The following is a 72,089-nucleotide window of genomic DNA, read 5'->3' as shown; positions in this document are numbered from 1 at the left end:
CTTTGGGGACTTCCCTGTTGGTCCAGTGGTTAAGAATTCACCTTCCAATGAAGGGGGTGTGGATTTGATCTCTGATTGCGAAGCTAGATTCCCAAATGCCTCAAGGCCAATAAAACCAAAATACAAAACAGAACCAATACTGTAACCAATTCATTAAGACTTTTAAAATGGTCCACATCAAAAAAGAAATGTTTAAAAAATCCACACTTTGTCCTCTCCTCTGGACAACTCTCTTAATGCTCTTCAATTCAGAAATTACGGATTTTTAATACTCAGACTTAGTGAGTTATCCAGAGACTCATCTGATCTAATTATGGTTCCACCTTCCAAAGTGCACGCATTGTCAGAAGTAGAGCATTGTCCAAGATCAGCCAAAATGCCTGTGCATACGCTGGCATTCTCCTTTTCACGTGTGTGCATCTTAGCCCAGGGCAATGTATGTGACTTTGATATTCTTCAATATTTTCAAGCTGGAAGATCTGTGCAAGATTAATTACAAACTTAGGGGGCCTCGTGCAGCTCAGCCCTTCATTATCATTAATGAACACTTCGTCTGTACTAAAAAGAGAGCTCTAATTGGGTTTATTTCTTTCAGTAGAAATACAAGTATCCCTCAGAAGTTTACTTTGCCAATCTAGTTCGTGAAGTAAACCTTTGAATCCATGCAAACCAGAGGATCCGCTGAGAATAAATAACTTTCACGACATTAGCCAGGTGGGGGAAGCCACAATGAAAATCCACTGCATCACAACATATACTTGGTTCATTAATCAGTAAGTAGAACCCGGCCTTAATTATTCATGATAATAGCCCTTAATATACTAGTTCACGGCAGTGTATTCTGTATCAGTAATGGAGGTCTCCAGCCTTCAAGAACTTATTACAACTCTCTGCTATTAAATCTTCACTGGAAGGTGGGGGTACGGGCCTGACTGGGGTTTTCATGGGAATGTAGTGTTCGAAGCATAATAATCAGGCTTTACTGTTCGGGGGAGACTTTCATCCTAGGGATCTCAAAGTGCTTTATGAGCCTTCATTAGTGCCAGGAATGCCCTGAAGGCACCAGGGTTTTACTATCTTCCTTTTATAGGTAAAGAAACAAGACATGGGCTGGTAAAGTGACTTGCCCAGGGTCACAGAACAAATGGGACATCTTGGAGACCGCAGGCAGGTTTAGGCAGTGACTGTTTCTCTTCAGCCTTGCAAGAAATCACTTGTGTGTCTTTTGAGCTAGAGGGTCACGGCCATGACTTTCAGTGTTGGGGTGGCCCCCATCCACTCAGGCACATGCAAGGCACATAAGAGGACTTCAGTGCCTACTGAAGGGAGGAATAAACGGTAGTTGCACTGGTCCTTTCAATTCAAAAATTCCTTATTAGCTACTCCAACTCTTTAATTTACAATTTCTCTCCCACTTTGTACAGCATATGGAAGAGTCCTGTAAAGTATGCTAAATATGCTGCTATTGTTTTCCCAGTTGCACTAAGAAGAATTGCTTGCAGGTTTTTGTCCTTTAGGAAGAGAGAGATTTCCATCTCCCATATTAAAAGATTTTAATAAAAGGTCCTTTGCTCAAGTTAGCTTCTGCTGTTATATGGGAGAGTTCTAGATAATTAAGTGATAAGTTCTCCTTATAAATCCAGCTATTTTATTTTTCCTAAACCCTCAAGCTTCGAAAACCAAGAGAGAGCTTTTAAAATATTATTTTTTATTGCAAGTGACATCTATAATACGGGTCCAACTTTGAGGTTGGTGGGGGGATCTTTTTTGTTTGTTTTGCTTTAAATGTGTGTATTTGATCCCGGCCCGGATTTACATTTCAAGCATTTTAAAAGCGTGTGCACTCCCAGTCGTATGGAATGCCAGGACACCGAGTTCATTCAGCAAGAAGTGAGCTTTCAGCTCTGTCCTTTGTGACGGATTGCAGAGCGTCTCTACCTTAAGGCAGGCGGGTCACCAGGCCGCTGCTGTGACCCCCCCTAACCTGTACCAGGCTGCCGGCAAGCACTCCCTGTCAGCTCTGTTTACTCTGGCAAGACTGATGGCGTCCAGGTGGACTTCTCAACCCCCGCGCCTCCCTGCTCTCCGCCCCCACTTCTCCACTCAGGCCCACAGAGATGGCTGCTTTTGCCAATCTGATCGCTAGGCAAGGAGCTGCTATGCAAAACTGCAGCCCGTGAAAGTGGCTTTTCTCCTGAGTTAAACCAGGGCCTCCACCTGATTCCTTCACCCTCCCCACCACCAGAGCCCCAGCCCCGAACCACATGTCCTCTGGGTCTTAGAGAAATGTGCCTTGTGCTTGTTACAGCCTCTCCATCTTGCTGGATAAAGCCACTCGCCTGGGAGGGCTGGGCGGTGAGGCAGATAATCCTGTTAGGCATCTGGAGGGCCTGGCCAGGGGATGTTCAGCTCAAGAATGTCAGGACGAGATGGAATGGTGCTGGAGGTGGGCTCCTGGCCCGGGGCTGAGGGTAAACAGGCTTCTTCCCTGCTGGACGTCAGCCTTGGGCTGGCCAGCTCCCACTGGCCGCTGATAAGTTGCTGACCCTAAGGACTAATTGCCATGATGGCTGTTATGTCCCGACAAGTGTTGTTTTAGCCCCTTAGACGTGGCACTAAATACTAGGGACTCACGATGAGTAAGACTCCATCCCCAGGTAATGTGTGCAGAGGTGGGGGAAGGGAGGGGGAGGTTAAAGGTCAAGAAAGCAAACATGTGACAGAATCCAGAAAGAGAATGATCCCCAAGGAGTGGAAGGAATTGAGAGGGTACTTGAAGGAACAAAAAGCACCAGGACGTGGAGGGGGAAAGGCAGGGTGTCCCGATGGGAGAAATGACCTAAGACAAGGTGCTGAGGCAGGAACTAATAAGTTGTATTCGGGGAACAATAACCAAGGATTATGGGGGTGCAAGAGTTCACCCAGGGGAGGGACAGGAGAGGAGAGAGGATGGCTGGAGAGCCAGGGTTGGGCCAGGTGGAGAGGGCCAGGAGTGCCAGGTGGAGGGTCATTCAGGAGGCAAAAAGAAAAAAGTTCTGAAAGGATTACCCAGGAAGGTGGGAGGGTGACATGATCCAGGTGGTATTCTAGAAAAATTAATCTGGCACCAGTGTGTACATGGAAAGAAACTGAAAGCAAGAAGCCGGTTGACTGTAGTAAACCTATGCACCATTTGATAAGGGCTGGGAGATGGCTACTTAATCTATTGTAGAAGTCTAGAGCCTTCTCCAGGCCCCACCCTCCACACCTTTCCATGGGTGACTTCATTCACCCCTTAGGTCTTGGCTTAAATACCACTTCCTCCAGGGAGATCTCCCTGGCAAACTCCCTATTAGGCAGAGTCCCTCTGCCATATGTTCCCACAGAAGCCCATTTGCTTTGTCATAATTACTTCACTGTGGTGTGTGTGTGTGTGTATGTGTTAAAAAATATATATAACATAAAATTTACCATCTTAACCATTTCTAAGTATACAGTACAGTCATTGTTGCTGTTCAGTTGCTAAGTCATGTCCAACTCTTTGCGACCCCATGGACTATAGCCCAGCAGGCTCCTCTGTCCTTGGGATTTCCCAGGCAAGAATACTAGAATGAGTTCCCATTTTCCTTCTCCAGGGGATCTTCCCAGCCCAAGGTCAAACCTGCGTCTCCTGCATTGGCAGATTCTTTACCACTGAGCCACCAGGGAAGCCCATACAGTACACTAGTGTTACATATATTCACATTTTTGTGCAACTGTTACCACGATCCATCACCAGAACTCTTCTATTTTGCAAAGCAGGAACTCTGCACCCACCCCATTTCCTTTTCCCCTCTCCCCTGGCAACCAAGATCCTACTTTCTGTCTCTAGGGATCTGACCACTCTTAGGTACCTCATATAACAAGTGGAATTGTACAGTATTTGTCTTTTTGTAACTGGCTATTTTATTTAGCATAACATCCTCAAGGTTCATCCATCTGGTAGCCTGTAACAGGATTCACCTTTTTAAGGTGAAATATACTCCGTTGTATACATATCACATTTTGTTTATCTATTCATCTATTGATTCACATTTGCAAACTTTTTTAAAAAAATACAATGAATCTGATAGAATAGACTAGAACAGAATAAAAGTAGAAGAGTGTACTCTTGTAACAGGGATAAGTATTGACACAGAGAGTCTCTTATAAGAACTTCAATATAGGGTCTTCCCTGGTGGTACAGTGGCTAAGACTCCATGCTTACAATGCAGGGGGCCCAGGTTCAACCCCTAGTCAGGGAACTAGATTCTACATGCTGCAACTAAGACCTGACTCAACCAAATAAATAGTTTTTTAAAAATAACTCCAATACGAGATTAACAACATAGGAAATAAAATTTATATCATGTGGCCAGAAGTTAGTAACATGAAACAAATCCCTTCTCTATCTTGTACATAGTACAAAACCTGTATGCAGGTCAAGAAGCAACAGTTAGAATCAGACATGGAACAATGGACTGGTTCAAAATTGGGAAAGGATTATGTCAAGGCTGTATATTGTCAACCTACTTATTTAACTTTTATGCAGAGTATATCATGTGAAATGCTGGGCTGGATGAAGCACAGTCTAGAATCATGATTGCAGGGAGAAATATCAATAATCTCAGATAGGTAGATGACACCACCCTTATGGCAGAAAGCAAAGAGGAATTAAAGAGCCTCTTGATGAAGGTGAAAGAGGAGAGTAAAAAAGCTGGCTTAAAACTCTACCTTCAAAAAACGAAGATCATGGCGTCTGGCCCTATAACTTCTTGGAAAATAGAAGGGGAAAAAATGGAAACAGTGACAGATTATTTTGGGGCGCTCCAAAATCAGTGCAGATGGTGACTGCAGTTCAGTTCAGTTCAGTCGCTCAGTCGTGTCCGAATCTTTGCAACCCCATGAATCACAGCACGCCAGGCCTCCCTGTCTATCACCAATTCCTGGAGCTCACTCAAACTCATGTCCATCGAGTTGGTGATGCCATCCAGCCATCTCATTCTCTGTCATCCCCTTCTCCTCCCACCCCCAATCCCTCCCAGCAACAGACTCTTTTCCAGTGAGTCAACTCGTAGCATGAGGTGGCCAAAGTATTGGAGTTTCAGCTTCAGCATCTGTCCTTCCAATGAACACCCAGGATTGATCTCCTTTAGAATGGACTGGTTGGATCTCCTTGCAGTCCAAGGGACTCTCAAGAGTCTTCTCCAACACCACAGTTCAAAAGCATCAATTCTTCGGCAATCAGCTTTCTTCACAGTCCAACTCTCACATCCATACATGACCACTGGAAAAACCATAGCCTTGACTAGACGGACCTTGGTTGGCAAAGTAATGTCTCTACTTTTTAATATGCTATCTAGGTTGGTCATAACTTTCCTTCCAAGGAGTAAGCGTCTTTTAATTTCATGGCTGCAATCACCATCTGCAGTGATTTTGGAACCCAAAAAAATAAAGTCTGACACTGCTTCCACTGTTTCCCCATCTATTTCCCATGAAGTGATGGGACCAGATGCCATGATCTTTGTTTTCTGAATGTTGAACTTCAAGCCAAACTTTTCACTCTCCTCTTTCACTTTCATCAAGAGGCCTTTGAGTTCCTCTTCACTTTCTGCTTTAAGGGTGGTGTCATCTGCATATCTGAGGTTATTGATATTTCTCCCAGCAATCTTGATGCCAGCTTGTGCTTCTTCCAGCCCAGCATTCCTCATGATGTACTCTGCATATAAGTTAAATAGGCAGGGTGACAATATACAACCTTGACGTACTCCTTTTCCTATTTGGAACCAGTCTGTTGTTCCATGGCCAGTTCTCACTGTTGCTTCCTGACCTGCATACAGGTTTCTCAAGAGGCAGGTCAGGTGGTCTGGGATTCCCATCTCTTTCAGAATGTTCCACAGTTTATTGTGATCCACACAGTCAAAGGCTTTGGCATAGTCAGTAAAGCAGAAATAGATGTTTTTCTGGAACTCTCTTGCTTTCTCCGTGATCCAGCAGATGTTGGCAATTTGATCTCTGGTGCCTCTGCCTTTTCTAAAACCTGCTTGAACATCTAGAAGTTCATGGTTCACATATTGCTGAAGCCTGGCTTGGAGAATTTTGAGCATGACTTTACTAGCGTGTGAGATGAGTACAACTGTGCGGTAGTTTGAGCATTCTTTGGCATTGTCTTTCTTTGGGATTGGAATGAAGACTGACCTTGTCCAGTCCTGTGGCCACTGCTGAGTTTTCCAAATTTGCTGGCATATTGAGTGCAGCACTTTCACAGCATCATCTTTCAGGATTTGAAATAGCTCAACTGGAATTCCATCACCTCCACTAGCTTTGTTCGTAGTGATGCTCTCTAAGGCCCACTTGACTTCACATTCCAAGATGTCTGGCTCCAGGTGAGTGATCACACCATTGTGATTATCTTCGTCGTGAAGCCCTTTTTTGTACAGTTCTTCTGTGTATTCTTGCCACCTCTTCTTAATATCTTCTGCTTGTGTTAGGTCCATACCATTTCTGTCCTTTATCGAGCCCATCGTTGCATGAAATGTTCCCTTGATATCTCTAATTTTCTTGAAAAGATCTCTTGTTTTTCCTATTCTGTTGTTTTCCTGCAGCCATGAAATTAAAAGATGCTTGCTCCTTGGAAGAAAAGCTATGACAAACCAAGATAGCATATTAAAAAGCAAAGGCATTACTTTGGCAACAGAGGTTCATATAGTCAAAGCTATGGTTATTCCAGTAGTCATGTATGGATGTGAGACCTGAACAATAAAAATGGCTAAGCACCAAAGAACTGATTCCTTCAAACCATGGTGCTGGAGAAGACACTTGAGAATTCCTTGGACTGCAAGGAGATCAAACCAGTCAATTCTAAGGGAAATCAACCCTGAATATTCATTGGAAGGACTGATGCTGAAGTTGAAGCTCCAGTACTTTGGCCGCATGATGCAAAGAGCCAACTTATTTGAAGAGACCCTGATGCTGGGAAAGATTGAAGGCAGGAGGAGAAGGGGACACAGAGGATGAGATGGTTGGATGGCATCACCGACTCAATGGACATGGGTCGAAGAGAAATAGGAAAGGGCAGGGAAGCCTGGTGTGCTGTAGTCCATGGGGTCACAGAGAATCAGACACGACTGAGCGACTGAACAACAATAACACTGAGCTAGTGTTAAGCTGGGTGCTGCTTACTTTAGGTACTCCCCCTTCTCACCTTAAACCACCAAAATGAGTACATGAGGGGTGATGAAGTACCGTTTCTCTTGGCCACATTTCCCCAGGCATTCTTCACTCTGCGGCACCATCCAGAACATGCACAGGCTGGGTGAATAGGACTGATCCTTCCAGCTGCGTGATCCTAGAGGCTCCCACAACCAGAATGTTGTCACCTGCTTACTGGCCACAGGAGTATGGATTCAGTTCCTAATAGAAGCCTGAGAGCCCTTTCTCTCCCAATGCCCTTCAGTTCATTGCTCCTAGCAATTCATATTAAACCCTAGACAGGAGTCCTTCCTTTAGAGTAGGTCAATAGTGATTTAAGACAGCTGTTTAAAAGTTTATATGATACCTTGAGATCTTAATTATGTTGAATTGGTTCATGGTGCTTTTCAGGTCTGTCCTACTTTTCTGTAAATTTATCCTGTTAATTTTTGAAAGTTTGATATTGAAACTCCAATAAAAAAATCTTAATTTATCTACTGAAAAAATAATTGGAATATATAATAGAACTGAATGTAACTTTGTTCTGTATTTTTCAGGTCTCCTGTAAAGTGTTATCTCTCACACACACACACACACACACACACACCGGGGCCAAGGAAGCAAAGAAGAAAGCTAGAGAGGTTGCAAGTATTCTTTGGTGACATGAGATAGAAGGAAGAGGATGTGAGTAACTTAACACCTCAGATCCTTTCCCTAGTCATTGGCAGGGACATCACCCTCCCATCCTTCAAGTTACCATGTTGTTCTGGCCATTACACAAATGTTTGGTGGACACAGTTAGCATGATGTTAAGTGTGCACTGAGGTCTAGAGCCTTGTGGGTGCAGGAGGGGCCTTTGCTTACCTATGTCGAGTGTGCTTGATTGCCCCCAGGCTCGGGGACTACACTGGGCCAGGAGCAAAGTCATCAATAAACATCTCTGCCTGAGAGAACCAACCAAATGTGTATAAACAAGAACTGTGAGCTGGAAATTACTTACACTGGTAGTTGAATAGAATGGTCACATCCCTTGACATATACCCACAGTTCAAAGATTCATAAGGCATTTCAGTTTAGGTAGAAGCTGTGGGAGAATAATGTGTAATAAGATTACGTGACCTTTCAACACAAATAATAAAAGAAATTCAAAATTAAAGAATCATATCTAACACTTCCTCTTCATAACTGAACTTTAAAATTGTCCTTGGAAATCAGAACACCTATTGAAATGTAGAGACACTGAAGATATGAGATTGGTATTGAACTTCTAATATAAATTATACATTTGGAATCAGGGCTTAGTCAAAATTAAGTTCACACTTTAAGCCCCTCTCTAACCAAAAGACAGTGAAAGATAAAATGTAAAAAACAGAACACTAAAAATGTATAATAATGCTCAAATAGAAAATAAGCACTTCCATGGGCTACGTATTTATCAGAAATACAAGCTTGCAAGCAGTGATGGGGCTTTACTGGTGGCTCAGTGATAAAGAATCCACCTGCCAATGCAAAAGACATGGGTTTGATCCCTGGTCCAGGAATCAACTAAGTCCATGCACAACTATTGAGCCTGTGCTCTAGGGCCCAGAAGCCGCAACTAATGAAGCCCAAGTGCCCTAGAGCTTATGCTCTGCAACAAGAGAAGCCACAGCAATGAGAAGCCAGTGTACCAAGTCTAGGGAGCAGCCCCTGTTCACCGCAACTACAGAAAAGCCTGCACAGCAACAAGGACCCAGCACAACCAAACATAAAATTATTTTTAAAAAAATTAAAAAGTACCCCATGGGAAATGAGGAACCAAAGCCAGGATCACTGCAGAATCACACAGATTCAAACACTGAGCAATGACATGGCTTTTCTCAGGTCCTGGATGCTGCGTAGAGTTTCTCTCATCTCCTTAAGAATGTGGCTACTTTAAGAACCGTAAGTCCAGATGATAGCGTTAGTCTGTTTTTTACAGCCTTCTTTAATGAGTGAGGGAGTCCCACCTTAATCTCAATTTTACACCATGATACTACATCTGGTCCCCACTCTTAAATCAACAATAAGGGGTCGCTTTAGTTGTGTCCAACTCTTTGTGACCCCATGGACTGTAGCCCACCAGGCTCCTCTCTCCATGGAATTCTCCAGGCAAGAATACTGGAGTGGGTCGCCATGCCCTTCTCCAGGTGATCTTTCAGACCCAGGGATCAAACTTGCATTTCTTATGTCTCCTGCATTAGCAGATGGGTTCTTTACCACTAGCACCACCTTGGAAGCCCACATAAACACGGAGTAGATGAATTCAATCCAGATAAAATGACAATAAAAAAGCTACCTGAAAATTATTTTAAGATGACTGTTTCTGGATCTCCAAAGAGGTAAATGAATGAGTAACATGCATAAAAGAATAAAAAACTATGAAACAAAACAAGTAGAAATGAAACAAGAACAGGGGAAGGTGAAAAACAACTTATAATAAATCTTAAAATTGAAAAATGTATTTACTAATGTAAAATATATTCTTCTATATTGAACACAAAAAGAAAAGTCGAATATTGAGATATAATATAGGAAATTTACTCAAAGAGAGCATAGAAAGATAAATAACAAAGATCGGGGGCTTCCCAGTGGTCTAGTGGCTAAGAGCCTGCACTCCTAATGCCAGGGACCTGGGTTCAATCCCTAGTCAGGGAACCAGATCCCACATGCCACAACTAAAGATCCTGCATGCCACAATGAAGATCAAAGATCCCGTGTGCTGAAACTATGACCTGGCACAGCCAAATAAGTGAATAAATAATAGATAAACTATGGACGGAGGTTTAAGACCTCCATCTTAAACAGCATCAAGACCATCCCCAAGAAAAAGAAATGCAAAAAAGCAAAATAGCTGTGAAAAGAAGAGAAGCAAAAAGCAAAGGAGAAAAGGAAAGATACACCCATTTGAATGCAGAGTTCCAAAGAATAGCAAGGAGAGATAAGAAAGCCTTTGTCAATGATCAATGCAAAGAAACAGAGGAAAAAAATAGAATGGGAAAGACTAGAGATCTCTTCAAGAAAATTAGAGATATCAAGGGAACATTTCATGCAAAGATGGGCTCAATAAAGGACAGAAATGGTATGGACCTAACACAAGCAGAAGATATTAAGAAGAGGTGGCAAGAATACACAGAAGAACTGTACAAAAAAGATCTTCACGACCCAGTAATCACGATGGTGTGATCACTCACCTAGAGCAAGACATCCTGGAATGTGAAGTCAAGTGGGCCTTAGGAAGCATCACTACAAACAAAGGTAGTGGAGGTGATGGAATTCCTGTTGAGCTATTTCAAATCCTGAAAGATGATGCTGTGAAAGTGCTGCACTCAATATGCCAGCAAATTTGGAAAACTCAGCAGTGGCCACAGGACTGGAAAAGGTTAGTTTTCATTCCAATCCCAAAGAAAGGCAATGCCAAAGAATGCTCAGACTACCACACAATTGCACTCATCTCACACACTAGTAAAGTAATGCTCAAAATTCTCCAAGCCAGGCTTCAGCAATACGTGAATCACGAACTTCCAGATGTTCAAGATAGATACAGAAAAGGCAGAGGAACCAGAAATCAAACTGCAAAAATCCACTGGATCATCAAAAAAGCAAGAGAGTTCCAGAAAAAACATCTAATTCTGCTTTATTGACTATGTCAAAGCCTTTGACTGTGGGGATCACAAGAAACTGTGGAAAATTCTGAAAGAGACGTGAATACCAGACCACCTGACCTGCCTCTTGAGAAACCCATATGCAGGTCAAGAAGCAACAGTTAGAACTGGACATGGAACAACAGACTGGTTCCAAATAGGAAAAGGAGTACGTCAAGGCTGTATATTGTCACCCTGCTTATTTAACTTATATGCAGAGTACATCATGAGAAACGCTGGGCTAGAATCAAGATTGCCGGGAGAAATATCAATAACCTCAGATATGCAGATGACACCACCCTTATGGCAGAAAGTGAAGAAGAACTAAAGAGCCTCTTGATGAAAATGAAAGAGGAGAGTGAAAAAGTTGACTTAAAGCTCAACATTCAGAAAACTACGATCATGGCATCTGGGCCCATCACTTCATGGCAAATAGATTGGGAAACAGTGGAAACAGTCAGACTTTATTTTTTTAGGCTCCAAAATCACTGCAGATGCTGATTGCAGCCATGAAATTAAAAGACGCTTACTCCTTGAAAGGAAAGTTATGACCGATCTAGACAGCATATTAAAAAGCAGAGACGTTACTTTGCCACCAAAGTCCGTCTAGTCAAGGCTATGGTTTTTCCAGTAGTCATGTATGGATGTGAGAGTTGGACTACAAAGAAAGCTGAGTGCCAGAGAATGGATGCTTTAGAACTGTGGCATTGTAGAAGACTTTTGAGAGTCCCTTGGACTGCAAGGCAATCCAATCAGTCCATCCTAAAGATCAGTCCTGGGTGTTCATTGTAATGGACTGATTTTGAAGCTGAAACTCCAATACTTTGGCCACCTGATGTGAAGAGCTGACTCATTTGAAAAGACCCTGATGCTGGGAAAGATTGAAGGCAGGAGGAGAAGGGGACGACAGAGGATGAGATGGTTGGATGGCATCACCGACTCGATGGATATGGGTTTGGGTAGACTCTGGGCGCTGATGATGAATAGGGAGGCCTGGTGTGCTGTGGTTCATGGGGTCGCAAACAGTCAGACACGACTGAGCGACTGAACTGAACTGAACTGAAGAGCAGTTTAGAAACCCAGGTAGAAACCAGTTCAGAAACCCAGGATAGAAAGGTTCCAATGGCAAGCCACTCCAGTACTATTGCCTAGAAAATCCCATGGATGGAGGAGCCTTGTAGCTGTGGGGTCGCTGAGGGTCGGACACAACTGAGCAATTTCACTTTCACTTTTCACTTTCACACATTGGAGTAGGAAATGGCAAACCACTCCAGTGTTCTTGCCTGAAGAATCCCAGGGACAGGGGAGCCTGGTGGGCTTCCGTCTATGGGGTCACACAGAGTCGGACACGACTGAAGTGACTTAGCAGCAGCAGCAGCAACATATATTTAATAGGAGTCTGGATTAAGAGAACAAAGAAAATGAAGATAGCAATATTTGAAGATATACTGGCTGAGAATTGTTCCTCTTAGAGAAATACACATCAAATATTGAGTAGGATAACTCAAATCATGCCTTGGTACATCTTCATGATACTGAAAAATATCAAGGATAAGAAGAAAAAAATTAAAGCTATGTAAGTGGCAAGATAGATTTCCTGCTACAGAATGATATTAGATCAACAGTGAACCACACATCAACAATATCAGAAGCCAGAAGACTTCTGATGGAATTTTTTTAAAAAAAGAATCACTTCAGAATTCTTCACACAGCTAAATGACCATTTATGAGTCAGAGCAAAATAAAGTCTTTTTCAGATTTACAGTCTAAGAGCATGTGCAATTCACAATGCTCACTGAAAAGACTACCAAAGGGCTTACTTCAGTAAGACGAAAAGTGAACCCAAAGGGATGGACGGTGGTATGAAGAAAAACAGCCCAAAATAGGGGAAAAAATGAATTGACAGATTAACTGCTGACTGTAACTTTGGGCCAGAAGTTACCTGAGATGTTTAAGATAAAGAGGAAATGTTGAAACATGAGCCAAAATAAAGAAATAATTCACCACCATTCATAAAAAAGAACTTGGTCTGCTCTAGATTCTCTTTGTTCAGCCATTCAGCAAAGGAGGAAAGAGTGACCTGTATTTAATGATTGACTTATACACCAGTCTTATTCCAAGAAAGATTTAGGTTAGCTAACCTACAGCTATTCTTGGTCTATCCTTCATTTTCAGATCCAGGAACTTCCTAAGGGAGTCACTGGCAGCCTTTTGATTGAACCTTTGGCACCAGTCCCAGGGAGGGCTCTCCATATTAATATGAACCACGGGATGCAGTATTTTTTAAGCAAGCAATCCAGTTCCTCAAGTCTTTTAGGCAAGCACAGCAAAGACTTTTTAGAAAAACTCAAAGGAAACTAGAACATGGGACTTATAAAAAAATTCTACAGCACTAAAGAATATGTAAGACCCCAAGGGAAAATCTTCCTCAAGTAGGTAAACTTGAAGATAAAGCTGCTTCATATTTCCAATAACAAAAGAATTTATTACGTCCATCAATGAACAATGTCAGTATAAAAAGAATGCAACAAAAGTATACCCATAACAGCAGAAATTGGGTCTTCACTAAAAGTAATAAAAGCGGAATGAAAAATACAGAGAATCTACTCATTCAAATAGATGATAATGTCAAGAATGATACACCAAACACAGAATAAATCAATATAAAATATTTTATATGAAACAAAAGAAAACAACAGATATTAAAAACAGGACACAGACCTGACAGCCAAATTGTGAATAAAACATTCCTGACAAAGAAGGAACAACTGGTTAAGAATTAATTATCAAAGTTCTCAGAATTTGGAGGGAAAAAACCTTGACATTGGAAATCAAGAGGATGCACAGAAGGTGGGTCCAGTGGCCCAGTGGCTAAGACTCCACCCTCCCAATGCAAGGGGCCCAAGTTCAATCCCTGGTCAGGGAACTAGATCTCATGTGCCGCAACCAAGAATTGCATGCTGCAACTATTAATAAAAATCCCACTTGCTACAACTAAAAGATCCCATGTGCCAAAACTAAGACCTGGTACAGCCAAATAAATAAATATAAAAAAGAGAGAAAGGAGAAACATCATATAGTCCACTATTATGTAGATGTGACACCCAAGGATTTCATTCCTAGCCACAAGTTTTCATAAAAAAGAAAAGAAAAAACATTCTGAGATTTGCAGAGACTCAAAAACATTAGTAAACTCAGTACAGTTTAAGCAGAGATTCTTCAAGAGTATTCAAATCACTGTGGCCCAAATTAGTAAAAGAACTATTAATCATAAAGCTATAATATAAAAATAAACAGGGGTTGTTATTGAAATTGGAGATAAGTATTAAAATCTGCATCAAGTTTTTACAAGTAACAGGGAAGGAATATTACTGATGTCTATATAACTGATACAGGGACACCCCTGGCAGTCCAGTGGTTAAGAATCTGCCTTGCAACACAGGGGACACGAGTTCGATACCTGGTCAGAGAACTAAGATCTCACATGCCTCAGAGCAACTAAGCCTGAGCGCTGTAACTAGTGAGCCCAAGTGCCACAACAAGAGAATTCTCATGCTGCAATGAAAGGCCCCACAAGACACAACTAAGATCCCACGTGCCCCAACTAAGACCTGCCAAAGCCAACTTAAAAATAATGTCAATGTATGGCAAAAAATACCACAATATTGTAAAGTAATTAGCCTCCAATTAAAACAAATAATAATAATAACTGATAGAGATATTGGAACAAAAGAAAGAAAAACACTTTGAAAGAATAAAAAGAGGAAGTTTTATATTGTGGGAGACAGTTTCTAAGGGGTTTCCCACAGAGCCCTTCCTCCCAGCGTTCAGGTCCTGGTGAAATCTCCTACCCAGTGTGAACTGGACCTAGGGACGCACTTCTGGCAAAGAACAGCAGAAGGAATGGGATATCACTTCCGAGATAAGGTTACAAAACGACTCTGGCTTCCACCTTGCTCACCGTTTCTTGTTCTAGCCTGCTTTCTCTGAAGGAAGTACTGCCATGTTGTTGTGAGCTGCTCCATAGATGTGACAAGAAACTGATAACTCTGGCAAACAGCCAGCCAGGCCTGACGCCTGCCAAGAGTCACATGAGTGAGCTTGGAACTAGATCTTTTGAGGGTGCCAACAGCGCCACGCGTGAGTGAAAGACAAATGCTGCCCCAGAGAAACCTTGGGATGACTGCAACCCCAACACCTTCACTCAATCTTACTATAGACCCTGGGCCATAGGTCTTAAGCTAAGCCACATTCCACAAGATAATAAATGTCTGTTCTTTTAAATCACTACATTTTGGGATAATTTGATACACAGAAATATATAACTATCATAGCTATTGTCTGATTATATTTTAGAAGACGAACGCGCAGAAGAGCATAATATTTCTTTTTGCCAAAGGGAGTCAAGAAATACCAGCTTTGATTCAGTACAGAACAAAAAAATGTATAAAATGTTTAAAGAAAATTATTACTAGGTTTAACAATATGGTTGTTGGCTTCCAAATAGTCAAAGTAAAAAGAACATACTTTGTGTGTTGAAATAGCATGAAAAATAGCAAAGAAATACTGAGAAAGCATGTAATGAAATCCCTGAAGTCAGAGCAAGTATAGCAATTAGACCAGGAACCATTTTAGAAAATAAGGAATCTCATGTTAGGTTAAAAAAGAAAACTCAAAAATATTTATTTATTTGATAAAGAAATATATTTGTTGAGCCCCTACTGGGATACCTGATGAATAAGCCTGACTCAGTCTGACATTAAATACAAACAAGCAATTATGACACAAGATAGTAAGTGCAATGGTGAAGGAAAAATAGGACATAAAAGTTGGTTGAGTAATTTTTTCTCCCTTAGTATTTTTAACCCCTTTTATTTTAGGCTATCCACAAATCAGCACCACTTTCCAAACAGCCTTCCAAGATTTCCAAGGCATAGCCCTAAAATATACACAAACAAACACAAATTATATTTGCTATAGTCTCTGATCAAAGTGTAGTAAAGAAATAAAGCATACAGTTAAAGAACAAAACAGAAGGTATTAATGAACTGGAAAGCTTTAATTAACAGCTGGCTCAACAAAAAATACTGATAATATAGTAAAAGATGATCCAGAAAAATAACTAGATATATTACATAAGAAAATATAGCAAATGTAGCTAATGATACATTCACAGTTGAAATCATAGCACAAAAATGTTTTGAAAGGAATTTAGCATTCAACTTAAAGTTCTAGATATAGAGCACTAAAGAAATCCTAAGAAAAATTAGATTAAGAAAATAATGAAGATAAAAGAAACTGATGAAGGAACAAATAAAATAGACAATAATCTGATTAAGAGGAAAAAAAGAAAAAATTAGAATTGAGAAAATTCACATAATAATAACTATAATATTTTTAATTGTTATATAATGCACACAATTATGTGTTACTTAATTTTAAAACAGAATTAGATTTAATTTAAAATAGCATTAGATGGACATTTCTGCCTAAAAATAAATAAAATAAGGTGAAAGAAACAGAAAACTTGAAGAGTAACAAAGAAAAATGAATAGAAAAAAACTATTAAAAAACCTCTAGCCCAACCAGCAGGTTTCAGTTCAGTTGAGTTCAGTTCAGTCACTCAGTCGTGTCCAACTCTTTGCAACCCCATGAACCGCAGCACACCAGGCCTCCCTATCCATCACCAACTCCCAGAGTCCACTCAAACACATGTCCATTGATTCGGTGATGCCATCCAACCATCTCATCCTCTGTTATCCCCTTCTCCTCCTGCCTTCAATCTTTCCCAGCATCAGGGTCTTTTCCAATGAGTCAGCTCTTCACATCAGGTGGCCAAAGTATTGGAGTTTCAGCTTCAAAATCAGTCCACTTCAATGAAAACCCAGGACTGATCTCCTTTAGGATGGACTGGTTGGATCTCCTTGCAGTCCAAGGGACTCTCAAGAGTCTTCTCCAACGCCACAGTTCAAAAGCATCAATTCTTCAGCAATCAGCTTTCTTTACAGTACAACTCTCACATCCATACAGGACCACTGGAAAAACCATAGCCTTGACTAGACGGACCTTTGTTGACAAAGTAATCTCTCTGCTTTTTAATATGCTTTCTAGGTTGGTCACAATTTCCTTCCAAGGAGTAAGCATCTTTTAATTTCATGGCTGCAATCACCATCTGCAGTGATTTTGGAGCTCAGAAAAATAAAGTCAGCTCCTGTTTCCACTGTTTCCCCATCTATTTGCCATGAAGTTTCCCCATCTATTTGCCCATCTGTTTGACCAGCAGGTTTGAATGCTGTCAAATCTTAGAGAAATATAATTTCCATGTTTAAAAAAAATAATTTTTCCATAGCATTGAGGAAAATGGGAAGCTACCAACTGATGTTATAAAACAAACATGTCCATGGACTCCAAATTTCTTTGACTTACATACACACAATTACAGGCCAATTTCCCTTATAAATAGAGATATGAAAACTTAAATGGAACGGAATTCCAAAGGATATTGATGCTGCAATTCAGTCTTTCAACAATCATTCATTGAACACTTATTACTGGGCAAAGATGATATATCAAGTATTTTATGCTAAAACCTGGGAGATACTAAATTAGTAAGATATGGCCTTTGTCATCAAGGAGCAGAGTCTAATAGATGGGGAGGGCATGTAAGAGAACAATTTAAATGTGTTACATGCAAAGGAAACCTATTCTCAGAGTATAGCAAGGAATAGGGACATCTAGCCCAGCCTGGAAAAGGAAAACAGAGAACTTTCAGCAAAGACTTCTTGGAAGACCATGAGCTTAAACTAAGCCTAATAGAGTTTTGAGATCAATCCTGGGTGTTCGTTGGAAGGACTGATGCTAAAGCTGAAACTCCAATACTCGGCCACCTCATGCGATGAGTTGACTCACTGGAAAAGACTCTGATGCTGGGAAGGATGGGGACGGGAGGAGAAGGGGATGACAGGGAATGAGATGGCTGGATGGCATCACCGACTCGATGAACATGAATTTGAGTGAACTCCAGGAGTTGGTGATGGACAGGGAGGCCTGGCGTGCTGTGATTCATGGGGTCACGAAGAGTCGGACACGACTGAGCGACTGAACTGAACTGAATAGAGTTTTGCCAAGAGAATGCACTGGTCATAGCAAACACCCTCTTCCAACAACACAAGAGAAGATGCTACACATGGACATCACCAGATGGTCAACACCAAAATCAGATTGATTATATTCTTTGCAGCCAAAGATGGAGAAGCTCTATACAGTTAGCTAAAACAAGACCAGGAGCTGACTGTGGCTCAGATCATGAACTCCTCATTGCCAAATTCAGACTTAAATTGAAGAAAGTAGGGAAAACCACTAGACCACTCAGATATGACCTAATCAAATCCCTTATGATTATACAGTGGAAGTAAGAAATAGATTTAAGGGACTAGATCTGATAGAGTGCCTGATGAACTATGGACGGAGGTTCGTGACATTGTACAGAGGACAGGGATCAAGACCATCCCCATGGAAAAGAAATGCAGAAAATCAAAATGGCTGTCTGAGGAGGCCTTACAAATAGCTGTGAAAAGAAGAGAGGTGAAAAGCAAAGAAGAAAAGGAAAAATATAAGCATCTGAATGCAGAGTTCCAAAGAATAGCAAGGAGAGATAAGAAAGCCTTCCTCAGCGATCAATGCAAAGAAATAGAGGAAAACAACAGAATACGAAAAACAAGAGATCTCTTCAAGAAAATTAGAGATATCAATGGAACATTTCATGCAAAGATGGGCTCGATAAAGGACAGAAATGGTATGGACCTAACACAAGCAGAAGATATTAAGAAGAGGTGGCAAGAATACACAGAGTTCAGTTCAGTCGCTCAGTCGTGTCCGACTCTCCGTGACCCCATGAATCACAGCACGCCAGGCCTCCCTGTCCATCACCAACTCCCAGAGTACACTCAAACTCATGTCCACAGAGTCGGTGATGCCATCCAGCCATCTCATTCTCCGTCGTCCCCTTCTCCTCCCGCCCCCAACCTTTCCCAGCATCAGAGTCTTTTCCAGTGAGTCAACTCGTCGCATGAGGTGGCCAAAGTATTGGAGTTTCAGCTTTAGCATCAGTCCCTCCAATGAACACCCAGGATTGATCTCCTTTAGAATGGACTGGTTGGATCTCCTTGCAGTATAAGGGACTCTCAAGAGTCTTCTCCAACACCAAGTTCAAAAGCATCGATTCTTCGGCGATCAGCTTTCTTCACAGTCCAACTCTCACATCCATACATGACCACGGGAAAAACCATTGCCTTGACTAGACGGACCTTGGTTGGCAAAGTAATGTCTCTGCTTTTTAATATACTATCAAGGTTGGTCATAACTTTCCTTCCAAGGAGCAAGCGTCTTTTAATTTCATGGCTGCAATCAGCATCTGCAGTGATTTTGGAGCCCAAAAAAACAAAGTCTGACACTGTTTCCACTGTGTTTCCATCTATTTCCCATGAAGTGATGGGACCAGATGCCATGATCTTTGTTTTCTGAATGTTGAGTTTCAAGCCAACCTTTTCACTCTCCTCTTTCACTTTCATCAAGAGGCTTTTGAGTTCCTCTTCACTTTCTGCCATAAGGGTGGTGTCATCTGCATATCTGAGGTTATTGATATTTCTCCCGGCAATCTTGATTCCAGCTTGTGCTTCTTCCAGCCCAGCGTTCCTCATGATGTACTCTGCATAGAAGTTAAATAAGCAAGGTGACAATATACAACCTTGACGTACACCTTTTCCTATTTGGAACCAGTCGGTTGTTCCATGTCCAGTTCTGACTGTTGCTTCCTGACCTGCATACAGGTTTCTCAAGAGGCAGGTCAGGTGGTCTGGGATTCCCATCTCTTTCAGAATGTTCCACAGTTTATTGTGATCCACACAGTCAAAGGCTTTGGCATAGTCAATGAAGCAGAAATAGATGTTTTTCTGAAACTCTCTTGCTTTCTCCATGATCCAGCGGATGTTGGCAATTTGATCTCTGGTGCCTCTGCCTTTTCTAAAACCTGCTTGAACATCTGGGAGTTCACGGTTTACATACTGCTGAAGCCTGGCTTGGAGAATTTTGAGCATGACTTTACTAGCGTGTGAGATGAGTGCAATTGTGCGGTAGTTTGAACATTCTTTGGCATTGCCTTTCTTTGGGATTGGAATGAAGACTGACCTCTTCCAGTCCTGTGGCCACTGCTGAGTTTTCCAAATCTGCTGGCATATTGAGTGCAGCACTTTCACGGCATCATCTTTCAAGACTTGAAATAGCTCCACTGGAATTCCATCACCTCCACTAGCTTTGTTCGTAGTGATGCTTTCTAAGGCCCACTTGACTTCACATTCCAAGATGTCTGGCTCTAGGTCGGTGATCACATTATCGTGACTATCTTGGTCGTGAAGATCTTTTTTGTACAGTTCTTCTGTGTATTCCTGCCACCTCTTCTTAATATCTTCTGCTTCTGTTAGGTCCATACCATTTCTGTCCTTTATCGCACCCATCTTTGCATGAAATGTTCCCTTGGAATCTCTAATTTTCTTGAAGAGGTCTCTTGTTTTTCCTATTCTGTTGTTTTCCTCTATTTCTTTGCATTGATCACTGAAGAAGGCTTTCTTATCTCTCCTTGCTATTCTTTGGAACTCTGCATTCAGATGCTTATATCTTTCCTTTTCTCCTTTGCTTTTTGCCTCTCTTCTTTTTACAGCTATTTGTAAGGCCTCCTCAGACAGCCATTTCGCTCTTTTGCATTTCTTTTCCATGGGGATGGTCTTGATCCCTGTCTCCTGTACAATGTCACGAACCTCCGTCCAGAGTTCATCAGGCACTCTATCAATCAGATCTAGTCCCTTAAATCTATTTCTCACTTCCACTGTATAATCATAAGGGATTTGATTGAGGTCATATCTGAATGGTCTAGTGGTTTTCCCTACTTTCTTCAATTTAAGTCTGAACTTCGCAATAAGGAGTTCATGATCTGAGCCACAGTCAGCTCCTGGTCTTGTTTTCGCTAACTGTATACAGCTTCTCCATCTTTGGTTGCAAAGAATATAATCAATCTGATTTCGGTGTTGACCATCTGGTGATGTCCATGTGTAGAGTCTTCTCTTGTGTTGTTGGAAGAGGGTGTTTGCTATGACCAGTGCAGGCGGCTGCGCGGGCGCAGGAGGGCCGAGAGGAGCTACTCCGCGTTCAAGGTCAGGAGGGGCAGCCTTGAGGAGATACCCCTCGTCCAAGGTAAGGTACAGCGGCTGCACTTTGCTGGAGTGGCTGTGAAGATATTTTCCACGACCAAGGTAAGAGAAACCCAAATAAGACGGTAGGTATTGCTAGGGGGCACCAGAGGGCAGACAAACTGAAATCGTAATCACAGGAAACTAGCTGATCTGATCACATGGACCACAGCCGAATGTGGTCCCCTGGAGAAGGGAATGGCAAACCACTTCAGTATACTTGCCTTGAGAACCCCATGAACAGTAACAAAGGGCAAAATGATAGGATACTGAATGAGGAATTCCCCAGGTCGGTAGGTGCCCAGTATGCTACTGGAGCTCAGTGGAGAAATAACTCTAGAAGGAATAAAGGGATGGAGCAAAAGCAAAACCAATACCCAGTTGTGGATGTGACCAATGATAGAAACAAGGTCCGGTGCTGTAAAGAGCAATATCGCATAGGAACCTGGAATGTTAGGTCCATGAATCAAGGCAAATTGGAAGTGGTCAAACAGGAGATGGCAAGAGTGAACGTCGACATTCTAGGAATCAGTGAATTAAAATGGACTGGAATGGGTGAATTTAACTCGGATGACCATTATATCTACTACTGTGGGCAGGAATCCCTTAGAAGAAATGGAGTAGCCATCATGGTCAACAAAAGAGTCCGAAATGCAGTACTTGGATGCAATCTTAAAAATGACAGGATGATTTCTGTTCGTTTCCAAGGCAAACCATTCAATATTACAGTAATCCAGGCCTATGCCCCAACCAGTAATGCTGAAGAAGCCGAAGTTAATCGGTTCTATGAAGACCTACAAGACCTTTTAGAACTAACACCCAAAAAAGATGTCCTTTTCATTCTAGGGGACTGGAATGCAAAAGTAGGAAGTCAAGAAACACCTGGAGTAACTGGCAAATTTGGCCTTGGAGCACGGAATGAAGCAGGGCAAAGGCTAATAGAGTTTTGTCAAGAGAATACACAGAAGAACTGTACAAAAAAGAGCTTCACCACCAAGATAATCACAATGGTGTGATCACTCACCTAGAGTCAGACATCTTGGAATGTGAAGTCAAGTGGGCCTTAGAGAGCATCACTACGAATAAAGCTAGTGGAGGTGATGGAATTCCAATTGAGCTATTTCAAATCTTGAAAGATGATGCTGTGAAAGTGCTGCACTCAATATGCCAGCAAATTTGGAAAACTCAGCAGTGGCCACAGGACTGGAAAAGGTCAGTCTTCATTCCAATCCCAAAGAAAGGCAATGCCAAAGAATGCTCAAACTACCACACAATTGCACTCATCTCACACGCTAGTAAAGTCATGCTCAAAATTCTCCAAGCCAGGCTTCAGCAATATGTGAACCGTGAACTTCCAGATGTTCAAGCAGGTTTTTTGTTTTTTTTAGCTTTCCTAGAGTTATTTATTTATTTTTATCACAAAAAGTGTTGAAATTTGTCATGGGATTTTTCCATTATCTTTTTTTTTTTAATGAAAGAACAGGATTTTTTTTTTTTTACTTTTAACAAAATTTTATTATATAGCATGATTCTTTTTTTTTTCATCTTAAGGCTTTATTTTTTTTTTTTACAATTTTAGGAATCTTTACTTAAAAACAACCTTATCTTAAAATGCAGTAACTTTGGTTTTACTAGCAGCAAGCAATGTACAGAAGCAAAAATGCATTACAGGAGCATTAAGTTCTACATTAGGTCACAGCGTCTAATCTGAAATCACACCCATAATATAATTTTTCAGGATATCTGGAAAATAGTTATTTCCCAGGATGTCTGAACCATAGATACTCTATTTTGACTTTTAACTGTAAAAAAAAAAAAATTTTTTTTAACAGCCAAAGCAGATTTCACTATTGATGACGCCAATGTTTTTCTAGGTATGAGAAGATGCAAGAATTGGAACTCATAAAACCTTTTTCTGAAAAGATCTAACTATCTGAAGGCCTGTTCTGCCAGGTTTTTTTTTTTTTTTTTCAGAGCACAGAGTGCCTCATTCCTGATTTTCACCCTGAACTTCTTTCAGGGGGTGTTGAAGGTCAGCAGCTTGCAATGGTCATGATGTAATCTTTGTAGAGGCAGCTGGCAAGTACCAACTTCCAGTCAGCAGGGTCCCTTCATAGCCACATATCTGACCATGTGACACCCTTTCATGGCCATTGTGTCCCACGGTGCTGGGAAGGCTCATTCCCAGGTCTAGGGAAGTGATGGGCCACTCAGTGTGCTAAAATTGGACCAGGCCTTGCAAGTAGCAAAAGTATCTGGACCACTGTCTTACTAGCCTCCTGGTCCAGGAAAATATTTCCTCTTGTTGCTTTTGCCCATACCCAGAGTCACATTATTAACAATTATTGATCTCATATGGAACTGTCAGTTCAGCATTATATCACAGGTTCAGTGAAACAAGTGACATAGAAAATAATATAGCAATAGTTAGCAGTTATTAGTAAAATAAGAATTATAAGTCAAGAACTTTCATTAGATAAAGCCTGGTATACCCCAAGTCACCTGACTTCATTCGTTAAATGATTATAGTCTGGTGTTAATCTCCTGGTTGTACATTATGGAGCATCTGACCTTTATCTCTGATAAAGCTTACTGATAAGGCTTACTGAGATAAGCCTTAGAAACTAACCTAGAGTGTCCTTTTTAATAACTTAATTAAATCTTTTAGCAGTATCACGTAACAAGCAGGTTTTAGAAAAGGCAGAGGCACCAGAGATCAAATAGCCAACATCCGCTGGATCATGGAGAAAGCAAGAGAGTTCCAGAAAAACATCTATTTCTGCCCCATTGACTATGCCAAAGCCTTTGACTGTGTGGATCACAATAAACTGTGGAACATTCTGAAAGAGATGGGAATCCCAGACCACCTGACCTGCCTCTTGAGAAATCTGTATGCAGGTCAGGAAGCAACAGTGAGAACTGGCCATGGAACAACAGACTGGTTCCAAATAGGAAAAGGTGTACGTCAAGGTTGTATATTGTCACCCTGCCTATTTAACTTATATGCAGAGTACATCATGAGGAATGCTGAGCTGGAAGAAGCACAAGCTGGCATCAAGATTGCTGGGAGAAATATCAATAACCTCAGATATGCAGATGACACCACCCTTATGGCAGAAAGTGAAGAGGAACTAAAAAGCCTCTTGATGAAAGTGAAAGAGGAGAGTGAAAAGGTTGGCTTGAAGCTCAACATTCAGAAAACAAAGATCATGGCCTCTGGTCCCATCACTTCATGCGAAATAGATGGGGAAACAGTGGAAACAGTGTCAGACTTTATTATTTTGGGCTCCAAAATCACTGTGGATGCTGATTGCAGCCATGAAATTAAAAGATGCTTACTCCTTGGTAGGAAAGTTATGACCAACCTAGATAGCATATTAAAAAGTAGAGACATTACTTTGCCAACCAAGGTCTGTCTAGTCAAGGCTATGGTTTTTCCCGTGGTCATGAATGGATGTGAGAGTTGGACTGTGAAGAAAGCTGATTGCTGAAGAATTGATGCTTTTGAACTGTGGTGCTGGAGAAGACTCTTGAGAGTCCCTTGGACTGCAAGGAGATCCAACCAGTCCATTCTAAAGGAGATCAATCCTGGGTGTTCATTGGAAGGACTGATGCTAAAGCTGAAACTCCAATACTTTGGCCACCTCATGTGACGAGTTGACTCACTGGAAAAGACTCTGATGCTGGGAGGGATTGGGGGAAGGAGGAGAAGGGGATGACAGAGAATGAGATGGCTGGATGGCATCACCGACTCTGTGGACATGAGTTTGAGTGAACTCCGGGAATTGGTGACGGACAGGGAGGCCTGGTGTGCTGTGATTCATGGGGTCGCTAAGAGTCGGACACGACTGAGCAACTGAACTGACTGACTGAACTGACTGAAAGGAAGAGTAGGAATTAGCCAACAGGGAGGTGGGGGAATTGTTCCCCCTCAGCTGGTGAGGTTATTCCAGGCAAAAGAGACAGGAGTGGAAGGACTTCCCTGGCAGTTCAGTGGTTAAGTATCCACCTTCCAATACAGGTACATGGTTCAATCTCGGGGAACTAACATCCCACATGCTGCCAGGCAACTAAGCCCGCATGACACAACTAGAGAGCCTGTGTGCTGCAACCAGGACCTAACACAGACAGATAAATAAATATCTTTTTTAAAAGAGAGAGAGAGGAGCAGAGACATGGAGGCAAGCTTGCTTAGAAAAAAACAACTATGCACAGTAGTGGCCTACAGGCTTAGGACGGTGTATACTGTTTATACTGTAAGTGCAGGGTCTAAACCAAAGGAGACAGAGTGTGAAGTACAAACAACAGATGACTGAGGACAGACCCTGAGCAACATCCAAAGTGCAGGTGGAGAAAGAAGAACCCAGGAAGCTCATGGAAAATATCTGGTGAGAGAGGAACGAAAACCAGGAGCACAAGATGCTGTGGAACTCAGGGAAGTTGTGGTCCACAGAGACTAATACAGCAGAGGGCAGTGTGAACAGTGGAAGAATGCCTGTTGGATGGGAACAAGGAAGTGAGCAACGTGTAGACTACCTGAAAAGCTAGGACAAGAAGAAGAGGAAAGAGTGGAGAAGGTGTGAGATGCAAAGGAATGTTCTGGGTTTTTTGTTGTACAGGGTTGTTTCAGATATAATTCTAAAAGTTATGACTTAAAGATATATCATTTCTCAGGATCCTATCAATTGCTAGTAGCTCTTCTGCTGGTCAGCTCTCCTGTGGTCAGTCTTGGGCTATATTCAGCTGGTGGGTCATGTGCTTGGGCTAGTTGGGACACCAGTCTCCTCTGTCCACGTGATCGCAGATCCTCTCTCCCAAACTGGTCAGTCATGTTACAGGGCCTCTTCCACATGGCCATTCTCTCTAGCAGAACAGTCTGGGCTTCCTTATAGCATGGTGGCTGGGCTCCAAAAGGGAATGCATAAGTCTCCTACATACAAACTTTCAACTTGTGAACTTTCAAAGATGAGAGCATGCCCTATCACGTGAATTAGTTCACGTGTCTGGCGTACATCATCACGTGCGTGCATCCTCTACAAGTGGTTGTGCTTGTGTGTACTTTACTGTACAGCAGTACAGTATCTTTTTTCAAGCCCAGGATTTCCAGAAGCAAGTGGAAAAGCAACAGTTATGCAGCGGGCACTGCTAAAAAGTGCTTTTCAAGGTGCAGTGCGGTTAAGAACGTTCTCTTTATTTTTTGTTTATTATGTATTTTCTCTATGAAAAGTATTATAAACCTATTATTATAATACAGTACTATACAGTAGATTGTGTTAGTTGGGTACTTAGGCTAACTTTGTTGGACTTAATGAACAAATTGGACTTAAGAACATACTCTTGGAATGGAGCTTGTTGGTATGTAGGGGACTTACTGTAAACTAAGAGAGATAAGCTCAGTGTTGCCAAGCCTCTACTTGCATCACATCTGCCAATGACCCTTTACCCAAAGCAAATTACATGGTCAAACCTAGAGTCCACATGTGAGGGGACTATGGAGCATGTGAACACTGGGAGACTTGGGACGGGGAGTCTATTGACACAGCAGTTCACTGTAACAGTTAACTGTTTTCTTCCCCTAAAATGGGAGAGTTTAAAATGTTTATAGGCTGGGACCAACAGAACTAATTGAAAGGGCGTCTCTTTCAATTAGTATTCAGTGTCTGAAGATACAACAAAGAGAAAGTATTACTAATAGGTCTCAGTAGGGAAGGGAAGAGGAACACCATCCTCTGAGACTGGAGGAGAAGATATTTAACACAGGTGTTTAGGACTTCCCTGGCAGCTCAGTGGTTAGGACTTCACACTTCCACTTCCACTTCAGGGGGCACAGGTTCGATCCCTGGTCGGGGAACTAATATCCCACATGCTCCATGGTATGGCCTGATAAAAAGAGAGAGAGACGAAATAATTAAAAAATAAAAAAGTAAAACAGGTGTTTAAATGTATTTTGGTTAAATCACTGAGGGGAATAAAAAGGGTAGTTGTCCACGAAAATGTGGCACTGGGGTAGAGACACCAACCTTGCCATCATTGGGCTTCTCCATCAACACTCAATCTGTATGCTGAAGCTGAGGAAGCAGATTAAGGTATTTGATCCAGGTTTAGAATTTGGTTGTTGGATGCTGCAGAAGGATAGTAGTGCCAGGGAATTATGGGTTATGGGAGATAATAATCTGAGTAATAGAAATGGGGTTCTTACTCCATAGGTAAGAGACAGAGGCCAGGAAGGGACTAATAGGGAAAACAGAGGAGTCAGGAAACTAGGTATCTTATAGGTCAAAATACACAGATGGCAGAAAGGGAAGAGATGTTGAAGCCCAGGGAGGTCCAAGAATCGTAGGACCAGATTACTGGATAGGCAGACCACATGAACACTGAAATCCAGGAATTAATGAAGGTCCAGGTGGGGTGGAAAATTCTAGCCAACACCCAGGGTCATCAGTGAATGACAGGTCATGACCAGGAAGTGACAGTTCTGTGGAGGGGCTGCTCACGAGGACAGAAACTGGACCTGTTGTAGCCTCAGGCACTGTCAATGTCTGAAACATACAAGGCTGCTGCTGCTGCTAAGTCACTTCAGTCGTGTCCGACTCTGTGTGACCCCATAGACAGAAGCCCACCAGGCTCCCCCATCCCTGGGATTCTCCAAGCAAGAACACTGGAGTGGGTTGCCATTTCCTTCTCCAATGTGTGAAAGTGAAAAGTGAAAGTGAAGTCGCTCAGTCGTGTCCGACCCTTAGCGACCCCACAGACTGCAGCCCACCAGGCTCCTCCATCCATGGGATTCTCCAGGCAAGAGTACTGGAGTGGCTTGCCATTGCCTTCTCCGTATCAAAAATTATTTGTGAGGAGAAATAGCATATGACATCACTTATATGAGGAATCTAAAAAGAAATGCTACAAATGAACTTATAAAACAGATACAAACTCACAGACTTAGAGAAGGAACGTATGCTTGCCAAGCGGAAGGACTAGGGGAAGGGATATTAAGGAGCTTGGGATGGACATGTCCACACTGCTATATTTAAAATGGATAACCTACAAGGACCTACTGTATAACACAGGGAACTCTGCTCGATGTTATGTGGCAGCCTGAATGGGCAGGGAATTTGGAAGAGAATAGATACATGTATATGTATGGCTGAGTCCTTTCACTGTTCGCCTGAAACTATCGCAACATTGTTAATCAGCTATACTTCAATATAAAATTAAAAGTTTTTAAAAAATAATTATGTGTGCAACAAACAAATGACTTTACTCCACCTCCATCACTTAACACATGTAGAAAACCCAGGCTCTGAAAACTATACAGCTTGTGTCCAGCTAGCCAATGCTGACCACTTCCTTGCAAAACCACACTAAATATGGATTTCCTTCTCAGCCTCCCAGAGGCAGTTCATGATTTTATTATTTTATTCTCTCAGAACTATTTAAGTGGCGTTTGTCATTCCCTGGGTGCTGGGATGGAATATCCTGAAGCTGAATGAATAAAGGGAGTGGTTGAAAATCTTCCTTGAGGCCTAGAGGGACTTACTCACTTATTGGAAATAATACATCACATGCATTTTCAAGGCACATTTGGTCCTGTAACCATATCCTCACCAGTCTGCAACATTTTACTGTCCTCTCTTCTTCAGGTGCTGTGGTCCTACCTTCTTCATTAAGACTCAGAAAATCAGTAAATCACATACACACACTATGGCTGTCCATCCACAGTCATCATAGATTTTTTTTCCCCATAGATTCTATCAGCTTTAAGAAATGAACTGGTCTCCAGTTGAGTAGGTCTGGGCTGTGAAAGTCTTCCTGACTCTTATCTTTAAATATTAATAGAAATAAAAACATCCCCCCAAAGGCTATTGACCACTGTGGAATCCAACTGAAGAAACAGGGTGGTGACACACTCCTCCTTCCCACTGGACCAAGATTTCAAAGCGTCAAATGTGTGGTAAATCTAACCAAAGATAAAGATTTGCAGGTGTTTTTTGCATAAAAGCAAGAAGGGCAGATGTATCCGAAACGTGCTTCTAACCAAATGGGACATCTGCAATCCATTAGGGGTGTCCTGAAGAGAGAAAGTGAGAGGAGAGGTCTGGGCAGAAAGCCTGCTCAGCAGAAACACGAGCATGAGGACGTGTGTGGACCCTTCTGCCAGAATCTGAGGACGGCGAGGTTCTAAGACAGGTCACCTTTTCAGGGGTAAACTTACATCTCTGCCCAATAACCGGGTTCCTCTTTTTTCTTTTCTTTTTTTTTTTTTTTTGGTTCCCTTCTATCGTGTTATCTTTGAAATGTCAGTGCCTTCTCTTTACTCAAGTACACCTACATGTTTTAGTATTTAAGACTTGGCAGCCACCTCAGATAAAGACAGCATTCCCCCCTGTGAGTCTGCAGACCTTCCTTTCTCAGCACTCGCGGAGAGTGATGGGTGTCCTGACTCGGCTTCTTACTCTCCCACAGAACAAAGCAGAATTGTCACCACGGCATTACTGGCAGGTTACTCACTGGCTGTTATGTGCTCTGTTTCAGACTCCCAAGAAAACCACTAGCTTTGATTAGAAGGTGTGTAACAAAGGCTGTTGCGAAATACCCACGGCTGTGAAAATGATTCGGAGGTGTGTGACTCCTAGAACGGACGTTACGAAGGTCACCCGGTTTTAATATATAGGCTCTATGCCCAAGGCTTGCTTCTGGTCTCCCTTTGAAGTCTCAGACTGAGCTTCAGTGACTGGGTCCAAGTGGAGCATAATGTGTACCTGGGGTGCTCCTTCTGTAAGTTCCTTCATGAGCGAACAGGTCTGTTTCCTGTATAATATCTCTTACTGACTTGCCTTTGGATAAACCATTAGTGCTGGGGCATTTTGTTAATTACTAAACTCCTGGTGACAGACAAAACTGGCCTGTTAAAACCTGTGTGGTAATTTGAGGATTTCAAGCCACACCTCTGAGAAATGTCTGTATCAAAACTGATTTGGTGTCGAGACAAGGTGTTAGAGGCCACAGTTTGAAAAAGTGGATCCCAAAGTGCAGTTGGCAATTACATTTTCAGAAGTCTTCAATTATGCCATTTTATAAGAAGGTACTTTTAAGAAGCTACAAGTCAAGAATGTGTTTTTAAATCCCTTCATATACACATTTATAGGTTTATCCCTATTTAAGAAGCACCAGAAGAGCCCTGTTCTAGATACAGTAAGAATCAACAGTCCCTAACTTCTGAATCTCAAAAACCAAGAAGAAAAATCCCTTCAAAAATTAAAGCATGTGGTCAGTGCATTTCTGGAAAATATTTTACTTAGGATCAAGGAGACAAGCATGACCAGAAAAATCGATGTGCTTTAATTAGCAGGATCTCCTCACCTGCCCAGGATTTGTGGATTTAAGGTCTGTATTTGGAGATTCTCCTAATCTTTTATCATCTGAGAGTGAAAGATTGAACAAAGACTGTTATAACAGAGGTCACTTGGTATTCCATTTATCCTTTATCCCAGAATAATCTTCCAGTAAAACTGAATATAAGTTTTTACATCAGCAGAGAAGCTTTCTATTCTAGAAGGATGAAAAACTCAAATTGGCTTACATGATAAAACTGGTTTAGTTGTTCACAAATCTAAAAGGCTGAAGGCTTTATGCATGGTTTGATCAAAGCTTCAACTACAGGTAACATCAGGGATGACATGACTCCTTCATGACAATGGGAAAAGAAGAATTTGGTTTCCCATAACCATTAAGCAAAAATCCTGAGCTTTGAGCTGATTGGACTACAATAGAACCAATCCCTCTGACCAGGAAAATACCTTGGTATTGATTGGGGCTTCCCTGGTGGCTCAGATGGTAAAGAATCTGCCAACAATGCAGGAGACCTGGGTTTGATCTTAGTGTCAAGAAGATCCCCTGGAGAAGGGAATGGCAACCCACTCCAGTATTCTCTGGGAGGATTCCATGGAGAGTGGAGCCCTCCACAGAATCACAGAGTCGGACACGACTTGGTGACTAACACTTTCACTTTCTTTCACCTGAACCAATCACCTGTGGGGTTCAAGCTGGGTCCTTACCTAGGAGAAACAGCTGCTACATGCTTTAGAAGGAATGAAATGGAGATTGAGGAGGCAATCACATCATAGCATCTGCTGCAATCCTTTTTCACGCATAGACTCGGGATGATATATATATATATATATATTTTTTTTTTTTTTTTGGCTGTGCCAGGTCTCTAGTTGCAGCACGTGGGATCTTCGTTGGGGCATGCAGGCTCTAGTTCCCCAATCAGGGATCGAACCTGGGCCCCCTGCATTGGGAGCTTGGAGTCTTAAATACTGGACCACCAGGGAAGTCCCCTAGTTAATCTTTATTCAGTATCAGAGATGAGGGCTATAAAAAGGAATCTATTTCCTCTAAATTTGATATGAAAAACTTAAGATGGTTTTTACTGCTTCAAAAACTTAAAATGCATAACTCTAAGTTTGTTTTTCCAATAGCTCTCTTTTCCCTTAAGAATACTCCCAAAGAAATACTTTAAGTTTGATATCAGTGGGTAATTGAGAATGATTTAAAATCCATCCTATGGTCCATCTTCCATAACCCTTTCTTCCCAATTTCCAAAAGCAATATGACCTAATCTTGAATTCTCAGTTATAGGAACCCAAATATTTTCTCCTTTGACTTGAATTAAAGTCATTAAATTTGCAGAAGATGCCATATTCCAAGGTATAATGAACCTTACAAGTTTTCTTTTGACACATGTTCACTTGTTTCCCTTTCCTGATAAAACCCACGCCAAATCCATCAGCTTGATATGCAAAGGGCCAATCTAAGGGATTTCCAACAACTAAATATTTTTTCTAAACTTTACTTAGAAACAGCTCCTTGAGTTCAGAGTTGAAATTGTTCAGTTCAGTTCAGTTCAGTTCAGTCGCTCAGTCGTGTCCGACTCTCCGCGACCCCATGAATCACAGCACGCCAGGCCTCCCTGTCCATCACCAACTCCCGGAGTACACTCAAACTCATGTCCACAGAGTCGGTGATGCCATCCAGCCATCTCATTCTCCGTCGTCCCCTTCTCCTCCCGCCCCCAACCTTTCCCAGCATCAGAGTCTTTTCCAGTGAGTCAACTCGTCTCATGAGGTGGCCAAAGTATTGGAGTTTCAGCTTTAGCATCAGTCCCTCCAATGAACATCCAGGATTGATCTCCTTTAGAATGGACTGGTTGGATCTCCTTGCAGTATAAGGGACTCTCAAGAGTCTTCTCCAACACCACAGTTCAAAAGCATCGATTCTTCGGCGATCAGCTTTCTTCACAGTCCAACTCTCACATCCATACATGACCACGGGAAAAACCATTGCCTTGACTAGACGGACCTTGGTCGGCAAAGTAATGTCTCTGCTTTTTAATATACTATCAAGGTTGGTCATAACTTTCCTTCCAAGGAGCAAGCGTCTTTTAATAAATTGTAGTACTACATAAAAGTGTACAGGGAGGGGTCCACTTGTAATATTTTCTTTCCACTGCCTTGGTGAAGAGAGAATGAACTGTTCAGAAGGCAGGCCTTCTTATGACTGTCGCCAATTGTTTAAAGGCCGTGGAGGACAGATTAAATGAGAAGCTAACTTCACATATCCCAGACATATCAAAACAACAGTAGTAGCCAAACTCGCAAAATTTTCTCCAAGCCTTACACTTGCAAGACCATCATAAGCATTCGACCTGTCTGTGTCAGAAATGAGTATCCTTTCCCAACTGTTGAGCGTGCCAATGATGCTCACACACCACAGCACTGGCAGACGCGATCAGGGAAGCAGCTGAGAATCGGGCCTGGGTTTCTTTGCAGTTGGGAATTTACGACAGAATTTATCACTCTTCTTCTGACATCCCCTCCTTGAGATTTAGCAGTCTTGGCTACCAAACTCCACAAGTGCATTCCCCTCTGTGGAGCAGGACCTTCAGGGTATTGTGGTTCCCTCAGTCCCTGACCTTGTGTGAGAGGTGGAAAAACAGGAAAAGGTCTCTGCCACCAAAACCCTGTGCCACCTCTGGGACAGCCTCATCTCCTTCCTCTCCATAGGGAACAGCCCAGAGGCTGGAGGGAAGAAGTTGCAACACTTGGGCCAGGCCTGCAGCAGGCTGGCCTGCCCCTCAGCAGACAGCTGGGGGTGGTGGGGTGGAGGGGTGCAGTTTGGCCTGAACGCTGCTTAGTCAGGTTCCACTGCTGAGCTGAGCTCCAGATATGCCCAGACCTGCCGCCACCAGGTGTCTGTGTCTGGGCTGGGAGGTGACCGAGACAATATGACTCTTGCCTCCTAGTGTTTCCCCACACCGTCCTCTGAGGAACGTGGAGGACTCAGGTGAGGCCACCTCAGAAGATTTCTGACAGAGCCATGGCTCTCTGCCCACCCTGCTGTCAGAAGCCTGTCCCTGTCCAGCCTCTTTGGCCTCACAGTCCTCCTACCAACCGCCCAAGGGCAGTTCCTCCTCCCGCCACAGGTAAGATCAGAAGAGAGGGGGCAGCCACCCACACACCATGCTGGAATACACTATTCCCATCAGTGGTGCCCAAAACTCTACAGAGCTAAAGCTGGAGATTTTTTCCTTTTTATTACTATGACCCTATGGTTTAAAATACCCTTTTTTAATTAAAAAAAAAATTTTTTTTTCAAGCTCGTTTATTCCCACTGGAGAAAAACTTCTTGTGAGAATTAGTTTTTCAGTGAGAGGCAATTTTATATTTCATAGAACTATTATCAACTAGATGGAATCTCATCAGTGTATAAACACTATAAAAGTTTACCAGCCCAGAGACTTCCCTGGTGGTCCAGTGGTTTGGAATTTGCCTTCCAATGAGGGAGTACGCAGGTTCGATCCTTGGCTGTGGAGCTGGGATCTCATACGCCTCATGGCCAGAAAGCCAAAACACAGAGCAAGGGCAGTGCTGTAACAAATTCAATAAAGACTTTGGGAATAGGCCACATCAAAAAAAACTTAAAAAAAGTAAAAGTTTATCAGCCCGTTCAATTTAGTTCAGTTCAGTCGCTCAGTCATGTCCGACTTTTTGTGACCCCATGAATCACAGCACGTCAGGCCTCCCTGTCCATCACCAACTCCCAGAGTTCACTCAAACTCATGTCCATCGAGTCAGTGATGCCATCCAGCCATCTCATTCTCTGTCATCCCCGTCTCCTCCCGCCCCCAATCCTTCCCAGCATCAGAGTCTTTTCCAGTGAGTCAGCTCGTCGCATGAGGTGGCCAAAGTATTGGAGTTTCAGCTTTAGCATCAGTCCTTCCAATGAACACCCAGAATTGATCTCCTTTAGAATGGACTGGTTGGATCTCCTTGCAGTCCAAGGGTTAGGGAGCTCTGAATCCAGCACAAAAAGGTTGCTACTAATCTCCAGGTGGCTTTTGAGAATTCCATTTAAAGCTTAGGCAGGCATTGAGCCATTTTGCATCAGGAGTGATACTCACCCTACAAACGTTTACTGTACATCTATTATATACTACAAACCCAGGCCCCAAGAAGACATCACTATATACAGCAGAGGGTGCACATGAACAGCACATAGGCCAGATTCAGCCCAAAAACATACTTTGCTTGACTCACACAGTGTTTATCAAAAATTTTAATGAGTTGCCAACTTTTAAATATCAGGATATTTCCAGCTTCTCCTGAAAACTCAGGAAATCTGGCATAAGTAAGCCCACATTCCCAGCTGATGACAAGTAGAATGAAAACTGATCACCTCACACAGGCACTGGCTCTCAGTGCACACAACCCCCACCTGTCCTGCCTACCCCAGCTCAAGCTGCCCCGCCTCTCAGGATACACCAACAGTTCTCAGGGTGGGCCATCATAGCATACCCTCCCAGGAAAGGCCTCACTCAGGGACACAGCAACCCAGCCAAGCCTCTCACTTAAGAAGAGCAGCTTTGGGCTTCCCTGGTGGCTCAACAGTAAACAATCTGCTTCCCAGTGCAGGAGACACGAGGTTCAATCCCTGATCCAGGAAGATCTCACGTGCCGTGAAGCAGCTAAGCCTGTGTGCCACAATAAGAGAAACCCACCGCCATGAGAAGCAAGGGCAAGGGCACAGCAACTAGAGAGTAGCCCCCACTCACCACAACTAGAGAAAAGCCCATGCAGAAACAAAGACCCAGCACAGTCATAAATAAATAAAAATATTTTTTAAAGGAATTACTTAAAAAAAAAAAAACAGAGCAGCTTTATGCCTCCATAAGAACAGGTCACAGGGCTTTTCTTAACTTAGGCCTTCTCGACTTTTACCCTTCTTAATAAAGTTTTTTTTTAATCCCTTGTATCAGTGAAGATACTGTTTTTTATGCTCGCTACAACAAGAAACTGGACACAAACAAGAAATGGCCAGGCTGAAGGAAAGAAGCACAGAGAGGCAAAAAGGGAGAACTGTGAGAACGGGGTAGGCCCTCAGGGTACACCATTCACCAGCTGAAGAAGGTGGGGCCTGGAGACAGGAAACTCATGCCCATTACTGACCAGTAGAAGAAGAGAAGCATGGTCCGGATGGTCCTTACCCAGCCAATGCCACATCCTTTTCTTCATTCAGGGGTGGTTTCTCTGGCCCAGTTTCTGCTTACACGTTTCCAAGGAACGGCAGAGAAGTCCATCAAATCTGGGAGTAAATAGGAGGGTTGATGTCAGAAGTCACACTTATCAGGCATATGGTTCTCGATGAACCTGCAGAAAATAAATCAGCAATTTTCATCTAGTCCTACTGATTCCCTATAGGAGTCCAAATTGTCACATTTGGAGAAATGCATATGTGCATCCTCAGGTTTACAGGTGGCACAGTGCTAAAGCATCCGCCTGCCAATGCAGGAGATGCAGGTTCGATCCATGGGTCAGAAAGATACCCTGGAAGAGGGCATGGCAACCCAGTCCAACATTCTTGCTTAGGAAATCCCATGCACAGAGGAGCCTGCCAGGCTACAGTTCATGGGGTCGCAAGGAGTAGGACATCCTTGAGCATGCATGCATGCATATGTGCATCCCAACGGTGCATGTTGGAATAGACAGACTATTTTCATGTTTTCAAATTGTGTATTGCCAAAAATCCTCCTTGTCTGTAACTAGAGTTAAACAGGTTGATCCTGATTTTTGCTGCTAGTGAAAGGTTTTACTAAAATATAATTAAGTTGTAAATTAATTTTACAACACAAAGATACTAACTAACATTGTCAATGAGACAGAATAAATGTATTTAACTGGGCCACTGTCTGGGTCTTTAACATTTCGGTGTATATATAATAAGCCTATACAGCCATTCAAGAATGCTGAAACCAAGAACTTCTCTGGAAACGAATTTAAATTAATTACAAGATCAGCTTTATGAGCAGCAGAAAGCGAGGAGAATAGCTTTTACAGAACAGAAACTATCTTATTTAACTCTACCTATCTAACTAGGGGCAGGACTTCATACCTATTTTTAAAGATGAGAACAGTGAGGCCAAGAAAGCTGTCCTCCTCAACCGGTTTCCAATTGTGGGAACCAGCTACACCCAAACGATTCTAACTCCAAAACCTGGGCTTTGTCTGCTGCAGCAACTCGTAACACAGAAGTCACTAAGATGAGTAATGACCAAAGAAGTCAAGACAAGGACACATCACGACCAGACTAGAGAATGTAATAGCACAATAAGAGATGCAGCTGCAAGTGCCTGGGGGTCAGAAGAGGACAAAAGCAGGCAGAGTGGAAGGCTAGTGGATCAGGGAAGGCCTCTGAGAAGTGGTGACATTTGAGAAAGGTCCTGAAGGATGCATTGCATTATAACAGGCAGAGAGGAGGAGAAAGGTCAAAATGCTGGGAGTGGGAAGGAGGAGGATGTGAACGGAAGGGAAGCCGTTTAGGTTTGCAATTCACAAAGCAAATCTTCATAATAAAGACAGTCATGTGAGAAAATGCATCTTGCCAACACCTTTCCAAGGCAGGGCAAAGAGGGACCGTCACAGGAGATCAGGCAACCTCGTACCTGCACGGCAGGGCACCACGCTGCAGACCCAGGACACGACCAGAAAGCAAGACGTGTGTGTCCAGTCTGCCGCGCACAGGCAGCAGGAGCTCTCTGGACTCCATGAAACCCAGATTCTCCTACTTTCCTCCACAGGAACCACAGCTGCTCCTTTCTCTCCTTTTCCACTCAGAGGTCCGTGAGGTTCAGAGCCAGGACCCTCTGTCTGAATGACGCAACTCCCTTCTTTTCCTTTCCATCTCATATCTTTTTTCACAATGTGCAAGGTTTCTTTTTTTTCCTTTTTCTCTTTCAAAGATCTTCACTAGCAGCAAGGTAGGTGGGATAAACTGGGGGAGAAGAAGGCAGGATCCCCACTAAGTCCAGCCTTCAGAGAATTCTTTTAGGGACCTGAAAAGGGAGAAAAGGCCTGACTCTCCCGCAGGGTCTGCGTCTGCCCCAGCGCGGGGCAGAAAAGCTGGGTCCTGTTTCAGCAGCCGTGGGCCATGCCTGTCTGCTCCTAGGGGTGAAGGACGCTGTGTCCCCAGGAGGGAAGGCCAGGTCCCCCCCCCACCCCGCCGCAGGCCGCCTCCCCTTCTCCTCCTGGGGGCCGAGTTCCTGTTAGGTTTCCCAGAACATTTCATTTTGTCCTTAAAACCCCATAAGGTAGGTGAAAACTTAATCCCATTCTACAACGGAAGCAACTGAGGCTTAGAGAGCAAAGCCACTCGACCTCGGGACTCGGTAAAGCGGGAACTGACTCTAACTCAGACTACAGAAAGGAAGCGGGACTGTCCCGTTAGCGGTTGTAATAAACCTTCCCGGGGCCCTCCTTTCTTCACATCCTGGGATACGTCCCCCACCCCACCACCACTTCCTCTGGAAATAAAGTTTTTGGTGATGAGGGTGGCACAGCCCTCTTCTTGGCCGCGGCGGGACCCCGAGGGCGCCCCGGGGCGGGCAGGGCGGCAGGATTATCGCCCGCGATGGGAGCCAGAGAGAGAACTTCAGAGCGTTTCGCCCTTCCCCGGGAGAGGCAAACACCGACACGTCCGTGTCTTTCCCGACAAGTGCCTTCAAGCCCGGCGGGCGCAGACACCTCCGCTCCGGCCGCCGCCGAGGTCTCCGCTGTCTGCGGGGGCCACGGCCTCGCCTCAGCTGCATCGATTTAGCGCGTTCGAGGGCCGCCCCGGCGGGAGGCGGCTTCCCCGCGGCGCGGCAGCAGCGCCGGAGCCGCGGGCGACTCGGCGGCCCGGCGCGGGGGGAGGGGAGAGGGGGAGGGGCGCCCCCCGGGGCGCAGGGGGCGGGCGTGCGGGCACACGCGGTGCGCGGCGGGCGGGGGCGGCCACCGCGCTGCGCGGCCGGGGCGCCGGGGGAGCCGCCCACTTCGCCGCAGCGGGCCCCGACGGCCGGAGCTTGGATGAGGCGGCGCCCGCCGAGCTGGGGCGGACGCGGGGCGACCCGGGACGGGGACACGCGCCGGTAGCCCCGGCACTTCAGCGGCCGCAGGATGGCCGAGGTAAGCGCGGCGCGCTCCGCGGACGCGGGGCCCTCTCAGCGCGCGGGGTGGCCGGGAACGCCACTCGGATCCGGGGCCGCTCGGTTCTCGGGGGCGCGCCCCGGGCCACCTCCCCGAAGGCCACCTGCGCGGCAGGGGCGGCGGCGGCGGCGCGGCCCTTCCCCGGGGCCGGGCGTGAGGGAGCGTCTCCGCGGCGGGGAGGGCCCGTGGGGGCGCCCGGACCCGTCTCAGCCCGACGCCCCGGAGCCGCCCGACGCGCTGCGGCTGTGCGACCGGGGTCGGCGGCCGAGGGCGGGTCCCCGGCGTCCCCGGGGCCGCGTCGAAAGTGCTGGGTCGGGAGGGAGCGGGCGGCCGCGTCCTCCCTGCGCGCGTTTTCCCGCCCCCTCAGCACCTCCACTGTTCGGTCCGGGACGTTGGGACTCACTGTTTGAACCGCTCCACCGCTGAATTAATTACACAGCTGCTATTTTAAAGTGACCGTTTTTCACCTGGATTTTGTTTCTGGAGAACTGAGGGTGTCTTCGAGTCTCTAGAATCGCGGAGCCGGGCGAGGGGCAGTGACGGGGGCTCCTGTCGGGATGGGGTGGTTGGAGGGAGGTGGGAGTCTTTTGTACAGAACTGCAAATGGAGACGCGGTCGGGTCGGGGGGCTTCCCGGGACAGCAGAGAGTCGAGGGTTCAGGGTCAGCTTTTTATAAACGTTCCAGCTGACCTGCCGGGTGCGCGGAACGGTTCAGCGCGAGATGTTGCCGCAGCCCCGGGAATCGGGGTCGGGCTCAAGTGTTTCCACGTCCGAGCCGAACAGACGGCGCTCTGGCCCTTGGAGGGGGGACGGGCTGCCTGCGGGTGACCGGGCCGGACCGGGCTGCGGAGCCGGCGGCGGTGTCGAATCCCGGGCCGCCCTCGGCTTCCCGGCCCGGAGGTGCCGCGACCGCCCTCCTCACGAGCTCCCAAGCAGGGTCCCGGCCGGCGGGGCGGTGGACCGGGGGGCCCCCCGCGGGCGGAGGAGGGGGCGGTGGCCACTGCGTGGTCCCCGCTGCTCCTCGGGCCAGACCCCGAGCCCTAGCGGCCGCCCGGCTTTGCATAAGCTCCTAAGGATTTGTCAGCCAGATGTGACAAGATTGTCGAGAGCGGCGAGTGAAGGAGGAGATCTGATATTAATCAGCGCATAGCTCGGAGCCAAACTTTCTCAAATGCGGTGTAGAAACATGTTCTTCTCATTTAAGGCATCTCTTTGTGGCGGCGGGGCTGCCACCGGCCTGACTTTGACAGTTAAATGGAATGCCAACTAGCAGCCTTAATTGTGTGAGTAAAGTTGTGTGTTGTTGGGGGGAGGATCAGATACGCTAAGGTTCAGTAATGTCCCCTCGTTTTATGGCTGTGCTCACCGCAGCCCTCTGAAGACAGGGCGTTTAAATGGGGCCAGACGCCTGGTCGCAGCCAGGCCTCTGCTGTTAACACTTAAGGGGCCTAAAAGAGGCCCCGCTGGTGTCCTGGGAATCCCTGTCAGGGTGTGTATGTGTGTGTGTGTGTGTGTGTATAGAGGGAAATGTGTGTTCCTACAGCTTTGGACTCATAGAGCAGATTTAGCAACCATTGTTTTAAAAGCATATTCTTCTTATCAAAGCAGCAGAGATTTTGGCTTGACAGTAAGTGAATTGAAAAACAGCATTTAGCAGGGCATTTCTTTTTCTGGTGTTCTTCTGTTCCTTATTGTTTTAATTTGCTGTTGGATTTCATGGCATTTTTCATAAGATTTCTTAAGACTCTTGGTTGCGAATATGTGCTTATATATTAACAGTTTTGTTCAGTGATAAATATGATGGCTTCTCCATTGTCCCCAAATCTCTTGATGTATTTATCAATATTTCATTTAAATTGAATAAGTCAAAATAAAACTTTTGTGCATCATTTAAAAGAACATTACTTCAAATGTTACAGATTGTCCAGGATTTGATTTTTGCTTTAAATAGGTGTGGAAAGATAGCCACCGCTTTTGCTAAAATAAATTTTGATAAATAGCTTTCTCCTTTGTGGCATACCTAAAAGAATAAGATGTGTCATTATTTGATTTCTCACCGTATAAGTTTGCTGACTTTAATTTCACCAAGGAAGTTGGTTGAACATGTTCTGTTGTAGCTAAATACTGAGAAGAAGTGGTGGAATCTCCGCTTAGCACAAGTACTGCTCATATTTTGGGAACTCCCGTTCAGACATCTGCATAATTTAATTTGGAATATCATCTATGTCCATTGTTGTATTCCCTTCAGAATAATAAGAATTTAGCAGCATGCTTCTTTTTCAATCAGAGAGTGTAATGAGTTTGAAGTGGTGATTTGGCTGTTGATATCTACAGGAATTTGGAATGGTGATCTGTTTGTTCTGGTTATAATTCACACTAGACATATTAACCCAAATGGAGTTACTGCAGTAGAAGCATAAAGTTTGCACAGAGGGTTACCTTTATATTATTTTAATTTTTCACACCTCTCCCATGCAGCAGTTAGGCCTGCGTCCCAAGCCTGTGCTGGCATTCTGTACCTCAGCTTGGAAAGAAGGATGAACCAACCTATTGGGTGAGAAGAGACATATCGGTTTCCCTGTGGAACAAATCATAATTGTAGTTTAAGCATACACTTATTATTTATGAATGCCTAGGGATAAATATAAATGGGAAGACATTTGAAAAATTCAGTTTGCCAGTACAATTAAACCACAGCATACAGGGTGAGGGGTATAAGTGTCTTCTAGCTTTTGTGTATGGCTTTAGAAGTTATTTTGACAGTGGCCATTAAAGAGTTGCCCTGAAGGTTCCACGAGGTAAATTACTTGCAGGAGGAGCGTGCTTTACCCCAGGGTGAATTTTCACCTCTACAGATGTCATTTAGAATGAGTTACTTTTGTCAGAAACAGTCCTGTTTTAAAAGAACGAGAAGTATCACAGCTAAGGTGAAATCTCAGTGCTGAGCAGCACATCTTTTTGATATCTGAGATCAAGATTTAGAGAGTCAATAGATTTTCTAAATTACTATTCTGAGCAGTCTATAGATTTTGAAATTTTATTTATTTAGATATTTTATTTTTGATGACTTTTCTGAGAGATGTTAAAGATAACTGGATCTGCACAGAAGAGGCATCTGGAAAGGGTTTTGTTTTTTTTTTCTTTTTACATCGGTTTCCACCTGAAAAACCTTATTTGCTCTTGTCATTCTTTGAAGCCCTTTTTCCTAATTCTGGAAATTCCAAGATTACGGTGCAGCCCCATTTCTCTACTCAGACACATGCCTATTTTATCCAGAAAAGGTGGGTCTAAACAGAGCAGACCTGGTTCGCCAGGGTCCAACTCAGGGCCTCCTCAAACTTCACATGAATAAGCAAGCCAGCTGTCGCTATTCCAGTCCACACATGGACTCATGATTATGAACGTATCACAGGAGGATTCTGCCTTGGCGGTGGGGGCTGATAATTTCAGTTAGCTAATGTGAGAGAATAGAGAGACAGGCAAATAAAATGTTGTGAAGGCCAGGTCCAAACAGCCTACGTGGAAGGAAATGGTTGTCTCAAGTAAACTTAATCCAGGCTGCTAACTTTTTTCACAGAGTTATATTAGTTTGTCTGCTCTTACAGAGTCTTTGTGTGATCCTTCAGTAGGTGCTAGCGAACATCAAAGTTGTTATCAACTCTGCATCAGCTTCCAGAAGCATTGTTCTCCTTCTGTAGCCCTCTGATTATTTGTTTCATTATTCCTTATGAGGATAAAATTTTTATACAGACAACTCTGTTTCACAATAACACCATGCTGAATGTTAAGACTGTGATCAGGATGGCATACGTAAATCTGGTCTTTTCTTTTTAAAAACTTCGTTTGGAAAATCTCAGGATGTTTTTACTATATTTAGTCTTTAAATTTTAGTTCTCATAAGTCCCTGATAGGTTTGAAAAATTTTACTTAGCAATGTTCATCATCTTTTTGCAATAGCAGAAAGGGTGAACTTGCGTTGTTTGTGTAGTTAGAATTATCGTGAAGTGTACATGTGTTTTTTTGTTTGTTTTGGTTTGGTTTTTATTTCTTTTTCCCTAGGTTGACGGTTGTGTCTAGAAGTTCCCTACGTGAATAACGTTCTTCCATTTTTTTGTTATCAAAGGTTTCTGAAAATTACAACTGAGGTCTCTCAAACATAAAGGAGAAAAAATGTATCTGTATCATTCATGTAACTGTATAGTTTTTTTGTTACTGTTGTTGTGGTTTTTTTAAATAAGAAGTATTTGGTTTGACTTCTTTGGTCTTATTTGCATATTCTTTTGCTTTTTATATTTTCTGTTTTTAGAACTAATAATTTTAAGAAAAAAAAGGCACAGCTGTTAAATTAGTTTGGCACAGAGTTTATACTTTGATTTACAGAGATCAAAAGAACAAGTATTTTCCCCATCTCCCTCTTTGAACTAAGCAGCAAGAGAACACTCCAAGTGTGTCACGCATGCTTTCTACTCACAGGTAGACCTGGTCCAACGTCTGTTCCCTCAGTTCTACCTCCCACCTGCCCTTTTCTCTGCCAGACCCCCTCCACCCTCTCAGTCTTCTTTGACCAGCCTCTCTTTTCATCCCCATCTTTGCAGTGAGAAATCAGATTCTATCAGTTTTCTTTCAGTGTCATTTTTATATTGCTGATGCCACCTTCCCGGTTTCTGGGCTCCTCACATCCCTCTTTCAACCATGCTCACAGTAAACGCTTGTCTTCCCATTGTTAAGAACCTGATAATTCCATGAACCTGGGAGAGAAACTCATGGCTGCCCATCTGGACACCCCACCCTGTTTTGCATTTCTAAGTCAGCTCTCATTGCCCATGACAGAAATCAGCCTCCTGGGCCTGACACACATGTTCAGGGTGAGCCTTCTGTTTGCCTGGGACTGTGGTGTTTCTTGCTTGCACTGCTGAGAGCATGAAGACTCCTCTGGCCTCTGCGTAACATTGCTCCCTCCCTCAAAACTAAAATTGGGGGGAGAGGTGGAGTCTTGATTTATCTTTTTTTTTCACTTTTTGTTGTTCAGAATTTTAAGCAAAATTAGATTAGTTTAAGAATACTTGATGATACGTGCTTGGGGATTCCACAGTGATCTACTTTGAGCCAGTCCCATTTCGTCTGTTTCTCCTACCCATTTCCCTCACCGTCGTCAACACTGAATTCCTTTGATGCAAATCCTGAACATTCATGCTATTTCATTCATAAATATTTTAATATGTAGCTCTAAAATAAAAAGCTCTTTTTAAAGAAATGCAGTATACTGACCGTGTAGCACCTAAAAATTAACAATACCTTTGGAATGTTGTTAAATTTCTAAGTGTTCAGATTTCTTCAATTGTCTCTTGAAGTTTATATTATCATTGATTTGTTCAAATCAGGATTCAAATAAGGTCCATAGATTGTGTCTGTTAATCTACAAATTTATGTTTTACTTTTTTCCTTGCAATTTAGCTGTTGAAAAAGCTGGGTCATTTGTCTTACGGAGTACTCCCTGGCCTGGATTTGGGGTTTTGTTTTCTTGTGATGTCACACAATCCTTGTAATATCTCTGTGAGAAATGTTTAAGCATTCCTCCATCCCCTCTACCAAAAGGCTTGATCTAATTCAGAGTCCAACTTCCGGGGCAAGAACACCCGTATGTAGTAGTATGTATCCTCCAATGCTGATGCAAGTGACCAGGTTGCTGTCTTTTCGTTAAGAGTTGCAGAATGCTAGTATTCTAATTCTTCATTTATTTAGTCACTGGAATACTCTAAAGAGAGTCTTTGCCTCATCAGCCGTTTGCTTGCCCTGCAGTACATTTTGTATAAAAAAGGATGCATGGTTGATTCTTTACTTTTTTGTTTTTTTTACCTTTTTTTTTTCGTTCCATAACATCCTTGAAAGGTGGCCAGTGAGTTTTACATTTGTTTTTACTACCTTTTGAATTTGCTAGGTTCTAGTAATACTGAATGACTCACACTAATTTTTAGCAAATCATATTCTCTGTTCAGCAATTCTTGGTCAGCCAAGATACATGGTTTTCCTTTCCCAATGAAGCCATGTGCTTGCTCCCCTAGAGCAGACACCGGGAATTCCTCCTCCTGTCTCCCCGAGGCTCCCCACTGTTACCTATTACCTGCACCTGGTAGATGCGTTAAAAACAAATAATGACACCCCCCGCCCCGACAAAAAATAACAATTTGTTAAGATTTTTGTTTCATTTTGTCAAACTACTATGGAAGAGGATGGCACGATGCACTTCTGGTCCATGTAGAGTTCTCCAGGTGGACTTCAGTATGGTGCTGAAAGCAGCAGATAAACTGCCTCACACAAAAGGACCACATGGGTTTTCTTCTCCCTTCACCCCAGTTGTCCTGGGACATCTGGCAAACAATGGTACTACTTTCAGAATCCTAGTTGTAACTCTGTGGGTTTGCATATGTTAGAAAAATTTAATGGAAAGTGGAAGAAGTTAGAGAAAAATGGCAGGAGGGAAAGTAGGGAACAATAACAAAAAAGCCAATTCTAGTAAGAGAAGTTAGAAGTACAAAATGTGTGTAAGAGGCAAAGAGCAATGGGGTAGAGATCTCCCACCCTTGAATCAAACATTTTTCCAAACTAGGAAGGCTAGATCTGCAGCCAGGAGAGAATGGAAATATATTGTCACTGTAAATGAAAAGAAAGAAGTCCTCTCCCCAAAAGTAAGGGTGGTCCAGCCACTTTAGAAGATGTTTTTTATTATAGATTGGCAGTTTGATAAGCAGTGTAGATTTCCAGGAATCAAACATATGAAAAGCAATTGTCTATATTCAACATTTAAAAATACAGTTTGGAACAACCTGAATCACTTTTCCTCCAAAGCTTGGTGACTTTTAAAAAGTGATTTGTGCTTTAGCAGACCCGATCCTTTGATTTCAAGTTAGGAAATTATGATTCTTAGAACTGAGAATCTGGCCCAGCCTTAGAATCTCACACTCAAAGAGAGGACCATAAACCCTAAACTTGGCCTCGGTGATCTCTACTATTAATAGCAGATTTTTACATAAATTTTATATTGCCTTTTCCACAGTCAATAGGAAGTTGTTGTTCAGTCACTAAGTCATGTCCAACTCTTTGTGACCCCATGGACTGCAGCATGCCAGGCCTCCATGTCCCTCACCATCTCCAGGAGTTTGCCCACGTTCATGTGAATTGGTGATGCCATCCAACCATCTCATCCTTTGCTACCCTCTTCTTTTGACTTCAGTCTTTTCCAGTATCAGGGTCTTTTCTAGTGAGTCAGCCCTTCACATCAGGTGGCCAGAGTATTGGATCTGCAGCTTCAGCATCAATCCTTCCAATGACTTTAGGATTGACTGGTCTGATCTCCTTGCTGTCCAAGGGACTCTCAAGAGTCAATAGGAAGATCAGTGTGTAAGTTAGGAATGGCACTTGGCTGCTGCTTAGTGAAAAAGCTCCTAAATAATAGTTGCCATCCTTTCTGCTCAGCCATCCTCGGGGCCTGATTTCAAGGTTGGGCTCATGTTTGTACCTATGAGGTCCAGGCATCATGCTCTTGTTCCAAGAGGGAAGAAGGAAGAATGGAAAAAAAAAAAAAAGTCCCCCAGCAGAGTCAGCTCCCATTTGTAAGGAGCTTTCTGTAAACCTCTACCCAACAACTTATACTTACACACATCAGTCCTTAGTGATCTGGCCACCAAAACTGTTAGTCGCTCTGTCACGAGCAACTAACTGGACTTTGCAACCCCATGGACTATAGCTCGCCAGGCTCATCTGTCCAGGGAATCCTCCAGGCAAGAATACTGGAATGGGTTGCTATTACCTTCTCCAGGGATCTTCCCCATCCAGGGATCAAACCTGGGTTTCATGCATTACAGGCAGATTCTTTATCAAGGCAGATCAGGCAAAGGATATTGGATGTGTGTCTGTAATTAATAAGCATGGTGTGGCTCTCTCATTGGTTCATTCCTTATTCTCTTAATACCAGTTGGAAAGCTTACGGAATACCAGACCCAATGCTAGCCACGAGGTTTGGAGTTTCACTTGTCTTGTTGCCTCTTTCAGGGATGAGTCATTATGGAACAGCTTTTTGGGAGGTTTTTATTATAGGTATTTTTGGTAGCTCTGTCTGTGCAGAGTCAGATCACCAGAGCCCAGAGAACCTAAGATCTGTTGTAGGCCTGGTAGCAACAGCAGTTTTGCTGTGCTCTTTGGTCTTTTCAGCTCTCTATCTGCATATCCTCATTAATGTGGCTGATCAGCCTCAGAGGTTGGCAGGAGCAGATATCCAGCCTGCTTTATAGTCAAAGATTCCAAGAAAATGGAGCTGAGATATAGACTGAGGTCAGTTGTAGATTGCAGTGTCTCTCAGGGAAAGATGCTCAGTATGATGAGAAGGAGTTTAGGAATGAGTTCAGTTTCCCCAGCTATGCATCCAGAAGTGTCACTTTAGCAGGCAAACCATATTATTAATAGTTTCATACTTTTTTCAAAGACTCACTGTTAGACTCAGGACAAAATCCATACTCCTTGGCCTGCTCCATGAGATCCTGTGCAGAGTGGTTTCTGTCACCTTTCTGACTGTCATTTTCTACCATGGACCTTATGACTCTACTCCAGCTGCCCTAACCCCTTTCTGTTTCCTGAACACCTCCAGCCTCTTTTCATCCCCCAGAGACTTTGCACTTGCTCTGCCCTCTGCCTTTGGTCTCCAGTTCTTCACTGGCCCCTTGCCATCCCTTGGAACTCAGTTCAAGTGTCTTCTCCTCAAAAGCCTTTAATGATGACCCTGTTTGGAAGGCACTGCCCTGCCTCCCCATGCCACCCAGGAAAATTGCTAGCAAAGCTTTCTGCATGTTTCTTTAATAGCACCTGCCTTATTCTGAAAAGGTATTGTTTACTTGTTTATTCTGTCTCCCTCCTCCTCGAGGGCACGGACTTACCATTCTCATTCAACACTTTAGTCTCCAGAGTTTAGAAAGCCTGGCTCATAAACAGTAAATATTTATTCAATGAATGGGGTTTCTTTACCATGCGAAACTTTAATATTCTTATAGTTGCCATTGAGATTAAATGAAACCATAAATACAAATGCAGTTAGTACCAAATATTGGTATTCCAAGATACAATCTGCCCTCAATATCCAAATTTGAGACCACTTTCAAGTAGTTCGTAAGTTCCTCAGCTTCCTCATCTATAAGATGGGGTGGTAGTAAGAAATGAGATAGTTCATAGGTACTGCTTACTGCAGTCCCTCACACATGATAAATAATCACCATCACAAACTATGTGACCTTGTGCAGATTACAAATCTTCCATAAATTTAAGTTTCCTGAGAGTAATTCCTGTCCCACAGTGAGGCAGTGCGGACTGAATGAGATCACGTATTCCATACGAATGCCACCGTGTGGACAGACAGATGCTGGAAGAGTAGCTTGTCTCACCATTGGACTCAGAACTGTCCAGTAGGATTTTGTGTGATGATGGAAATGTTCTTATCTCTGCTGTCCTGTACAGTAGCCACTGGCCACCTGTGTCTCCTGAGCACTTGAAATGTGACTAGAGTGACTAAAAAACTGAATTTTTGTTTTATTTTAATTAATTTTAAATAGCCACATGTGGCTAGTGGCTACTATTAAGGTAGATTAACTTGATGCTACAAAGCTGTCTGGCTGGTATTCAGTTCAGTTTTGTTCCTGAGCCAGATTACAAATGACTCCCCTCAGATGGTTAGTATCATGAGTCTGGAAACCCCAAAAGTCCTCTGTGATTTTTCCCCTGCCCCATTCCATCTGGTCCTCCAAGAGTATTCCCCTGAATTTATCTTCAGTGATATGAAAATGTTTGCATGTACTAGAGATGAAAATAGCTTTGAAGTGGCTAGTTTCTATTCTCAAGCTCAATAATTCAAATCCCATCAAAGGCCCACACTGTCCAGCAGTGGATGTCTGTTCATGCACCCCACCATGTGCCCATTCTGGCTGCTGCTAGGAACTGCAGTCAGCCTTTCTGACAAGAGGCCCATGGCAACATCTAGTCATGCTCAAGGTAGATCACAGGTATCCAGGAGAGGAAGTGGGGCCCTCAAATCTACCTAATATCTAGGTCATAACTTTCCAGACTTTCCAGCCCAAGACTGCAAATAACTAAAGCATCCATCCTGTGCTAGGTGTGTCAGTAATTTCTGGGTGGATGAATGAGCAAATGACAGTGACAAAAAAGGAAGCCAGAATTTTGAATGTTGATTTGTAGCGCATCAAAGTGACTAATAACAATTCAGAAATAGTCTGATTAAAATGAGTGTGTAAAAAGCATAATCATGCCTTGATGAATTCAGAATGTGGTAAACATCTGCTTTATGTTTCTGAAGAATGGAACGAGTATCAGAATTCTAAAAGAAAGGATGTAAGTTTTAAGAGTTTTCCATTTTGATTTACATGAGTACTTTTCGTCCTGTAATTAGAATTTTTGGTTTGATTTCACTTTAGGAGTTTTAATTTGTCTTTAGATAATGGTGCTATAATTTTACTACATCGTAGAATTTTGAGATGGGTGGAAAAACCCAAAGACTTTAATATTGGAAGTTTTCTTAGACGCTGTAATCAGCTTTTTTTTAGTTCATAAATAATTCCTCTGAGATGTATTTCCATAGATGTTTAATGAGCTTTATTAAGCCTTATTCAAATAAGTTCATATAGAACTACATGATTTTTTTTTAATAAAGCAGCATTCATACACTGGAATTATAGATAAAGCTGCTTAAAATTCAGGCCCCAAGCTAGAAGCTTCTGTATCTGAATAGTCAGGTTAGATCAGGGAGTCTCAGCTGGGGGCATTCGGCAATGTCTGGAGACTTTTTGGTTTTCACAACTGGGGAAGAGGGAGGTGTTACTGTGGGTAGATGCCATGGGTGCTTCTCAGTACCCTACAATGCACAGGACAGCCCCCCATCACAGGGAATACCCAGCTCAGAATGTCTGTGCTGCTGGCAAAACCCTGAGTTATGTGTCAGGAGATGCAGAAAAGATTACTTTCAACCTTAGGCTATGAAATGTGTTTGGATTGTTCCGTCTATAGTTTTGCTGTGCTGGATCCGAAGTAGTGAGCTTTCCAAGCACTCTTTAGGGAGTAGAGGAGGTGTGTGCTCAAGGACATCTTTCTCTGATTCAGATCCGTCCTGTTTTTGAAATGTGAATTCACTTTGTATAGTTCAAATACCTTGTTTTTAAAGAGTAAATGCATCTTGAGGGACATTATCCAAAATAAGAACTTTCTTCTTTTAAAAATTTCCTTGAAGACAGTCATATTTGCAGAATGTAGGTGGTGAAATATTTCAGAAGTTTAGTGCTTAGTGTGCTGGTAGCTATTGAGATCTGTGGGAAAAAAATAAAAGAATATAGATGATTGGTTCACCTGTGAGCTGATGTTCAGAGAGTTGCAGAAGTTTAGAAGCTGGATGACATAGGAATGCCACAAACTAACCTAATGATATTCTTCTAAACTTTGACAGTGTGTAATAGAAGTTAAACCATCACTCATCTTTATCCCTTAACTTCCAGCCAAGATAACTGTATAATTATGCGTATATGAATCTAGATGTGTGTGTTTATGTATGTAATACATTTGTGTATGTATATACACAAGTTCAGTTCAGTCGCTCAGTTGTGTCCCAACTCCTTGCGACCCCATGAATCACAGTACGCCAGGCCTCCCTGTCCATCACCAACTCCCGGAGTTCACTCAAACTCACGTCCATCGAGTCGGTGATGCCATCCAGCCATCTCATTCTCTGTCGTCCCCTTTTCCTCCTGCCCCAAATCCCTCCCAGCATCAGAGTCTTAGAAACTCTATAATGAAAAAGTAATATAATGTCTTTCATTAGAGCAATATTTCTCAATCTTTTTCATTATTTACTCCCACACACATCTAAGGAGACTCTGGAAATTTTTTTCCTAACTGTGTCTCCCCCAATGAAATTTTAGTGTCACACCATATACTGTATATCTGTTTACGTGTGTATATATGTGTGTGCTTTATACATGAAAAGAATAGACCGGTTATCACCTTTTGGGGATGGTATACCCCAGATGAGAATGTGTGCATGATTAGAGTGAGAGACTGTTCTGATCATCTGGAGTTCTTTGTGTTATAGTCTATGAATCAGTGCAGGGCGAAGCCCTTCTCCCCTAGATTTTCTGCTTCTTCATAGCCTCTTGAAGGGACTAAGCAACAGCATTGCTAACTGTTGCACACCTCAGTTATCAGCAGCCTTATTCCTTCACCTGAAAACCTCTGTCTAGTTCTTCTGTTCAGGCCCATTGTAATCCAGAAGAAACTATAGATAACATTCAAGTCATGCCAAGTTTTAACCTGTATTTAAGTAAAGTCACTGATTTTTTTAAAAAGACTTTATTTTTTTTTTAGTACAATTTAGATTCACAGAAGATTCGAAAGGAGAGTGTTGCATTGTCCAAAAACTTTGTGTTTTTTGATAATTTCTTACCGAAAAGTAGAAACAAATTTTTTGGCCAACACAATACAAAGATTTCCCATATAACCCCTACATCCACATAGGCATAGCCTGCCCTATTTTCATCATCCCTCACTGGTTGATAACAGTTGATGAACCAGCATTGACACTTCACAATCACCCAAAATCCATGGTTTAACCTCAGAGTTCTCGCTTGTTGTTGTACATCCTGTGGGTTTGAAAAGCATGCACAATGTTGTGTTACAGTGCCCTCTTATGTTTTACCTATTCACTCCCCAACCCCTGTCAAGCCCCTGGCAACCACTGGTCTTTTTTCTGTCTCCATCAGTTGAGTTCACTCAATCAGTGGTATCCAACTCTTTGCGACTCCATGGACCGCAGCACACCAGGCCTCCCTGCCCATCACCAACTCCCAGAGTTCATTCAAACTCATGTCCAGTGAGTCGGTGATGCCATCCAACCATCTCATCTTGTGTCATCCCCTTCTCCTCCGGCCCCCAATCTTTCCCAGCGTCAGGGTCTTTTCCGATGAGTCAGCTCTTCACATCAGATGGCCAAAGTACTGGAGTTTCAGCTTCAACATCGGTCCTTCAAATGAACACTCAGGACTGATCTCCTTTAGGATGGACTGGTTGGATCTCCTTGCAGTCCAAGGGACTCTCAAGAGTCTTCTCCAACACCACAGTTCAAAAGCATCAGTTCTTCAGTGCTCAACATTCTTTATAGTCCAACTCTCACATCCATACATGACCACTAGAAATATCATAGGCTTGACTAGATGGACCTTTGTTGGCGAAGTAATGTCTCTGCTTTTAAATATGCTGTCTAAGTGGTCATAACTTTCCTTCCAAGAAGTAAGCGTCTTTTAACTTCATGGCTGCAGTCACCATCTGCAGTGGTTTTGAAGCCCAGAAAAAGTTATCCACTGTTTCCACTGTTTCCCCATCCATTTGCCATGAATTAATGTGACCGGATGCGTGAATTTAGTTTTCTGAATGTTGAGCTTTAATCCAACTTTTTCTGTCTCCATAGTTCGGCCTTTTCCAGAATGTTATATTGTTTGAATCATGCAGTATGTAGTCTTTTCAGATTGGCTTCTTATAGTCAGTAGCGTACATTTACTTTTCATCCATGTCTTTTCATGGCTTGATAGTTCATGTCTTTTAATGATGAATAATATTCTGTTGTTTGGGCTTACCACAGTTTATTTATCTATTTACCTGCTAAACGACATCTTTCATAAAGAAGCTTTTTAGTTCCTCTTCACTTTCTGCCATAAGGGTGGTGTCATCTGCATATCTGAGGTTATTGATATTTCTCCCAGCAATCTTGATTCCACCTTCTGCTTCTTCCAGCCCAGCATTTCTCATGATGTACTCTGCATATAATTTAAATAATCAGGGTGACAGTATATAGCCTTGACGTACTCTTTTTCCTATTTGGAACCAGTCTGTTGTTCCATGCCCAGTTCTAATTGTTGCTTCCTGACCTGCATATAAGTTTCTCAAGAGGCAGGTCAGGTGGTCTGGTATTCCCATCTCTTTCAGAATTTTCCACAGTTTATTGTGATCCACACAGTCAAAGGCTTTGGCATAGTCAATAAAGCAGAAATAGATGTTTTTTCTGGAACTCTCTTGCTTTTTCGATGATCCAGCAGATGTTGGCAATTTGATCTCTGGTTCCCCTGCCTTTTCTAAAACCAGCTTGAACATCTGGAAGTTCACAGTTCATGTATTGCTGAAGCCTGGCTTGGAGAAGTTTGAGCATTACTTTACTAGTGTGTGAGATGAGTACAATTGTGCAGTAGTTTGAGCATTCTTTGGCATTGCCTTTCTTTGGGATTGGAATGAAAACTGACCTTTTCCAGTCCTGTGGCCACTGCTGAGTTTTCCAAATTTGCTGGCATATTGAGTGCAGCACTTTCACAGCATCATCTTTCAGGATTTGAAATAGCTCAACTGAAATTCCATCACCTCCACTGGCTTTGTTCACAGTGATGCTTTCTAAGGCCCACTTCACATTCCAGGATGTCTGGCTCTAGGGGAGTGATCACACCATCATGATTATCTGGGTTGTGAAGATCTTTTTTGTACAGTTCTTCTGTGTATTCTTGCCACCTCTTCTTAATATCTTCTGCTTCTGTTTGATCCATACCATTTCTGTCCTTTATCGAGCCCATCTTTGCATGAAGTGTTCCATTGGTATCTCTAATTTTCTTGAAGAGATCTCTAGTCTTTCCCATTCTGTTGTTTTCCTCTATTTCTTTGCATTGATCGCTAAGGAAGGCTTTCTTATCTCTCCTTGCTATTCTTTGGAACTATGCATTCAAATGGGAATATCTTTCCTTTTCTCCATTGCTTTTCGCAGAGCTCAGCAATCAGAAAACTAAGATCATGGCATCTGGTCCCATCACTTCATGGGAAATAGATGGGGAAACAGTGGAAAAAGTGTCAGACTTTATTTTGGGTGATTCCAAAATCACTGCAGATGGTGATTGCAGCCATGAAATTAAAAGACGCTTACTCCTTGGAAATAAAGTTATGACCAACCTAGATAGCATATTAAAAAGCAGAGATATTACTTTGTCAACAAAGGTCCATCTAGTCAAGGCTATGGTTTTTCTAGTGGTCATGTATGGATGTGAGATTTGGACTGTGAAGAAAGCTGAGCACTGAAGAATTGATGCTTTTGAACTGTGGTATGGAGAAGACTCTTGAGAGTCCCTTGCACTGCAAGGAGATCCAACCAGTCCATCCTGAAGGAGATCAGTCCTGGGTGTTTATTGGAAGGACTGATGCTGAAGCTGAAATCCAATAGTTTGTACACCTCATGCGAAGAGTTGACTCATTGGAAAGGACCCTGATGCTGGGAGGGATTGGGGGCAGGAGGAGAAGGGGACGACAGAGGACGAGATGGCTGTATGGAATCATGACTCGATGACTCGATAGACATGAGTTTGGGTAAACTCTGGGAGTTGGTGATGGACAGGGAGGCCTGGCATGCTGCAGTTCACGGGGTCGCAGAGTCAGACATGACTGAGCAACTGAACTGACTGATAGGACATCTTGGTTGCTTCTAAATCTTAGAAATTATGAATAAAGCTGCTGTAAACATCCATGTGCAGTTTTTGTGTGATAAGTTTTCAACACCTTTTAAATACCAAGGAATGCAGTTTACTGGATTGTATGATAAGAGTGTGTTTAGTTTTGTAAGAAACCACCAAACTGAGTTTCAAAGTTGCTTTATGTTTTGCTTTGTCATCAGCAATGAATGAGATTGCTGTTACTCCACTTCCTCACAATCACTTGATACTGTCAGTGTTTTGGATTTCAGCCATTCTAATAGTGTAGTGGGCTGATTTTTAAAAGTTATATTTTTATCAAGATAAAATTCACATACCATAAAATTCAACTGAGTGGTTTCACTGTATTCATTGAGTTGTGCAACATCACTGCTGTCTAAGAACTTTAGAACACTCCGTTACCTCAAAAGAAACTGGTCAGAATTGAAAACATCTGTGTTTCAAAGGATATCATGAAGAAAGCAAAAGGATAGTACAAGGACTGGAGAAAGTATTTGCCACTCATGTGTCTGGTAAGGGACTTGTACCTAACATATATAAAGAACTCTTATGACTCAATACTAAGAATACAACCCAATTTAAATCTGGGAAAAAGATCTGAATAGACACACAGATGGCCACTGAGCACTTAAAAAGATGCTGAACACCATTAGCCATCAGAGAATCAAAACACAATGAGATACCACCTCATTCCCAGTAGGATAACTACAATGGAAAAACAAACCATAACTAGTGTTGGCGAGGATGTGGAGAAATCAGAACCCTCATACCTTGGTGGGAAAATAAACCTTTAAAAACAGTTTGGGGGCTTCTCAGAAAGTTAAACATAGAGTTACTGTATGATCCCTCAGTTCCACTCCTAGGAATATATCCAAAAGACATGAAAGCATATGTCTGTCATAAACTTGTTCACAGGGTTTCTTTTGGGGATGATGGAAATGTTCTAAAATTGTATTGTGATGAAGGTTGTTCAACTCTGAATATTCTAAAAATCATGTTTCCTTTAAATGGGTGTTGTCTGATATGTGAACTATTAATATAGTACCAACTTAAAGCTGTCTTTAAAAACAAGGCAAACAATAAAAGAACATCCCTTTCCCGTTAACAGTCACTCCTCATCCTACCTGCTCCCCACAACCCCAGTGACCACTTGTCTGCTTCGGCTCTCTATGGATTAGCCTGTTCTTGACATTTCACATAAGTGGAATCATTCAGCCTGTGACCTTTTGTACTTGGTTTCTTTCATTATCATAAATGTTTTCAGAGTTCACACATGTTCTAGAAGGTATCAATACTTCATTCTTTCCTATTGCCTAGTGATATCCCAATGTATGGACATACCACATTTTGTATATCTGTTCATCAATCAGTATATATGGGGGTTGTTTCCACTTTGAGGCTAGTAAATAATGCTGATTTTAAAGTGCATGTACATGTTTTGTGTGGACATAGGTTTTCAGTTCTCTTGGGCTTAAACCCAAGAGTGGAATCAGTTGGTGGTAAGGTAACTGTGTTTGTGAAGATCAGTCAGACTATTTTCCAAAGTGGCTACACCATTTTACAATCCCACCAACAACTGATTTTTAAGTGAAGACTACTTAATATGCTCCTTAGGGTGTCCTCGGCCAGATTCTCCCCTTCCCTGTCCACACACAAGGCCACACAGTCCCTTAATTGTCACATGGAGGTTAAACCCCCAGTCGTAGGGCTTTCTCATGCTTGCAAACACCCAGGCACTCCCCAACTGTCCGAGCTCTCTTGAATCATACAATTCCACCCAGCACCTCCTCCCCGAAATCTCACTGACAGAGCTCTAGTGAGAGCGTTTTCTCTTTAATAATAGATTACATTCCTCAGGCCTCTTATCCCCTTTTGAGAAATCCATCTTAAAAATATATGTGAACCTCTGTTCTTAATCCTAGAACTTTGTTGACACGTACATCTGTATCTTCTATTTCAGTCATGTTTGTACACTCCACACCCCCATGCCACACCCACCACCTTAACCTGCACCTGGGCATTGATGCAGAGCTTGTCTAGTCTGCGTCTGGCTGTCAGTCACACAGTCCAGTCAGCGGAGTCAGGGAATGATCCTTGGTGTGGTCAGCCATTGCATGTCCTCAGATCTGTCTCGATATTCAGCATCTACCCCTGTTTAGGGAGGGGAGTAACGAATTACACATGTGCATTACTCTCAGTTCTGATCATTCTCCTATTTACTTGTCTCACGGCAGCCCCAGTATCCCTTTCTGGGTTGCTGTTCTGGTCAACTTAAAGATTTAGTGAGAATGTGACTCTTCTTCACCCTTTCCATGCCCTTTTCATAATAAGCAGGATATCTCCTTCCTGCCTGTAATCTTTTCTAGGGTTGTAACCCATCCTTGCATGTGGAATATCTGTGTAGTGTGTTTGCTGTCTCCAGGGCCAGGGTGAGCTGCTCCTCCTTCCAGGGGACGGTATGCATGTCCGGGCCTGGTGTGGAGTGGGCACAGGTCATTTAGCCCAACGCTGCTCAGTGGAGGAATGTGTTCTGTTCTGTAGATGCTGTGTGTGTTCCACACATCACTAACATGCCCGGTGTCCCCGTGTTCTCTCCTGTAGGCTATCGGCTGTACTCTGAACTGCAGCTGCCAAAGCTTCAAACCAGGGAAGATCAACCACCGTCAGTGTGAGCAGTGCAGACATGGATGGGTGGCGCACGGTAACCATTTTCCCCCCTTGGTCTGTAGTGTTTCCTCTAACTAACGCGGTTACTCAGGAACGGGTTTAATATCCACGGATGATAGCTAACATCTGAAGTTACTGCTGTGTGCCAGGAAATAGGCTAAGAGCTTTATATGTGTTATCTCTTTGGATCTTAACTCTGAAAAGTGTTTATCCAGTGCCTTCTGAAGATGCAGAAGGTGGTACTTCAGGGCTGTTCTGCAGTGAAAGAAATAATCTGTGCATATACAGTAAGTAGCTTCTAGCCCAGGGTTGCTAGATGAAAAAGCAGAATGCTCAGTTGAATTTGAATTTCAGTTAAACCATCATTTTTTTAGCCTAAGTATATCCAGCACTGTGGTGCTGGAGAAGACTCTTGCGAGCCCCTTGGACTGCAAGGAGACCCAACTAGTCCATCCTAAAAGAGACCAGTCCTGCGTGTTCATTGGAAGGACTGATGCTGAGGCTGAAACTCCAATACTTTGGCCACCTCATGTGAAGAGTTGACTCATTGGAAAAGACCCTGATGCTGGGAGGGACTGGGGGCAGGAGGAGAAGGGGACAACAGAGGATGAGATGGCTGGATGGCATCACCAACTAGATGCACATGAGTTTGGGTTAATTCCAGGAGTTGGTAATGGACAGGGAGGCCTGGTGTGCTGCAGTTCATGGGGTCGCAAAGAGTTGGACACGACTGAGTGACTGAACTGAACTAATATCCCAATTAATATTTTTGGTTTAAGTATATCCCATTTATTTATTGTTTATCTGAAATCTATATTCAAATTTAACAGTAACTTCCTACGTTTTTATTTGCTAAACCTGACAACCCAGCATTACACCTGTGGCTACAAGCCCTTGAAATGTGACTAGCACAACGGGCGAGCTGAGTTTTTAGTTTTATTTAATGTTAATTAATGTAAATCTAAATTTGAACAGCTGTGTTTAACAAGTGACTGTTGCATTGGACAGCATGGGCTCAATTGCCGAGCCTGACAACTGGAGGGTGGCAGACTAGGGCTCCCACCCCAGTCTGAGGGCTTCCAAGTCCAGGTTCTCCCCCAGGCCCTGTGCTTCCTGGTTTTCCATCCTCTTAATTACACACCTGCCGCCTTCATTTTTACCAGTTTCCCAGGTGTGGTCCTTACCTGTGGCTGTTGTACTCCTTCGGCACGCCACAGGAAAGGGAGAAAAGAGATCTCTCAGGGCACTCCATTTTATCTAGAGGTTCCTGTGAATAAAGTGGAGCCAAATAGCCATTAAGATTTATTAATTGTTTGCATATTTGTGGCTTTTCCATTGGCACAAATAACTGACAGTTAGCCCTTAGCCTACTTCCCAAGCAGTGTTTTTCTCTTAAAGGTGTTTTTCTCGTGACAAACAACATTTTTTTCAATTTCCTTTTTCAGCTCTGAGTAAGCTGAGGATCCCCACCATGTACCCAACAAGCCAGGTGGAGATCGTCCAGTCCAACGTGGTGTTCGACATCAGCAGCCTCATGCTTTATGGGACCCAGGCCATCCCTGTCCGCCTGAAGATCCTTCTGGACCGACTCTTCAGTGTGCTGAAGCAAGATGAAGTCCTCCAGATCCTGCATGCCTTGGACTGGACCCTCCAGGATTACATCCGAGGATACGTGCTACAGGTATAGGGATGTGGGTGCCACTTCCCGAGAGCAGAACGGGTTAACCCAGTGCCACCAGTGCTCCAGCCAGCAGTAGTCATCCCTCCATTTCATCGTCATTCCTCTTGGCCTCAGCCCTATCTCACATTCTGGGAGAAATCCATTGCTTTCCTTGTGACACAGTGGTAAAGAACCTGCTTGCCAGTACAAGAGATATGAGTTCAATCCCTGGGTTGGGAAGATCTGGAGGAGGGCATGGCAACCCACTCCAGTATTCTCGCCTGGGAAATCCCGTGGACAGAGCAGCCTGGCGGGCTATAATCCGTGGGGTCACAGAGAGTCAGACATGACTGAGCACACAAGCACTGGTATCTGTTAGACTTCAGGGAGTAGGACCATTACATGTTCTCTGATTTGGGTCTCACTCACCAGCTTGCACAGTCAACCGTTGGCCCTATCCTTGGCACTGCCTCCAATTCTTTTATCATCCTCAGAGCATTTACTGACACACAACATCACTGGTTTCCAATTTTACTGAGGGTGTGGGGTTGAGGAACTTAATGTTGCAGAAAGGCACAGCAGACGGTTTCAATTTCGTCCCATGCCTTCCTGTCCTTTAAAGCCCTCTGCCATCCACCCCACTGCTGATCTTCCTTCCCAGGCCCCGATGACTTGTGATAGTTCTGTGGGTGTGCTCTCGCTCATGGTCTCTCCTGCCAGTTCTCTTCCAGCCTTCTTGCCTCTTCTCTGCATCACTCCATCATCCTATGCCTCTCATCCCTTCTCTCATCTCTCTCCTTTGCAGAGCAGTTTCACCTCTCTTTGTGTTCCAGGGGTCGACCCTATGCTTCCTATCCAGAGAGGCTGTCAAGTGTTTTCACAGGCAAAGAACATGTTTCCTGGATTTCTCTGACATAGGAAACAGCTACAGCATTTTCTTCCCTGTCACTGTGCTAGAAAATGTCAGCTGACTTTGGTAAAAATTTCAATGAGATGGGCAGCTGAATGTATTTCCAAGACTCACATACATTCAGTCTAACTCAGCTAGGTCGTAAACTTGAAACAAGCATGAATAACAACCATTTACTGACTTTCTAGTCATCTCACAAGGTAGGTCAATTATCCCCATTTTCCAGTTTGGAATACAGAGGCTGAGTGCTTCTGGATCTTGCTGAAGTCCCTCAGTTTGCATGCAGCAGACTCGAAATGTGAACCCACTTCTCTCTGACTCTGACAACACCTGCAGTCTTCCTCTGGAACCCTGTTGGCTCACCTCGAGTGCAGGACCCCTAGCAGGCCAGAAACCACCTTTTATGTTGAGCAGCATTATGCTCTTACATTATGACATAGATCAATATTTAATGATCCTAATAATCTTGCTTTCTAGTGTTAGGATTAAAAATATGGAATCAATTACCTTGAACCTCCAGCGCATGAAAAATTTATGATGTTACATTCCTCATCATCTTCAAAACTCTTACATGCACTGTGAAAAATCTCAGTAGGCCATCAAATACATGTTCTGTGATAAAATATTTATTGTAGTTTTGGGAAAAGTTAGGTCTTGCTAGAGTTTGAAAAATCTCCAACACTCCAGTGTAATTACCGCTCTGCTTTGTGAACACAGGCAATAGATCAATACAGGTTCATTTGTATTTTGATGTTAGTTGCTTGGGAAAGATCATTCAACCTGCAGCAAATAAATACTTGAGCTATATCTAGGCCAGATTTCCCATCTATACTCTTTAGATAAAGAAGTTACTATTGTTCAAATGATACATATTTTAATTTTAGTGGGAGAAAATTATTATGCCTAATGCAAGACTACCAATTGGTTTGAAATAGGATGGAAAATAATCACCAAACTTCCCTTAGACTTGGGTAATATAACTTTATTTCTGTCTTCTGGACCACCACTCACATTTGTGCAGTTTATTTTTCCACAGAGAGTTTCTTTCCTAGGAGAGTGGGGTGAGTGAGGACTGAACTTATTGAGCCCAGTGCTCCCAGGGGTGTCTTTTTCTTTTTTTTTGTCTTTTTCTAATATATACAAAAGTGTCCCATGATGCTAGTGGAGGCCCTAACCACATGACATGACTCCCTTCTTATAGAAAAGGGTTGTGGTGGTTGTTGTTTAGACGTTCAGTCATATCTGAATGTTTTGCGACCCCATGACCTGTAGCCCACCTGGCTCCTCTGTCCATGGGATTTCCCAGGCAAGAATACTGGAGTAGATTGCCATTTCATATGCCAGGGGATCTTCCTGACCCAGGGATCAAACCCACATCTCCTGCACTGCAGGCAGATTCTTTACTGCTGAGCCACCTGGGAAGGGTAAGGAACAGTAAATTAACTGTCCTTTTAAATTCTGGTTTGGGTTTAGGATGCATCGGGAAAAGTGCTGGATCACTGGAGCATCATGACCAGTGAGGAGGAGGTGGCCACCTTACAGCAGTTCCTTCGTTTTGGAGAGACCAAGTCCATAGTTGAGCTCATGGCAATTCAAGAGAAAGAAGAGCAGTCTGTTGTCATCCCACCTTCCACAGCCAACGTCGACATCAGGGCTTTCATTGAGAGCTGCAGCCATCGGAATGCCAGCCTCCCTGCTCCTGTGGACAAAGGAAACCCCAGCAGCATGCACCCCTTTGAGAACCTCATAAACAACATGACCTTCATGCTGCCTTTCCAGTTCTTCAACCCCTTGCCCCCAGCACTAATAGGGTCACTACCTGACCCCTATGTGCTGGAGCAGAGTCAAGACCAAAGCCAGGACCCCAAACAGGAAGTCCATGGAGCCTTCCCTGACAGCAGCTTCCTCACTTCCAGTTCCACCCCATTTCAGGTTGAAAAAGATCCATGTCTCAACTGTCCCGATGCTGTCACCAAAAAGGAAGACAGCACCCACTTCAGTGACTCCAGCTCATACAGCATCGTCACAAAGCTCGAAAGGACACAGCTGTCCCCAGAGGCCAAAGTGAAGCCCGAGAGGAACAGCCTGGGCACAAAGAAGGGCCGGGTGTTCTGCACAGCATGTGAGAAGACTTTCTACGACAAGGGCACGCTGAAGATCCACTACAACGCCGTCCATCTGAAGATCAAGCACAAGTGCACCATTGAAGGCTGCAACATGGTGTTCAGCTCCCTGAGGAGCCGCAACCGCCACAGCGCCAACCCCAACCCCCGGCTGCACATGCCCATGAACAGAAACAACAGGGACAAAGACCTGAGGAGCGGCCTCACACTGGCTGCCTCGGAGAGCACCAAGCGCCCAGGCCTCGGGGTGACTCCTCCAGACTGCCTGCCTCTCCCTGGCTACGCTGGGGCAGTGGAAGACTCCCAGAGCCAGCCAACCTTCCCGAGCCTCAGCCACAACGGGGTGCTCTTCCCCAACCTGAAGACTGTCCAGCCAGTTCTGCCTTTCTACCGCAGCCCAGCCACTCCAGCCGAGCTGGCCAACACCCCTGGGATGCTGCCCTCCCTCCCTCTGCTGTCCTCGTCCATCCCGGAACAGCTGGCTTCCAACGAAATGCCATTCGACACCCTGCCCAAGAAGAAATCCCGCAAGTCCAGTATGCCCATCAAAATAGAGAAGGAGACCATGGAGACAGCAGACGAGAAGAGGCAGCCTCTGAGCTCTGACGAAGACATGCCCCTGCAGGTGGTCAGCGAAGACGAGCTGGAGACCTGCAGCCCCCGGTCAGATGGAGCCCCAGAGGAGCCGCACACGCCAACAGGAAGCTCCGAGAGGCTTCGCCTTGAGGAAGAGAGGCCCTGCTATCTCGGGCCAGGAATTGAGTCCAGTGGAGCCATCCGCCAGACTCCTGAGCAGGCCACGCACAACTCAGAAAGGGAGACTGGGAAGAAGTCAGTGTTGAACACCGTGCCACGGGACGCAGAGAAGGATGGCCGTGAACCTCACCTCACAACCAGGGTGGAGCCCTGCGTGCCTTTTCCCGACTATATCAAACTGCAGCAGCACCTGCTGGCCGGGGGGCTCTTTGGTGCCTTGTCCACCCAAGGAATTGCTTTTCCTTGTTTCGAAGATTCCAAAGAGCCAGAGCACTTGGGTCAGCCAGCATCAGTGAGGTCGAAGGAGGAGAATCGCTTCCAATGTGACATCTGCAAGAAGACCTTTAAAAACGCTTGCGGCGTGAAGATGCATCAGAAAAACATGCACTCCCGGGAGATGCACACGTGCACGGTGGAGGGCTGCAAGGCCACCTTCCCCTCCCGCAGGAGCAGGGACAGGTAAGACACCTGGTGGCGATCTTTGCTTCCAGGGCAGTGGGTGTTAACCTTTAATATGCACTTGAGTCACCGGGAGGGTCATTAAAGCAGACTTCGGAGCCCCACCCCTACTCTTTCTGTCACAGCAGGTCTGGGACCGGATGTGAGGGTTTGCACTGCTCAGTTCCCAGGTGACACAGCTATTCCAGGGGCCATGGTCTGAGGAAGAGTGTCCTATAGATCTAGGTCCCTGCGTTTTTGGCTCGAGTTTAAACTCATTTAGTCACAAGACCTGACATGAAATTACATGAGGCTATCTGATCTTTTAGAGTCTCCCTTTGTGTTGGGTTTTGTATATATTCAGTACAGAAATGTTAATGGCTTTCTTATGGGGACATTACCGTGATATCACAGTGTATGCCTCACTCTGCCTTTCTAAAGCCTGAGGAATTCTGGATTCAGAAACACATCTGGTCCCAGTGGTTTGGGATATCAGGAACCATGAACTAGGTCATGCATTAGAGGAGCAAGGGAGGCAGGGAGCTTTTCACATTAGGATCGTAGCTTCCCAAAACGTATCTTCCATTTCAAACTGAAGTCCACAGAATGAAGCATTTTCTCTGATTTCTACTTAATTGCTCTATTTGAAAAGAATAACAACTGCCTGATTGAAGATGCCTGAAATATTGAGTTATCAAAGAGTAAAGGCAGTGAACAGGTTATTTCCATGTCTGTGACATATAGTTGAAAGATGAGAGGTCTGTCGGTGCTGGGTTTTCATGACCCTGCGACACAGAATCAGACTGCTCACCAGCTGCCAGGGGACAGAGTAGCCCTCATCACTGTGGTCACACAGCACTGGCTTTCCTGTCTTCTTTTTCTTGATGAACTTGGGTTGCAGAACCATGCTTCAGTCGCCTTCTTCCCCAGCCTGAAAAGGGAAGAAAGGGCTCACCGAAAGATGATCAGTCAGTCAGTTCAGTCGCTCAGTCATGTCCGACTCTTTGCAACCCCATGAATCACAGCACGCCAGGCCTCCCTGTCCATCACCAACTCCCGGAGTTCACTCAAACTCATGTCCATCGAGTCGGAAATGCCATCCAGCCATCTCATTCTCTGTCGTCCCCTTCTCCTCCCGCCCCCAACCTTTCCTAGCATCAGAGTCTTTTCCAGTGAGTCAACTCGTCGCATGAGGTGGCCAAAGTATTGGAGTTTCAGCTTTAGCATCAGTCCTTCCAATGAACACCCAGGATTGATCTCCTTTAGAATGGACTGGTTGGATCTCCTTAGGGAGAGAACCAGCCCTCTGATGAAACCAGCCTTCAGCGGCAGCATTAGAGATGCTAAATGGTTCACAGAACATTAAAATGTTACATTTGTCCAAACAAGCTTTATTTCAAGCAGCTCAACACCCCATTGCCTTAGTCCAAATTGTAGCTCCTAATTTATTAACAGGGCAAAAAGGTATAGACTCCCACACACATTCCTAGACAGGGCTCCTAAGAACACACTCATTGTCTGGAGCAGAGAGGATAGGGCAGGGGTGATATTTGTTAAAATTCCTGTTTCCGTTGCTGGATGTTGCACCCAACCTCCAGGACACCTAATTAGTGAGCTGGTCCTCCTCCTCCCGCTTCCAAGGGAAGAATTTGTTCACGAATAAGCTGTTGTCATGAAGAAGGGATAGTCCTGTCAGTCAGATTATCCTTGTTATTTATGATACCGTTCTGACCTACATCATCTGCTAAGTTAGAAGGCAAATTGAATTTAAGATACTATTTGTATTTATTTTTCACATATTTAATATTTTCCTGGTTTTGGATCTATCTGAGATGCAAGCCTCCTCCCCACACCACAGGAAAGCATCTCACATGCTAAATGTAAACCACTAATTCTAGTAATCTAGAACTGGTACTACATTTTCCCTGGGATCTGTGATTAAAATGATACCATCTTGAACAGGACTTGGCTAGCAGTCCCAGATCCACCACCATTTTTCTGAGTCAGAGATGAGAATTGCATTGCTGTGAAGGCAGCTGCCTTCCTGTCTTCATGCCACGGCTACTGCCCATAGCACTTCCTAGGACCCATCAAGGGGACTGCCACAGGACTGTGGGTACTTTGCCTGCGAGTGTTTAATCACCCTTTATGTTAGGTGCTCTGGACACAGTCCCTGCCCACAAAGGCCAGTGGGGAGGCAGCAGTACACGAGCAATTACAACTGACTGTGGTGGCTGCTATAGCTGGCGGGATACAGACTATAATGGGCACATGGGAGGGCATCTCACCAAATTCTTCAAGAAGTTAGGGATGGTTTCCTAGAAACCATCTTTACCTGGCATTACATCTAAACCAACCACTTGCAAAAGTTTTGATGTCACAACCCCTTTACGAATTCTTAAAACCTCAAGAACTTATATCTGTTTGGGTATATATCTCTCAATATTTAGTGTATTCGAAATTAAAACTGAAAAAAATGATTATGTATATCATATCACTTAATAATTAGTTTATTACAATTTTATGAAAAATTACATTTTCCAGATCAAGAACTTTAGTGAGAAGCGGCTTTGTTTTACATTTTGCTAGTATCTTTAGTAGAAGACGACTGGATTCTCATGCTTCTGCATTCAGTCTGTTGAAATATCACATGTCATGTGGTCTCTGAAATACCACTCCAGGTGGCACTAGTGGTAAAGAACCCACCTGCCAGTGCAGGAGATTTAAGAGTTGTGGGGTTCAGTCCCTGGGTGGGGAAGATCCCCTGGAGTAGGAGCACAGCAGCCCACTCCAGTATTCTTGCCTGGAGAATCCTATGGACAGAGGAGTCTGGTGGACTACAGTCCATGGAGTTGCAAAGAGTCAGACCCGACTGAAGTGACTTAACACACACATGCACGCCAGTGAGAGAATGAGGCTGAAAGGGAAAATCATGTCTTAGTATTGTTATGAGACAAGTCTGACTTGAGGGACATCCTGAAAAGATCTCAGGGACCACTTGGGGTACCCAGATCACACTTTGAAACCCACTGGTATCAGCTAATCTACATAGTCAGGAGCAGGGGAGGGGAGAGTTGGAGTGTGATGTTGAGATTGAAGTGAAGAAATGCAGACCTGGGCAGGAGGCACAGTGTTAGCAAAGTCCTGGAAGCAGAAAGCCAAGCACATGGTCCCAGGGTTTTGCAGATGTGGTTGTCACTGGCCTTAAGGGACATGGCACCTTGTAAAGTACATCTAACCCTCAGGATGGTTAAGGAGGAGAGAGGGCTGCCCACATGTTAGCTTTTGGTGTTCATAGAATCCTCAGGAGTTGAGCACAGGACCCAGAGGTTCCCTCTGTTACATCACATCCCTCTTACATGCCTCTGTTACATCCGTACGGGGTTCCAGTAAATGTATTTGTCTGACCTTTTTTTGACCACTTGTATATTCTGGAATCTATATGTCAATCTAGTGTCTGGTTTTCTGCTGAGACATACCCGCCCCTTCAGCCCAGGACACTGACATAATCACAGGGCAGAGTTGCAGTGGAGAAGAGCTGCTTGCAAAATGGGTGATCTGGGAGTATAATTCTGATTATATCCCCAAAAAGAAAGTGTACAAGGATTAAACAGAAGTTGAGTAACAAATTTCATGTACTTTGAATAACATCCCCCCCACCACCACCCACCAAAGACATCTTTGGAGATTTAGAAGAGAAAATCTGATTTCTTGTTATTTTGGTGAGGATATTTTTCCCAGTTTGACCCTGGTACACATCCTGATCTGTATTGGGGGAGGTATGTTCCCTGCTCAGAATAATTCTCCAGTCACCTTTGAGACTATGCCCTATAGTAAGGGGTATTTTTGCTTGTCAGAAGTTAGGGGATCTCTGAGCAAGGCCAGCATTGATTGACAAGTAACATCCAAATGATATATTATGAGTAAAAGGCATGTGTTATAATGGATACTCATTATCTGCCCTTCAGGACTAACCATTGGGTGGGTGATTGGCAGTGTGCTCACAGTGCTGCACTTGCAAAATTCCTGTCTGGTATATAGTGAAATGTTGCAAATATGAACTAAGTTTCACACACATGCACACTCACACACATATATACCACTTCTAGCCTCTCCCCTATAGAACTTCCATGTGTTGATGTTTCGTTCAGATGCTCTAGTCCACAATGCAAGCCACATAGGAAATCTTAATATTTTATGGTAGCCACATTAAAAAAGTGAAAAGAAACAAGTAAATTTAGTAATGTATTTCCTATCATTCAGTCTATTCAAAATTTTATCATTTCAGTATATGACATTAACCACCTTTCAGGCGCTCAGTTGCTGCTTATGAGTAGCCGTTATTTGGGACAGTGCAGCTCTAGAAGAGCCTGTCTCCTGGTTTTATTGAAATAAAGTCCTCTGCTTAGTTCCTTACTGTTTGTGACCAGTTTTCTTCTGGGATCTCCTGGTTCCAGTGTCCCAGTTGAATGGGCCTAACTGAAGCAGTCTGGCCATTCTCTAAAGATGAGCTACAGGAACTAACGTGTCCATCAGACTGTGCAAGCTGAAGAGAACTACACATTCTGTCAGCTCCCCTAGTCAGATACTGACTTGGGACAAGCGGTGGACGGCCGCGGACAGTGTCCACCACACAGGCACTGCGTCCTGAGCCCCTTAGCAGCACTTCCCTCACCCCACAAGCTTTCCCGGTATCTGCCTAGTGTCTCTACGCAGAACAAAGACTGTCTTTCAAACAACAGAGATGACAGCCCTACCCATTGCTAACCACCTTTTCACTCTTGTAGACACAGTTCAAACCTAAACCTGCACCAGAAAGTATTGCCCCAAGAAGTGCTGGAGAGCGGTGAAGACCCCTTCCGTGCAGCTTACCTCCTGAAAGATCCAGCTCAGGAGGCCTACCAGGAGGCAGCCTTCACACCGCAAGCCTCCCAGACTTCTGTCATCTTTAAGGGGATGAGCCGGATGGGCAGTCTGCTGTACCCACTAGCCCAGGTCCACAGTGCCGGCCTACAGAGCTGCGCCTCTGGTCTGCCCAGCGAGGGCACTGTCTTGGATCTGAGCACTACCTCGAGCGTGAAGTCGGAGAGCAGCAGCCACTCCTCCTGGGACTCAGACGGGGCCAGCGAGGAGGGCGCTGTGCTCACGGAGGACTGCGACGGGAACTGTGACGGGTCAGGCCTGGTGCCCGGGGAGGACTACCCACTCTGCGTCCTGATGGGGAAGGCTGACCAGAGCCTCGCCAGCTTGCCTTCCGGGCTGCCCCTGACGTGTCACCTCTGTCAGAAGACATACAGCAATAAGGGGACCTTCCGGGCCCACTACAAGACTGTGCACCTCCGCCAGCTGCACAAATGCAAGGTCCCCGGCTGCAACACCATGTTCTCATCTGTCCGCAGTCGGAACAGACACAGCCAGAACCCCAACCTGCACAGAAGCCTCACCTCCTCTCCTAGTCACCTGCGGTAACAAGACGGTAGACCACTTGGCTTGAATAAGCACTGGTCGGAATTCAGGAATAAGGTAGTCCAAAGGAAAGTCTCTCACTCTGTTTAATACCATTTGGGGCAAGCAAGGCAAAGGGTGTGTGGGTTGACTTCATAGTCTTCAAGAGCAGGATGAGCAGAAGAGGCCTTGTGAGAAGCTGTCATAGAGGCAGCGTTACCTGTTATCTTTCTCAGCCCAAGAGGTTTCTCACTGACATAGCAAACACTTGCAGAAACGCGGTTTTCCCAGATGTGTTTACACATCACCTGGGAGAGTGCCAGGTCTGTGTCTTGACCACGGGTGCCCAGGACCCGGAGGCGAGCTGGAAGGGAGGTTGCAGTATTAAGGATCGATGAAGTGTCCTGAGGACACAGACTGTCACCGCAGGCGGCACCAGGAGCCAGTCCCAAAGATCACGTCTTTGAGTTCCTGCCTGAACAAGTCTGAAACCCAAACTGGAGTTTGGGGAAATGACCGAGACTCTTCCTCCATTTAGATTGGAGAATTGCTTTCTTCCCCCTATAGGTCTCATGTGTTACTCCAGGGAGTTCTCAGAGAAAGTGGGTTGGCCTCTTTACATGTAAGAACACAGATGTTCCCTGGGATGTTAGTTCTTGCTCCATAACACACGTTCAGGAAGCTAGCGGGGAGTACTTCGTGCACTTAAAAATAGTGGTCTTCAATTTAATTTAAGTTTGATAGTATTTAATTTGTGTTTATATTATGTGAGTATTTGGGATGAGTGCAGGCATGCCATAGTGTGACCTTTGAGTCTGCTCAGAAGCAGAGCGAGTGACAGCCTAAAATTCAGAACCACTGCCTGTTTTCACTTGGTGAACTCCGGTATCTGTTCATTTAGAGCCCCGCTGGAGCGAATGCAGGCGTGATGCTGGCAGGACCATTTGTATATAATCAGCCAAAGCATTTAGAGAATGTGGTTCTGACAGTTGTTGTGTATTTTCAGTATCACTGGATCCCTCAGTCTTCACCCTTTTACAGATGTGTAAGATTAGGATGAACATTTGAATTTACATGGTAGAAAGAAAAGTAGGACATTATTGCCATACTGTATGTCTTAATATTTAACTTATTCTGAAATATATTCTGTACCATTATACCTGTTTGCTGTTGTAGAAAAGAAACTTCACAGGTCCTGTGAAAGGAGACCATCTCCTGAAATTCGGCATTTGCCCTAAAAGGCCATGGTTGCAAAAAAGAAATTGATTTTGTATTAAACTTTCAAGTTAATCACTTTTTAAACTCATGGTTGGTTTGAGTAATGAGAATTGGGGAGTCAAAAGAGATACTATTCCTCTGGCCCAAAGGTGAAAAAAAGCCAATAATGTGTTAATGATTATTTCAACATTTTTTTTAAAAATAAATGTGACAACTTAAACTTTGTCTCTGCTTAAAGTGAGATGTATCTTTGAAATGTTTTGTTACACAGCTGTTTCATATTCCAGTGTCCCCAAAATGGAAAAAATTTGTATACAAATGAGTTTTCTATGATTTAATAAAAATATATGGCACACTTTTTGTTTAAAAAGGCAAACATTGGTCAGAGCAGTTTTGTCGCACATCCTGCCTGTCATGTGAGTGCATGTGGTCATCATATACACACACTGTGAATCTGACAGATCCCACCACTCAGGGGAGGTCTAATGGACAGGAACCAGTAACTTCTGCGACTGAAGTGACTTGGCATGCACACGCACACCACATCCACACAGGAGCTGCAGCGGTTCATGAGTTCCAAAGAAATTAAGTGGTTACTTCCCTGAGAGGAGGGACTTGGCATCAGATATCAAGGAAAATACTGGGATTTTTAAAAATACTGTGCTGTCAAAGATAAGCCTTATGGCCAATGCTCAAAATGCAATTAAAGAGCTAAGCCTCTTCTTTCTTAAATATTCAGTTTTTTTAAGTTTTTATTATCTTTCAACTTCTTCACGTCTTTTTTCTACCTTTTCATTATATGTTGGTAGTGATTTAGTCACTAAGTCATGTCTGACTGTTTGCAACTCCATGGACTGTAGCCTGCTACGCTCCTCTGTCCATGAGATCTCCCAGGCAAGAATACTGGAGTGGGTTGCCATTCCCTTCTCTAGCGGATCTTCCTGACCCAGGGAGCAAATCCAGGTCTTCTGCATTGCAGGTGGATTCTTTACCGACTGAGCCACCCAGGGAAGCCCCTCATCAGAGGGAATATTTTTTTTTTAATATTTATTTATTTATTTGACTGTGCTGGGTCTTAGTTGCAGGACTCGGGATCTTCTTTCTTCATTGCAGCATGCAAACTTTTTTTTAAGATTTTTTTTTTTTTGATGTGGGCCATTTTTTAAGCCTTAATTGAATTCATTACAATATTGCTTCTCTTTCATGTTTTGGTGGGTTTGTTTTTTTTTTGTTTTGTTTTGCTTTTGGCCCCAAGTCATGTTGGATGTTAGCTCCCTGACTAGGGATCAAATCCTGACCCCCTGCACTGGAAGGCAGAGTCCTAATCACTGGACTGCCAGGGAAGTCCCTACATGCAAACTCTTAGCTGCGGGCTGCGGGATCTAGTTTCCCAACCAGGGGTCAAACCGGGCCCCCTGCTTTGGGAGCATGCAGTCTTCACCAGTGGACCACCAGGAAAGTCCTTCAGCCTTTCTGAATTTACCCCTGTGTGCCTGTAGGAGGCTATGTTAGTCTGGGTCCTCCAAGAAACAGATGCCTGTAGATCTAAATGTGCACAGTAGATATAAACACACACAGATGATGTTAAGAGACACTTGAGAGAAAATATGGAGCTGGAAGAAGCTGGAGGAGCCGGCAAACAATGCAGGTCTGACCCCAGGTGAAGGAGGGAAGGTTGGGTGAAAGTATGTGAGCCTGCCTTTTACCTGAGGAAGATTCAGCCAGGCCTTTGGCAAGTCCTTGAGCCCAGATGAACCATCTGAGCAGTCTTCCACCTCCCAAGGTGGGTTCCCTGAAAATCGGGTTCCTGCCATGCTTCATCATTGGCTGCAAGCATCCCATGGGAAATGCAGCAATGGACATGGATCCCGGTGGCTGGAGCCCTTGGCCAGCCCTTCCCATTCTAAAGCTTGCAGGGCCTGTTCAAGGTAGATTCAAACCTGTATTTTTCTCTGAACTCAAAAGAAATGTTCATTTTCTTTTTGAAGACCGATGCTCCCACCTCATCCCTCCTGCTGCCTCAAGGATGTCACTCCGTCACTCCTCTCTCCCATTGATTATCAAATTCATCTTTCTAAGCATTCTGTCTCTCTCGCCTGCAACATTTGCAAATCTCCCTCATCATAATGGTTAAAAGAAAGAAAAAATTACTCTCAGTCCCCCCTTGCCCAATCCCTTCTGGTGACTCTTCTTTCTTCCTCCTTGTGCAGCCAAGAACTTTGGTAGATTTTTTAAAATATTTATTTATTTTGGCTGTGCTGGATCTTAGCTGTGGCATAGGGGATCGTCAGTCTTTGTTGTGTCATGTGGTTTCTTTGAGGCATGCAAAGAATGCAAACTTTGCAGCTTACAAACTCTTAGTTGCAGCATAAGGGGTCTAGTTCCCTGACCAGGGATTGAACCCAGGCCCTCTGCATTGGAAACATGGAATCTTAGCCACTGGATTTCCAGGAAAGTCCCATAATAGTGGACTTTGCTGCTCTCCTATCACTGCACACTTGTTGCTCCCAGTGACTCCCAGATGGTCATGTTTATAGGACACATCTGGTTGCTTGCTGTACCCTGGTCTGCCCTCACTCTCCTGCTCAGTGGGCTTCTTCATCCCCATGACTCAGACTGCTTGCTCTCTGTAGGCTGATGACTCCTTAATCAGCACCCCCAGCAGGATCCCTCTCGACTGCCCTCTTGACTATTGGTTACCATGGAAAATC

The 72,089-nt window shown here is 43.8% G+C and overlaps 1 protein-coding gene across 1 annotated transcript; it reads left to right on the top strand.

Moving 5' to 3' along the window:
- The first annotated feature begins 38,559 nt into the window (after positions 1–38,559).
- Positions 38,560–69,726, top strand: BNC1 (basonuclin zinc finger protein 1). The gene is made up of 5 exons (XM_055417552.2): positions 38,560–38,583; positions 56,763–56,862; positions 58,274–58,509; positions 60,872–62,736; positions 67,503–69,726. Exons 1-5 carry the CDS (start codon positions 38,575–38,577, stop codon positions 68,182–68,184), a joined length of 2,892 nt encoding a protein of 963 aa, XP_055273527.2. The 5' UTR covers positions 38,560–38,574; the 3' UTR covers positions 68,185–69,726.
- The last annotated feature ends 2,363 nt before the right edge of the window (positions 69,727–72,089 follow it).

This window comes from Moschus berezovskii, chromosome 21, assembly GCF_049115385.1.
Source record: "Moschus berezovskii isolate FMDL1 chromosome 21, NW_MosBer_1.0, whole genome shotgun sequence".
Classification (NCBI taxonomy): domain Eukaryota; kingdom Metazoa; phylum Chordata; class Mammalia; order Artiodactyla; family Moschidae; genus Moschus; species Moschus berezovskii.
Note: the sequence above shows the minus strand (reverse complement) of the source record. Positions and strands in the feature narration are given on the sequence as shown.

Excerpts from the sequence above, each read along its gene's own strand:
- BNC1 (XM_055417552.2), top strand. Across the intron at positions 56,863-58,273 it reads ACATGGATGGGTGGCGCACG|CTCTGAGTAAGCTGAGGATC; the intron begins GTAACCATTTTC and ends TTCCTTTTTCAG. Across the intron at positions 62,737-67,502 it reads TCCCGCAGGAGCAGGGACAG|ACACAGTTCAAACCTAAACC; the intron begins GTAAGACACCTG and ends TCACTCTTGTAG.